Genomic DNA, 52,978 nt, shown 5'->3' on the forward strand with positions numbered 1-52,978 from the left:
TCCTGCCTCTTGTGTTCAGCTGGCAGCACTGTGCAGTGGCGACCAGTGGAGGTAAATATCTCTCTTTGCTGGACGGGTAACACTTTCTCATGAAGGCATTGCACATAACGAGTTTAAAATGTCAGCTTATTCTATCAACACTTTTCCCTTGTTTGTTCACAAGGCAGAAAAGACAGTAATAGACATCTCCCATAAGATGAGGCATTTCAACTTTGAAGCAGTGCCTAGTTTTCCCCACAAAGGATGCTAAATGAGTACCTGTGAAGACATCTGAAGGTAAATGAGGTGAAGCCCATCTTTGGTGCCTGGGCTTTCCTGAGTAACCACTAGCAATGTTACTTGCAGATTGTCTCCTGCAGTGATTGTCATGAGATTCAAGTTGCTATTCCTCTCAGGATCTAGCTGAAATCACATCAATAGGAAGTCTCCTCGAGATGTTTTCCTCACAATTAGCCAAAGATATTGTCACCAAAAGGCCTTACCTTGGTTTTATTTTCCAGTTTGAGGTCTGGCTCTGACGTACCCATCTTACCCCGTCAGACAGTACATCACACGTCATTTCGGAGTACGGAAGAAACTGAACAGCTCGAGGAGCTTTGCAAGCTCCTGACAGCCCAGGAATTTCAGACTCGAATAGAGGTAGTGATGCTCCTCCTCCATCACTGCAGACGAAGCCCCAAGTTCATCTCTGCTAATATTGTTCAGGTAGGTAGGGCATCTCTATGGTTCCCTTCCCGTTAGCTCCCTGCCCAAGCCCGTACCAGCAAAGTTAATGCAGTGTATCTTGGCATGATGTACTAGTTGTTTGGGCCAGGCCCGTCCCATCTTTCCCAGAATAACTGAATTCAGCTCCAGGCTAAATGGCAAGTAATTTCAGTCCAAATGTATTTCTCTGGCATGTGCCTGTTGGTGCTGTTCAGGAGACGATGACAGAATTTCCTGTTGCTGTAGCTTCTGCTCTCTCCGACTACCACTTAGGTTGAAATAAAGGAAATCCAGCCACTGAAAGCTTGGCAATTCTTCTCCAGAAGAAAAATGGGTTGGCATGGGGGAGAGAAGTATCAGGCTGGGTTGATTTACAAATTCTCCCGTAGACTTTATCTTGTCTTGTGCAGATACAACTCTGCCAATTCACTTCTGTCCTCATCCCTTTCTGGCTTGGGAAAGGCGGTTCTCACCCTTCCTGGGGGTCCTTTTTTTCCCTTTGGAAAGAGGAGGAAAATGGGTCGAGACAGATTTTCTCTTCCTTCCCCTCTCAGCGGCTGCTTTTTTCCGATGATAATGTGGCTGTCAAGGAACTGAACCTGCTCTAATGAGAACTGTGCAGCACACTAAACTGCAGAAGTCTACCTGTTAGCTAGAGAAATGGTGTCCTAATAAGTCCTAATAAAATAGGACCTAATAAAAATGTCCTAATTTGTCCTAATAAAATACGAAAACCTCTTCAACCAGCATGAGGCTGGGCAACTACTACAGTGAGTAACGCGTGGGAAAATAGTGCAATTGTGCTAGCAAGTGCTGAGCTGACACAAAGGATTGCATTCATCTTTTGCATTGCTGCGTACTTGTTCCTGTATCCCTTCTTAATGAAAGACATTTTAATCCAGCTTTCATGTCATTTGTTCTCTTAACAGATTTTTGATGGCTTTGTCCTGAGACTTCAGGATTGCAACAAGAAAGTGAAGAGGCAGGCACTGGAGGTGCTGGCTTTGATAACACCCTTGCTCAAAGACAGCTTACACCCCGTGCTGGTCTGTCTGGTAGCAGCAGTCACTGAAAACCTCAACTCCAAGCACACTGGCCATACTTGTGCTACTAGTGTCATCGCTGCTGCGGTGACCAGAAGCAGCTGTAAGGTAACTCCCTGGGGAGGAACAGCAAGTGAGAAACAGCGTCTTTGCCAACGCTGCAAGAGTGTGAGGCAAAAAGTGAAGTGTCCGCTTAAAAAGCTGAATGAGAAGAGTGTAATTCCCAAAGCAGAAGATTAATTAGGATGGCAGGATCTGTTCTTTACTGCACACTTGCAAGAACTTGATCATCAGGGACTTCCTTTTTAGATCTCATGCCAAAAGGGGCACTTAATAGCAGGGTGCTACTTAAAAGCTCTTTGGGCTTTGGCTCTGCAGTGGTTCACACAGAAGGAGGTTGCCTGCTTTATCGGTGCCCCTCCTGGTGACCCCACGAGGTATTGTAGCGCATCCCACAAGCATTCACAGAATCACAGAATCACAGAATCACTAGGTTGGAAAGGACCTTTAAGATCATCAAGTCCAACCATTAATCCAGAACCACCATGTCCCCTAAACCATGTCCTGAAGCGCCACATCCACACGTTTTTTGAACACTTCCAGGGATGGCGACTCCACCACCTCCCTGGGTGGTGGAGTCTGCCTCCAAGAAAAGCTTTGCTTGACTTATCAGAGCGGTAAGACCAGAGGTTGCAGAGCAATCCAGGCAACAGTTCAGAAATTATAACAAGACCCCAAATCAACACACAGGCAGCACAGGAAAAACTAAAATACGTACGACAGCCAATTATTCTGAAATCAGTTCATTTTCTTGTCTCTCTGCCAAGACCTTAATTTCAGAGGTGCTACAAGAGCCCCCGAGAGCGAATGGTGTTGACAATAAGCAGTAATTCTCTCTTGTAAGAGTAACTTGGAGTCTTGTCCATAGACCGCAACAGGCAGCTTAAGGATTTAGCACCAGCTTATCTTTAAAGTGTGAATGGATGGGTGGGTGGACTTTTGAGCCTTCTCACCCTTTTTCTTTGAGGAAGGAGGAGGCCACTTCTGCCAATCGCTGGGACACAAAACCTTTTCGATGCTTACATGTGAATTAAATCTTGAGGGCCCTGATGTGAAAAGTTTAACACAGCTCCTCTCACAGCAGTTAACCTTGGATTTACAAATGTGACATGAGAGCTTTTCTTTTTGAATTTAAAATCCTCCCAAGAAAGCTTGAAGGAAAGAAGAAGAAAAGGGCTCTCAAACTGGTAGAATTTTAGTTTACAAAATGCAGTTACCTTTGTGCCCACCCTCCCTTTTTTTCTTATAACCTCAGATGAGTTATAAGAGAAATAAATGTTTCTCTTTCAGACAAAATATTGGTGCTGCAAGCACTTGCCCAGCGAGTGTGTTTCCTCAGCGGCCAAGCTCTGCTGAATGTCACAGAACGTCTCTCAGGTACCGCCTGCTTCAGCTCATCTCCGCTTCTAAGTCCAGAAGTCTTCCGAGGGACTATTTAGAGGGAATGCCTTGAACAGACAGTGCAGTAGCTCATCAAACACCAGAAGGCCCTGAGCTTGTCCCTCCTGCAAAATACACATAGCAGGTGTATGTGGCAGGGGTCGGTTTGCCTGGCTGCTGCGGAGGGGAGCAGCATGTGAGACGGGGACGGCACCTGGGCTCAAGCGCCGAGCTCTCACTGGGCCATCTCAGGACGTGCCTCCAGGAAAGAGAGGGGCTGAAAATACCCTGGTTGCCTCCTCTCTTTGAAGGACAGTACAGTAAAGGTCATGGAGATCGGTAAGAGGCCCCTTTTCGAAAGACTTAATTGTGGTGTATGCACAGGTTAAAGGGGCAAAGGGCAAAACCGTGCACAGAATGAGTTTTCCTTATCACCAAACAGATTCCTCTCATGCAAAGAAGGGTACCAAATACCGAGCCCTTGATTCATCGCGAGACAGCCTAAGCTACAACTACCCCAATTCCAGCCTTTTTCTCCAGACAATGCTGCACCTTTGGAAGGCGAAGACGCAAGCAACTATCGCATCAGCTGGCTGAGACCTTGGCTTTGCAGATAAATAGTTGTAAGGATTAGAAAGTGCACAGAATTGCCAGTTAGCAGTTCTAAGGCGAGGGAAATTTGGGGAGCTACCAGCCAAACTGCTGGCAGCTGCCACACCCAAACGGTTTCACACACAAGCTGCTTGAAGATGATGCAGGCAGAGGGCTCAGAGGACAGCGTGACCCGGCTGTCGTAACAGCAGAGTAGGAGACCAGAACTCGTACCCCTGCTACCAGCATGCTGTCTGATACTGAAACAGATTTGCAGAATCTCAACGTGGGCGAGACCGAAGAGCAAACAAAAGGTTCTTGAAATCCCCCTCCTCCTCTTGCTGCCAGGTTCTCTCCCAGCTCCACTCCTGGAACGGGCTTCTGGTGCACTGAAATGAGGGACACGGGTAACGCCCACCTTACAGGTACAATGGGGACCGGTGGCAAGTTTCCAGTGCCACCACTCCCCCATACCCAAACAGTGCCAACAAGATACTCGGCCTGCTCTTTCACCCCAACCCAGGACTCCGGATTCAGATTCTGGAAAGGCTGGGACACAGATATCTGGAGGACGTTGCACAACCAAAACACAGCTGCAACTTGTGTCACTCCACACCCCAAAAGCTCAGCAGACCAGCACTCACCTGAGGTGCAACAGACCTTCATTCACATCCCTCCTTCAGCCGGTTTGAAGCCTGCCTGCATACAGTAACGTCAGTACCGGTTAAAAACTTACACATCACTTCAGCCCCATTTGTGTGAGTCCAGACAGTGCACAAGCATTGGCATTGATTTTCACAGCATCTCAGAATTGAGAATTGATTCAGAATTCTGAATCGATTCAGAAATGAAAAACAAGCCCAGCTCTACAAATTATTAAGACACTAATTTACTGTCAGTTAAAACCCTGCAAAGACTGGAAGCCTCCAACTGCTGCCCTTCTACCTCCAGCTCTCCAAAGACAGAACATGCTTCTTCCAGCTTTGTCAATGACACAATCCCCTACACCTCCAGACAACGCTGCAAACCCAATGCAATCCCCAATCAGCGGGTAAACCAACAGATAGGACTGAAATATAGGGAGTCAAGAAATCGATAACAATAAATGCTTTGCAGAACATGTAACCTTTGAGGTTGGATTCCTCCTCCGCGAGAAACCTGCATTCTACAGACAGCATTTCATCCTTCACCACCACCCTTAGCTACCTAAGGTCTCTCTCAACAAACACCACAGGGCAGGTATTTGGTAAAGGAGATGTGTATTTATTCACTTTACAAAGAGGGTGGTATTTAGTTGCAACACCTCCATTTATAGACAAAGATATTATTGTACATTATAGTGGTGAACGGCTCAAACCTTTACCTTGTTTTGCTCTTAAAAATGTGTTTGCACCACTTCAGCTTCCATTAGCTGAGCAAATAGCTCTACTTGTTCTGCCACTGAAAGATTAAAAATCCATAATAAAGGTATAGCTGTGCGCTATGTATTCACAAGCATTCACCTTCTCATCTCCCTGTGTTACTCCCCTCTCCCCATCCAATTCAACACAGCCTATCCTCTGGGTTAGCATTAAACTTATACACAGCCTCCAGTCAAACAAAATTAGGAGCAAGTGATAATTCTAATGTCCTTCTGAAGCACAAGGAAAGTCACTGATTTATACATATAAAAGTCTCAAGTTCAAATTTGTTAAAAAAAAGAAAAGCCACTTTTAAGTCAGGTTGGCATTTAGATATTGCCAAGGCATGGCTAAACCAATGGAGGATGGGGAGGAAGAAAAGAATTTCTGTAGAGAATTTAAATATTACAAAAATATCTTTTTTTTCTCTTTTTCTGTTTGTTTTGTAAAAATGCAGCAGGGTGCCCACTTGCTGTTGCCAACTGAAGCATGGAAAGAAGGTATACACCAGTTGCCTTTGATCCTTGAATATTGGAAACAAAGTCAATGTAAAGCTGAACCAAGTTTAACCACACAAACAGCGGTAGCAGATTTATTTCACTTGAGATACAAATGCATGTCCACATGACAGGCATACTCTGACCATGAGGTGGAAGAAATGTGTCTACAAGGAAGCACAGGGAAATAGGGTGAGAGAAGGCTGCCATGGTTAAGCATTCTGGATGCAGAAATGCAGTGCCCTCCATGTGCCTCTGCACACAGGCCGTGCATGAGTCTGCACTCCCTCTATGCAAATATGGCATCGTTCAGCAAGATGATCCAGAGTTAGAGAGTTTGGTGGCCAACTTCTTCAAACTGTTAAAATTATTGTTTCGTAACATTATTCTTCTTCACTTTCATTTTCTGGTTCCAAATCAGAGTCACCATTGATTTCCTTTTCGACAGTCATGTCCTGTTCATCAGATTGCTCCTCTTTTTCTTTGTCTTCATCCCAGTTTTCCTGGCTAAAAAATAAATGGGAGTGTTTGAACCTTTGACAGTCACACAACTTCTGTTACAAGCAAATGGGAGAAGACCTGACCCAACTCCACTTACATCAGAGTCTTTATCTGCAATCATCTCATCATCTGAGCCTTCCTCCTCCGAGGATTCTGCTAAGAGAATACGATCCCTCAGTCTGGAGAAGAGACTTTAAAATGTTGTGCAGACAAAGCCCAACCCCACAAGCCGCTAAGTCTCCAAACTCTGCTCTTTCAATTCCAAAACTAATTCTACCTGAAGATTACGTTGATCAACATGAATTAGGAACAGGTCACTTCTGTTACGATTATACAGGATGAAGTTGCAGTAGAAAAAAAGGGCAAAATGGAAGTGTACGTGCACATACACTGATGTCCACCACCTTGACGTCCTGCTGACTCAAACATAAAAGTGCCTTGACTGCCTACCTTAGCAGAAGGGCAGCTAACACTAGAAATTTGAGGTTGCCAGTTAAGTTGAGCAACATTCTGATTCTTAATTTGTGAAGCAGAAATGGGAGAAAATGAAGGGAAATAAAAGGAGGGAGGGAAGAAGTGAAGGAAGGAGGAAGGAGAGGAAGGAGGTACAGAGGGAGGAAGAAATACAAGACACACGCATCATTAACCACTGACTTCCCTGCCATGGACTTCCCACAGAAACTCTACTTGCAGATTGGACACTAACAGATAAGCAGAGGAGCGTGGTCAACAGCCATCAAGCATCGGCTGTCACGTGAATTCAGGAGCTGAGCTGCACCTAGCATACGACACTTACCATCCTCATGTACCAGATTTGCAGTCTGATTAACCTCAGTTACATCCTGAACTGCTTTCGATGCTGCAACCTGAATGGAATTTGCAGATTAGCCTTAAATGCAATCATATATTCCACCATTAAAAGTCAGCAAAACTTGTAACAAGGTAAATGAAGTCTACGTCAAGTTCAATACACACTAGTTCATTTATAGTAGTATTTTAACAGCCAAACAAGTACAAAGGGCAAAGTAAAATTTTAGACGCATCTGCTCTGAAGCGACCCAGTACCTCCTATCTATTCCCCTTTAAAACTCTATGGGTTAGTAGACACATTTGGCAGGAAAAAACATGTAACGCTTTCAGTGAGCACGGACTGACTAGAGAGTCAGCTAAGCGTACTGCTTTGAGCGTTACCAGTGTGGCTGTACAGCAGCTGCGTTAAGTTCCCGATGGCAGGTCCCATCAGATTGTCATCATGACGGAAGGCTCGGTCTGCAATCTATACATCTTCTACACATCCTATGTTATTTAGTTGGAACTCACGTGGTGACAGGAATGAACAGTCTTCCATGCAGCCGGGAAAGCTTTTGCAAAGTTTTTACTCTGCTCTCCATTAACTGGTGTAGCATGCCCAGCTGAGGAATAAGGTCTGCCAACCTGGGAGGAGAGAGGGATGAAAGAAAATGAAGCTGTTAAGCAACACATCACAAATGTCTTCTTTTTAAATTTTTAAGCTACCTCTGCACGTTTGGGGCAAGCGATCCTTGCTCACATTAGCTGAGACAGAAGGGGAAGCTGAGGCTTCACAGAAACCACCTGCCGCCTGATCAATTATCACTGAGCCATGTTTAGAAACATCATCTACTTTCAAAACATGGCAATTGTTATACTGCTTTTCCTTTCCACAGTCACGGCTGTAAGCAGGTGTCGAAGCACTGTTTGGAAAGCTGTGTAAATGGGAATTGAATATACACCTGTGCACAAATGCAGCCTCAGCAACACGTGCAAGTTGTGAAGCACAGCAATCCCATCATAAATGGCAGGAAGGACTAACAGTGCCAAACACAGCAAGAGTGCTTTATCCATCACTTGTAAGGCAAGGCTGAACTTCAGTCCACAAGCTACTACATTATTTACTACCCTGCCAAATTTGGCACACCTCTGCCCTGTAAATCTAGCCATGCCCAAGACAGTCTCAAGAGGAGCATAACAAGAGCAAGGCAAATTTAGTTCTATCAGATTTAGTCACACGGGTTAGATTACACTTTGCCAGTAGTTTTGTCCCCTAACTCTCACAGGGATGACATAACTTATCGTGCTTTGGCTTTGCGATGACTATAATTACGTCATGAATGACTAAGACAAGCAGTTTATAACCGATGTGCAGCAATTCGGCAAAAGTGGCAGCACTATAGCCCTCTGTACGTTGCTTTGGGCACTGCCGCATGTGGACAGCAGGAGGCAGATTCCGGAAGGAAGGACATACATATATTTAAAACATTTCAACCTAGTTTTAGTTACGTGCACTAGCATTAATGCAAGATACTTACTGTGGAAAGGTAGGATGCATGTAGAGTAAAAATAGACTTCAGCCATCGGACCACTAGTGAGGCACTGGAAAAGAAAAATAAATTATATCCAAGAGATACTGGCTGAGAAACATGCACTTCACATGCTAGATGCTGAGGAGCCCTATAGAAAATGCTCCTCTTTCACTGTATGAAAAGTCAAATGCAGATGGAAATACAACAGTTTGGCTACCCGGATGAGATACCTATGCAAGTTATTTGTTAGGAAAAGAACAAGCATTTAAGTGAGGGATTAAAACTAGACATATTCAGGGGTCTCTGTTTCTGATGTCTTTCATGGGAGGTTGCAATGAATAAAAGACCAAAGCGTACTGCTTCTTGCCCCACTTACAATGAGGGAATTTTTGTTTTTAAAAAAACAAAACAACAAACAACATAAGTAAGGACACCTAGTCTCAGCAAAGCTATCCTTAGAGCAATATGGCAAGATGGGGGCAGGGGGCAGCAAGACCTGGGCTTGTTAGTCATTAAACTCAACACCAGGAGATGTCTAAATATATTTGATAACTAAACCGACCAAGTTATACATCTGATAGTTACCCCATTTTACATATTGATGGGGTCCACAGTGTCAAAATTCCGGACTTCAGATACTTTCTCAGGGTTGTAGGGTTGTATGCGTATTTCAGGTATCCTTTTCCCTTTTTACTGTCACTTCAGCAATCCTGGCAAAGCCCTGCCTTATGAAAAGTTCCTCTTTGCACCCACAGCCAGGTGAGAATTTTTACCTCAGGATGCTGCAGTTTAATTACAGTCACTGTGGAAATCGATCACATAAGTGGAGGGAAGGAGCATAACACACACACTAGAAAAGTTTCAGGGGAATTAAACTGTAGTTGAGTTGTCTCTTACCTGCATGGGATGCCCTGCAATCTCTTTGTAAGCTAAAAGGACAAAAACAGTCAGCGATAAGCAACAAACAAATAAGTTTCAAAACACAACATTACATCCCTGTGACAGCCCCAACACTGGGGCAGAAAGATCTCCAGGCATCTGAAGTTTGCTAGGATGAACCACTGCCAGGCTCCAGAATATTACATTGCTTGGCTCTACCATCCCACACGCAGGCAGAAGCTGAATTTCATTATTATGTTAAAACTGGAACTCTTAATAGGCAATATAGCCAAGAAACTCAAAGCTGGCAGCAATAAATAGAAGGAAATCCCGTGGTTTATATGTCTCTGTGCCTCTGCTTAGCAGAGCCGCTGTTACAAGGCAGACAAGTTGGGGAAACAAGTGACCCTAATATCAGGTGAAGGCTATTTCCAGAACAAACCTCAAGCTCTGGAGAGGACAGTTACATGAAGATCTGTCCATCCACTGAGATGACATAGTCAAAGGCTTGCACTTAGGTTCTCTGACAAAGGTCCTAGAGAAGAAACGCTGCACCTCATAAACAGAAGTCTAAGGAGGTGTCACAGCATGTGCTTAAAAGAACTCTAAACATCCAAAACCAGGTCACCTGCATAATTCAGTTAAGATTTGTACCACAAGTATAAACTAAGTCTTCCTTGTGGCCAGCACATGAAAATACAAGAGAAATCTAACCATTAGCCTATGCTATAGAATGGCATTCACGTAACAAGACCAGCTGACCGATGTTCAGTTTAAACAGAGTAATGTCCAGATAAGGCTAATCATTAGAATATTCCTGTCGAAATACAGACTTTAGTTAATATCACTGAAAAAGCAGTTCAGAAGCCAAATCTCTTTTAAAATTATTCCTAAGTCATGTCACAAAGCTTAACTATAGCAACTGGGCTTCTGAGCTATCCTCCAAAGAGGAAAGAAATTGCCCCTCCATTTCCAAGCGCTACCTAAACTCACTGCTCTAAGTGCATATTCTATTTTTCTTTCTCTCACGCGAGTACCTCGCTTATTTATGCTCATATAACGTGCTCTGGCCAGCGCTGCTACTTGCATGTTTCAAGTTACCATCCATTGTAAGAGTTTAAAAGAAGATGCAATGGTAATTTTTGGCCACGCACTAAACAAGGTTTAGCTTAACCCCTTCCTTTTCTTTTTCCCACATAATCATTTCAGATAATATTACATGAGCAAATGCTCTTCCCGGCTTTGACAGGGGCACTTTGTCCTTTGGTTAAGCTTCAGCCAGATGAGGTAAGGGCATATCAGAGAGAAATTAAGAGCCGATTTCATTGGTAAAAATAAAGAGACACATCCTGGATTTTCCCCAATAAGAACATAAACCGAGTGTGGTTTGTATGGCAGCACAAGAAACGCAGTCTCTCCTACCTCGTGCAGCAGTGGAATGACAGCATGTACAGGCATTCTGGCTACTGTGTTCTTTATTACATTCTCCTTTCTTGTGTTGGGCACTCCCTGTTAAAATGGGAAAACATGATCAGAGAATCATTCCGTTTCAACATGTGTACGAGCAACGAGCCCAGTCAAAAATTCCTGCCTTTAAAGCTCTTCTTCTACTCCACTGCCTTTGTATGCTGAGATGACGATAACCAGTGAAAGAAGATTCACTATGGAAAGGAGTTCCATTTTGCAAGTCAGCTACAATTAACAAAACAAGACACCTGATTAACGCATCTAAAGCAATCTCGCCCACCCACCCCATGTTAGAAACAACACACGTTAACACCTCCCTTGCTATTTTCCGTGCTTGACTCCTGTAAGTAAATGCCTTTCACCAGTATCTCTGACAAGTAATTTCTATTCAGCATCAGATTCTCAAAGGGTTCTTTTCCCGGCCCCAGAACTACCATTTCCACCGAGCCCAAGGGCAACAGCAAGCTTTTCGAGTGAAACCGTTGTCATCAATGCATTTCTCACACAGTATCTGCTTGGCAACCGTACACGCAGGAGACGCAGCACAGGTCACGCTCCAGCTCAAGCTAAAGGCAGGATGGATGCATCAGTAACGGGGCTTGTAAAACATCCCAACGGTGGCGTAACACCTTCACCATAAACAGAAGCGCCTCAGAGGCCATGGCCTGACTCAGAAACCAAGGGAGAGGACAACAAAAACCCCTCGCTGGTAACACCGCTGCCCTCAGCAGCAAATCAGCACAAAGTCACTGGAAGAAACAACGGCTTCTTGACTGCTCAGCCGCCCCGGCTTTCAGGAAGGCTCCCCACGAGTGTCCGAGAACAGGTTAACAGCACGCGATGGTCGCGTAACACTTACCTGAGAGATTTCGGCACCGCTGCTTTCCGAGGATCGCGCCGGGGGACCTTCCCGAAAGCGGCAAAGCCGCGGCGGCGAAAGCGCTGGGCGGGGGGACGGGGGGGGGGCGACGGGGGACGACACGACACCCCCCGGGCCGGCAGAGCGAGCTCCTGGCGAGCGGCAGCTCTGGCTCCGCGGGGGCGGGGACAGGAGCGGCGGCGGCCCAAGCCCCTCACGTACCAGAGCAGCCCCCGCGAGCGCGAGCGACCAGGGCGGGCAAACAGGGCGTGGCGCACCAGAAGGGCGCGGCGCGGCGGGTGGCGCGGCGGTTGGCGCAGGGAAGGCGTGCGGGCAGGCCGCAGGGCCCCCTCCCGGCTCTGGAGGCTCGCTCTCTCGACGAGTGGTCGTAGCCCTGCCAGAAGGGGCCCCAGCCATGGTCTCCCCTCGGCCGAAAGCCATCGCCAGAAGGAATGTGGCGACCCAGACGGAGCTGCCGCTCAGGCACGCGGCTGTCCAGGTGCCCGGCTGCAAGGAGGGCCCGAGCCTGTCACTTGTGCTGCAGAGCAGCAGAGACAAGACCTGCGTGCGGTGTGACAGGGCAACGATCTGCTCAGCCTGGTGGCAGAGCTGGAAGAGGAAGTGGAGAGGCTGAGGGGTGTCAGGGGGTGTGAGAGGGAGACAGACCGGTGGCAGACAGACGGTGCCGTCCCTGGGGCAGAGGCAGCAGATGAGGCTCCACAAGCAGCAGGGGATCCCCTGCCCTCTTGCCACCGGGCAGGAGGAGGGGACCTAAGAGACGAGGGGGAATGGAAACAGGTCCCTGAAGGCAAACAAGGCAGATCTCCCGCTGCGTGCCTCTTACAGACCACGCAACCAGGATGAAGAGGCAGATGAAGCATTCCACAAGCGACTGGCAGAAGTCTCACAGTCGCTCACCCTTGATCTTGTGGGGGGACTTCAACTTGCCGGACATCTGCTGGCAATACAGCACAGCAGAGAGGAAACGGTCTGGGAGGTTCCTGGAGTGTGTGGAAGACACCTTCCTGACACAGGGGCACTTGGGTCACAGCAACCCCATGCAACGTGACAGACTGGGGGAAGAGTGGCTGGAAAGCTGCCCGGCGGAAAAGGAACCAGGGTGCTAGTTGACAGCCGTCTAACAGGAGCCAGCAGGGTGCCCAGGAGGCCAAGAAGGCCAACAGCAATCGTGTGGCTAGCAGGAGCAGGGAAGTGATCGTGCCCCTGTACTCAGCACTGGGGATGCCACACCTTGAATCCTGTGTTCAGTTTCAGGCCCCTCACTGCAGCAAATATGTGCAAGACCCCAAGAGCCCTGGGATGGGCAGATCTTCCTGGAGTATTCTCTGCCCTCGCAGCTTCATACAAGGTCCTTGTACCTGTCAAGAACCTGTCAAGGCCCTTTTAACTTTCGATGGGCCCAGTGTGTTTCTTGGCGTTATTTTCCTGGTTTTTTCTTCTTCCTTTCAAACCTCTGCCAGGATATTGAGGATTATATGAACACAGATCAGGCTGCTTTGTTTTCCTATCTGACTATACAGACGCACCAACACCCTTCAGGCCTTCAGGCCTTCCTCTTTTCTCTCATCATTTCTCCCCTTGTGCTTCCACACCTTTGTGTGGTGAAGGACTGGCACATCCCTTCCTCACTCTGTTTCCAGCATCTCAGGTTCAGAAGTGCTTTATTGGCATATAAGGCATATAAGGCAAACCCTTTGCTTCTCAGAAGAGGGGGAAAAGAGACATTTAGAAAACGTGTATGTTTTAAAGAAACTGTAACTTGTGCCATGATGCCTGCCCACAGCTTACCTCTCCCCAGCTTCTGTAGGACACCCTCAGCCCACTCACTGCCCAACACCCCCTGCAAGGCGGCACAGCCCCCCGCCCCTAGCCCCTCTCCTGCATCTCCCCAGGGGTGCCCCAAGGTGCTGGGAGGCAGTCAGAGGGCACCGGTCACCTCGCCACATCCGTCCATTGCACGGGAGAGCGCAGGGGACTACAGACAAGATGCATCCCTGAGTTGGGAAGAAAATGTCAGTGCAGCTGGGGAGATTTCTGCTCTCATGCGACTGGGGGTCTGAGCTTGACCTGGACGCCTCCGGTATCTGCCATTGCACCAGCAGCTACCAGAGACTTGTCAAAGGGCCACCTGGTAGCTCGGCACCTACAGCGTGCACTGGCACCTACAGTGAGCTGCACATCCTCCGATAACCCCACCGCATCCTCTGGGCTAGCAGGGCCTGGTCCCTCATTCTCTGCTTCCTGAGTCAAGCCATCTAATCCTATAGCCCCAGTGCTTCCAAAGCCCATCTCTTACTTTGTGAGTAAATATCTATATATGCACATCTCTTATTTTCTAAGCATGCATATAACTGTATTATTTCCCTCTTTACCATTACAAATTGCATTTACAGATGGGTTTTTCTTCTTTTGGTACCTATGCAAGCTTCCTGGAGAACATGAGCTCAAGATAGAAAACTTTTGAAAAACACTTCCTTTTATGTTTTTTATTACTTTTTAAAAGCCTACATCAAAACATACTGTCGGCAGCCATAAACTCCGTAGAGCAAATCCCGTTCTTCAGACACACTGGATAAAACCAATGCCACCCGCACGTCCACCTCTGCCTCCACCTGCCCCACTCAACATCAAGCCTTCACCCGGCATTCCGGTCCAAAACGTCCTGGAGGTTTTTCGCCACGTGCTGAGGCTGGCTGGCGGCGTGCTCCTCCAGCTTGGAGCCCATCACTCCGTAGAGGCTCTTTGCAAACTCGGCGACCACAGCCCTGACGTTGCCGCTTCGGACAGGCAGGACCTTGTTTCCCAGGAAGAACCAGAGCACGGGCAGGGCGTAGCGCTTGACGGCTTGGGGTTTCCGGGGGTAAACAGATGCCACGAGCACTGCCGGGTGAGACACACGAGCTTAATGCAAACAACCTTAATGCAAACAAGTACGTACCTTCATTTTTGGTGCTTGGAAGCCTTTTCTGGCTAATAGCAGCAAGCACAAAGAGCCTGATGATCCAGAAACAGGCAACAGTGGCTGAGTAGCCACTGAACAGAACCACCAACCTCTGAAGACCTTGAGTCCTCCAAATCAGAGGCTTTGTAACCGTGATAGACTTAGCAAAATGAATCGTACACATTTTGTAAATCATTTCGCTATCTGCTTCTGCATTACACATGACAAAAATGTCAAAGCGCTGTTTGTTCCCATTCAGAAGTTGTCTAAAGCAGCTGCTGAAGATTTTGAAATGCAGCTCAGAGAGGTAACTGAAAGATTTCTAATGAAACGGGTGATTACTTTTTGGTGACCTTTGATGGAAAATGCCCAGAGTCTAATCTGGCAGTCCCCTTTGCTCAGTGGCACACAGCAAACGGCAGTGTTATACCAGCACTCTTCAAAACTCCAGCCCACAAAAGATGCGTGCTGCTTGTGGGTTTTATTAGAAACACCAGTGACTAACCGATGTCTTTGGCAGAACGGTCTAAGTTGGGCTTTTTTCCCCTCATACTTGGTGGCTTGTAACGAACAGCTGTTTCACACTTCAGGATGGCTTAGCTTATTACCCAGACCCCATTGCCATGGCAGGTGAGCATCTCACACTTTTAATGGCATTTACCCTCACCATGTTCCCTGAAACACAGGAACGGAGAGAGAAAAATCTTACGCAGGGGGCTGAAATTTAACCAAAAATAAGCGTTCCCTCTCAATCTCTACACATTCCCTCTACATTTTCTCTACGCTGTTACTCTCGCATCGCTCATCAACATTTAAACAGCTACTGGAAGCACCTAACAACAATTCTGGGAAGCAGGAAAATGGTTATAGTTATTTTGCAATAGGAGTTAATTGGAGCTTAAATGCTATTAAACACAGTGGTCACTGTGGAGCTTCAGAAAAGAAAGAGCTGTCTGTTCCCACTAAATCCCAGAGAGAACATCCGCTCTCTCTAAAGTAGACCCAATTTATGTTCAACTGCTTTATTTGAAAAAGAGATTAAAATAACTGTAAAACTGAAAAAATAGTCTTCTCTCATATATTGAGATTATAATTTTTTTTTCCATTGCTTGGCTACTGCTGATGCAGCAAGCTACCATTAGAAATCAATTATTAGCTGCATTTGTAGCATCGGACACTGCTGGTATAGAAATGGACTGTTTGCACATCCTGAAATGCTCAGAGTCCAATGTCCTACCTGAAGTAGAGGCGGGGACCCCTCGTGGGTTGGGCTGACCTGCCCACTTTGCCCCTCCGCCCCCACATCCTGCCTCGCACAAAATCCTTGCCTGTAATATGCGTGTTGAGTTTTCTCCTATGATATGACCTCCAGGCTCTGCAGGATTCAGCCTCAAAAGTTTCCAACAGGAAAACCAGAATCTCGTGATGACAAAACAAACGGACCCTCAGAAATAGCCGTTGCCACAGTTTTTTCTAAAGGATGGTCTTTCACTTTAGAAAGGGGACCTCTTACCGACCTCCATGACCTTTACTGTACTGTCCTTCAAAGAGAGGAGGCAGCCAGGGTATTTTCAGCCCCTCTCTTTCCTGGAGGCACGTCCTGAGATGGCCCAGTGAGAGCTCGGCGCTGGAGCCCAGGTGCCATCCCCGTCTCACATGCTGCTCCCCTCCGCAGCAGCCAGGCAAACCGACCCTGCCACATACACCTGTTATGCGTATTTTGCAGGAGGGACACGCTCAGGGCCTTCTGGTGTTTGATGAGCTACTGCACTGTCTGTTCAGAGGCATTCCCTCTAAATAGTCCCTCGGAAGACTTCTGGACTTAGAAGCGGAGGTGAAGCAGGCGGTACCTGAGAGGCGTTCTGTGACATCTAGCAGAGCTTGGCCGCTGAGGAAACACACTCGCTGGGCAAGTGCTTGCAGCACCAATGTTTTATCTGAAAGAGAAAATTTATTTCTCGTATAACTCACCTGAGGTTATAAGAAAGAAAAAAAGGAGGGTGGGCACAAAGGTAACTGCATTTTGTAAACTAAAATTCTACCAGTTTGAGAGCCCTTTTCTTCTTCTTTCCTTCAAGCTTTCTTGGGAGGATTTTAAATTCAAAAAGAAAAGCTTTCATGTCACATTTCTAAATCCAAGGTTGACTGCTGTGTGAGGAGCTGTGTTAAACATTTCACATTAGGGCCCTCAAGATTTAATTCACATGTAAGTAGCGAAAAGGTTTTGCGTCCCAGCGATTGGCAAAAGTGGCCTCCTCCTTCCTCAAAGGAAAAGGGTGAGAAGGCTCAAAAGTCCACCCACCCATCCATTCACACTTTAAAGATAAGCTGGTGCTAAATCCTTAAGCTGCGTGTTGCGGTCTATGGGCAAGTCGCCAAGTTACTCTTACAAGAGAGAATTACTGCTTATTGCCAACAACCATTCGCTCTGGGGTCTCTTGTAGCACCTCTGAAATAAGGTCTTGGCAGAGAGACGGGAAAATGAACTGATTTCGCAATAATTGGCTGTCGTATCTATTTTAGTTTTTCCTGTGCTGCCTGTGTGTTGATTTGGGGTCTTGTTATAATTGCTGAACTGTTGCCTGGATTGCTCTGCAAGCCTCTGGTCTTACCGCTCTGATAAGCCAAGCAAAGCTTTTCTTGGAGGCAGAAAGCTCGTGGGATGCGCTACGATACCTCGTGGGGTCACCAGGAGGGGCACCAATAAAGCAGGCAACCTCCTTCTGTGTGAACCACTGCAGAGCCAAAGCCCAAAGTGGTTTTAAGTAGCACCCTGCTATTAAGTGCCCCTATTGGCATAAGATCTAAAAAGGAAGTCCCTAATGATCAAGTTCTTGCAAGTGTGCAGTAAAGAACAGATCCTGCCATCCTAATTAAACTTCTGCATTGGGAATTACACTCTTCTCATTCACCTTTTTAAGCGGACACTTCACTTTTTGCCTCACACTCTTGCAGTGCTGGCAGACGCCGTTTCTCACTTGCTGCTCCTCCCCAGAGAGATACCTTACAGCTGCTTCTGGTCACCGCTGCAGCGATGACACTGGTAGCACAAGTATTGCCAGTGTGCTGCTGAATCTACACCAGAAGATCAAGAGGGAAACCCACACCTGGATTCATCTCACCAAACTTGAAACACTTCACTGAGGATTCAGTGGGCAGACATAAACATGTCCAGCAAGCTATACAGAGCAGCCTGAGTCTCCCTCCCTGGTGGAAATGTGTGCCGAAAGAAAGCCAGGCAACGTCAACACTTCTCCACTAAATCCTTGCAGCTGGATCCTCCAGGGGATCCAGCTGCCTAAAATAAAGTGCAAACAAATAACTTCAGAGTCACAGAGAATACCACTTGCTACAGGCTTGCGTCTGGTTTTCAACTGTGTCTCCTTGCTGCAATCAACCCAGGGAGCCCGTTGACCCAAGGAGCTAACTTCAGGACAGTATCTCCATGTGCTTGTACCCACCTGCGTACAATCTCTAGAGCAGATCACAAGGGAATAATTCCAAACACACTGACCAAAAAGTAGCTGTTAAAGGCTGTTTTGATGAGCTACAAAGACACCAAGGTACGCTTCTGTAGCATTACCCGTGAAGGGACATGCCACTGTATGTGCCAGTCCACAGCATGCAAAGGCATCGCTTGTGGACAGCGATGAGGAATGGGCTGGAGGTGCCCTCTGCAGGGCAGAGGTGCTCCCAGCCAGAACGAGCCTGGGGATCCCCGAGAGCTTCAGCAGGCAGCAGAGGACATGCTGCACAACCTGCAGCAGGCCATATGGTTCAGGACACAGGGCAGGTCAGGACCTCAGCCTCTCCCTACTGCAGGTACATGTTTTATATCAACAGGCATACTTGCAGCCCCATGCTCAAGCATCCAGAAATGGGGACGATAATGGGCTCCTTACACATCTGGAGGAAGGGAGCTAAGGCACTTGTAACCCCACACACGTGGAGACCGCCAGGCTGACTATGGAACAAGCATGTCATCCTTCATCTGCTCTCCACTATGGCATTTCATTACACAGTTGCTTATTAAATTCAAGGTCTCAGTCTTTGAATTCAAAAGGACATTTTCCTTTAGGCTTGGCATGGCTAAACTACTGCCCAAAACTGCAGAATGAGTAGCTGAGTCCAAAGCTTTTCATGCTGGGGTCAACAAAAGCCAGACGCATCTGCTTGGGACAGCCACCACTGCCAGAGCATGGAACAAACAGAGAGCAAAGAGCCTCCACCACCCTTCTCACCATGTGTTTCAAAGAAAAAGCACATTCCTTTCATCTTGTTTTAGTGGTTATAAACCTAACAGAATGCAAGTATTAGAAAACCAATTCAATAAAAACAAGAGGCATGCAGTTTCCCAGGACGGAGGGGGAAAAACAGTCATGAGAGATGCTAGTCACTTCCCTCATGCTCTTCCAGCAGGAACTTAAAGAATCCCTGTAATGTCCTCTCTACTGAATTAATATCAGACTCTGGATCCAGGTGATAAGCAGCATCCATTCCGCTGCATATCACAACACGATACAACACATTTGGATAGAAAGAATGCGAACCGGACTTCATAAATTTCTTGCAGCAGCTGCATGGCAGCACGGATGACAACAGCTATCAAGAGACATGATGTTCACTTGACTCTGAGATGGAGAAGCCGCAGCTGAGGAGAGTCAATGTCAGAGGGCAGCCTTACCTAGGTGAGAAATGGATGCCTCCAGCGCTTTCACAGCTGCAGCATAAATCCCCGCGTGCTTGGAGTTGAGGTTGTCAGTGACTGCTGCTACCAGACAGACCAGCACGGGGTGTAAGCTGTCTTTGAGCAAGGGTGTTATCAAAGCCAGCACCTCCAGTGCCTGCCTGTTCACTTTCTTGTTGCAATCCTGAAGTCTCAGCACAAAGCCATCAAAAATCTGTTAAGAAAACAAATGACATGAAAGCTGGATTAAAATGTCTTTGTTTCAAGAAGGGATGCAGGAACAAGTACGCAGCAATGCAAAAGATGAATGTGATCCTTTGTGTGAGTTCAGCACTTGCTAGCACAATTGCACTGTTTTCCCACGGGTTACTCACTGTAGTGGTTGCCCAGCCTCATGCTGGTTGAAGAGGTTTTCATATTTTATTGATAGGTTTGGGTGGAGACAGCATAGTTCCTATGGTGTTTCCTTTCCCCATAGACCATTAAATTAACCCCACTGTAATAATGCCAAATACTATCTGTGCTATAGAGGTACGAAAAGAGGTATTTACGATGCCCATTTTTCCGTAAAGTTGACCCAAGTAATGAGGGTCGTTTGGATTTAGCCAAAACTGTGGCCAGATGAGATCCAAGTTTTGTTCTCTCTGTCTCAGAACCTGCACCTTCTGGACCCAGAACTCTTCAGGACCCAGACCATTTCTCTAGCCAAGAGGTAGACTTCTGCAGTTTAGTGCGCTGTGCAGTTCTCATTAGAGCAGGTTCAGTTCCTTGACAGCCACATTATCAGGCACATTTTCTAAAAAAGGGGGAAAAAGCAGCTGCTGGGAGGGGAAGGAAGAGAAAATCTGTCTCGACCCATTTTCCTCCTCTTTCCAAAGGGAAAAAAAGGACCCCCAGGAAGGGTGAGAACCGCCTTTCCCAAGCCAGAAAGGGATGAGGACAGCATAGAATTGGCAGAGTTGTATCTGCACAAGACAAGATAAAGTCTACGGGAGCATTTTTAAATCAACCCAGCCTGATACTTCTCTCCCCCATGCCAACCCATTTTTCTTCTGGAGAAGAATTGCCAAGCTTTCAGTGGCTGGATTTCCTTTATTTCAACCTAAGTGGTAGTCGGAGACAGCAGAAGCTACAGCAACAGGAAATTCCGTCATTGTCTCCTGAACAGCACCAACAGGCACATGCCAGAGAAATACATTTGGACTGAAATTACTTGCCCTGAAGCCTGGAGTTGAATTCAGTTATTCTGGGAAAGAAGGGACGGGCCTGGTCCAAATAACTAGTACGTCGTGCCAAGATACACTGCATTAACTTTGCTGGTACGGGCTTGGGCAGGGAGCTAACGGGAAGGGAGCCATAGAGATGCCCTACCTACCTGGACAATGTTAGCGGAGATGAACTTGGGGCTTTGTTTGCAGTGATGGAGGAGGAGCATCACTCCCTCTATTCGAGTCTGAAATTCCTTGGCTGTCAGGAGCTTGCAAAGCTCCTCGAGCTGTTCAATTTCTTCCATACTCCGAAATGACGTGTGACGGACTGTCTGACGGGGTAAGACGGGCATGTCAGAGCCAGACCTGAAACTGGAAAACAAAACCAAGGTAAGACCTTTTGGTGACAATATCTTCGGCTAATTGTGAGGAAAACATCTCGAGGAGACTTCCTATTGATGTGATTTCAGCTAGATCCTGAGATGAAAAGCAACTTGAATCTCATGACAATCACTGCAGGAGACAATCTGCAAGTAACATTGCTAGTGCTTACTCAGGAAAGCCCAGGCACCAAAGATGGGCTTCACCTCATTTACCTTCAGATGTCTTCACAGGTACTCATTTAGCATCCTTTGTGGGGAAAACTAGGCACTGCTTCAAAGTTGAAATGCCTCATCTTATGGGAGATGTCTGTATTGTAAGGAAATGAATTACTCTGGAGAAGTATCTCTCCAACAGGTATGGGAATCTGGATCGATAGCTCAGATGCATCTGCATGGATGAATCCTACCCAGAGAGATTAAAGGGCATATCTGAAAGGATCCAGAGGCTCAGGAACACAGGGAAAAACAGAAGCCAAACGTCCCACCACTATGCTCACATTATTGCTTCCCTAGGGACAAGGTCAACAGCTTAACAACCCCATGGGAACAATTCTCTTGAATCAGCCTCTCTCTGCCATGAGCATGGGGAGATCCTAATTATGCTCGTGAGGTATGTGGTCACCTTCCTGCCACCACTGTGCACAACAGAACTAAATAAATCCACTCTGGTATCAGAGGAGAACAGGTACAAGTAGCTCTCCCGCTGCAATGGGGAGACAGCAAGGACCAAATTCCTGCCTTGTACGCTGATTGCAGCACAGGAGAACAAAGCCCTGCTGTCCATCAGCCAAGCAGTAATGGGTCTGAGTGACATGAATAGCTACAGAAAACGTCCATGTTGAGACGCCTGTTGACCAGAACTGCTCAGGATTTGTCTTTGAGGGTCAGAGAGCCATGATTCAGCCAGGCCAAACCACATGCCTGGAAAGTGCTGCGTTTGGGAATGGCATGTCTTGATGGTCAACGTCTTGATTCTAGAGTGGGACTTCTCATCAAACCACCCGCCTAAAAAAGACTCTCCACTCAGATAAGAATACCCTGACTGAAATTACTTGTCCCAAGTCAAACAGCAGAGACATGGCCCTCTCACAGCCTCCACAACACTGTCCTCACCACTGCACTGGATCTCCTGAGCTGTAACTGGTGGCTGTCTCTTCCTCTCTCTCACTTTTTGTGGAAAACCCTCCAGAGAACTTGTGTTCAGCCTAATGCAGAAGTAGACATTTTTTTATCATACAAGACTTGTGGGACAAGGAAACAATCTCTGGCACACCTTGTCTCCACCGGAAAGATTTTACTGAGGAAGAGACATGTAAAGCTTGCCATGTGCTTTGACAGGTATAACAGAAGTGCTCAGTACCCTCTCTCAGAAGCCAAGTTGCCCTGGGGCGTCATCAAGCCGCTCTTCTTAGCCCTCCCGGGGTCCTTGGCTGATGGACGTTCACATTTATGGTCTTCTATTCCCTACAGATACAAAAAAAACCCCCATCAATCTAGAGAAGACAAAAGAGGCAATGACTTGTTGAAAACAGAAGTTATGACCAGGATCACTGCTACCAAGAAAGGGTTAGGGAAACATTTCACAGCTTAGAGAGGGAGACTGACCAGAGACTCAGTGATGTCTACTCTTTGTTTTTAATAACCCAATGCAGGTTTGAGGTGCTACCATAATGGGCAGCAGTATAAAATCCTGAATTCACTACTCTTGAGCACAAATGGGACTAATGCAAACTGGTAGGGAACAAGCCTTCTCAAAGGGAATAGTGGGAAACTTTTGGGCTCTCTGGGGGTTGGCGTGTTGTGTTGGGAGTTGACTTGGTTCACAGTCACTCTCCCTACTCCTGCACAAATGCACATTCCTTTCGAAAATGTAAATGGAGAGGAATGAGAAAAAAAAAATGGACGATGAATTCTCAAAGCTTCTTCCAGCTCCCCACTGCACGACAGCAGGGCAGTGTTCCCAGAATACAGACAGTATATGTACTCATTATGGTTGCCTTGGGCATCTTTTGGAGAGTTGGAAATTTTCTTGGCACTACTACTTCCTTCGTCTGTTGCAAAGACGTTACTTTCAGAAGCGCTATTCTCACTTCCTTGCTTTATTTGGGCGGTACTCTTCAGGGGTTTTATGCTTGAAGGTAAAACCATTTTCTCCTACTTCCCTTTCCTGTTTGTGGCTGATATTCAAAATAGACCCACTTTATTTCTACTGATAATACTTCTTTGCTTTCTGCGGATAAACAGCCTGAGGATCAACAGTTCATTACAGAAGCAAAATGATTCAGCAAAAGAACAACAAGATAGATAAATATTAGGTATGCTTAATCTCATATTAGCAATCCCAGTACTTGCAAAAAGGAGACATTTCTCCTGCCAAGCACTTACTTTCTGCTTAAGTGTTGCCATAACATCTTCCAAGTCACGTGAGGGGACAGACTGTTTCAAATGCCGATCAAATTTTTGATGACTCATCAATAGATTCAGCATCTTCCGTCCATAACACCTAACACAGGAAAGAGAGAAGTCAGTACAGGCTATGACTGTCTTTTCTGCCTTGTGAACAAACAAGGGAAAAGTGTTAATAGAATAAGCTGACATTTTAAACTCGTTATGTGCAATGCCTTGATGAGAAGGTGTTACCTATCCAGCAAAGAGAGATATTTACCTCCACTGGTCGCCACTGCACAGTGCTGCCAGCTGAACACAAGAGGCAGGAGGAGAACACGGGGTGACAGGAAGATACAGTTTCACTCTGCAGATGTGGCTATGCTTCTGTGGGATCAAAGGGTCCCGTGGGACGAGCGAAGCACATCTCCTGCTTTGCTGTCAAGGCTTATTTGCAGGGTCTTCCTGCCATTGCACAGTAATTTACCTTCCTTCAACTGACAGAGAAGCTAGGACAAGTCGCCTCCTGCTTAGTTAATATTATTGTATACTAGACGTATGCCCATGCTCTCATGTTCTTAGCATGTGTCAATGGCAATTTAATAACAAAAGTAGGGGGATTTTAGTGGTTTGGTTTGGTTTTGCTACTATGACACTACAGCTATCTTCAAGAGAGAATTTGGAAGTTGTTCAGCCACAGACAACAACATTATACACGCATTGGAAAGAAAAATTTGTGACTATCAGAGGCAACTAAATCTGCAGAAGAGGTTTAGAAAGACTGAGTACATTCTCTGAAGACAGCTCAAATTTTTCGAGCACAGTCTTAACCTTACCAGAAATAAATGCTTGGGATCTTTCAGTGATGAACAGTGGCCAACGCTTCAGCTTTGCATTACACACAGAAGACCAAACAAATTGTTTGATTGACTGATCTGAGATCAGTTGATCTGATTAAGAAATATTGAAGTCCAGGAATTTGGCAACTGTTCTTGCTGGGCAACCTCACATTACCCAGTACACTCATTTCCCCGGACAACATTATCCCCTCAGTGAAATAACTTTCTTAATATTTACCTTCCACTCTTTTTTGGTTTTGTCATTTATAGTCAGACTTCAAAGAGTTTTTTAATTTCAGGAGGTGAAATGAAGAGCCTCACCTTGTGTCCTGATGACGGTCCTGAGCAAGCTTCACCACCATGCACACCAGCAGCTCGGTGTTGTCATGCGGGCCCGACAGGAGCTTCTCAGCTCCGATTTGCTCCATTGCGGTCAGGAGGTGTTCGGCTGCACACTTCCGCACCAGGACGTTGCGGTGCCTGGATACAAGAGAACAAACACCGGTGCAGAGGGAAAAGGAGGGCCAGAAGCACAGGCCTTGGTCATAGTGTTGTCCCTGTCATTGCTGGGGGAAGGAGGCTTGTCCAAAGCAGGACAACAAAGCTGGTGAAGGGTCTAGAGCACAAGGGTCTTCTGGGGAGCGGCTGAGGGAACGGAGGTTGTTTAGGCTGCAGAAAAGGAGGCTGAGGGGAGACCTTATCGTTCTCTACAGCTACACAAAAGGAGGATGTAGCAAGGTGGATGTTGGTCTCTTCTCCCAAGGGACAATCAATGGGACAAGAAGAAATGGCCTAAAATTGGATATTAGGAAAAATTTCTTCACCAAAAGGGATGTCAAGCATTGCAACAGGCTGCCCAGGTACCTGGTGGTATTTAAAGGATGTGTAGATATGGTGCTTAGGGACATGGCTTAGTGGTGGACTTGATGGTCTAAAAGTTCTTCTCCACCCTAAATGATTCTGGGGCACTGGAAATGGCACTGTACAGAGGGACTCCCTGCAAGGAAGAGGGTGGAATTCAATCTCCCTGGACTATCTGATGCTCAATTGCTTTCCCAAAATTAACTCTGAGAAAGAGGGAAATGAAAGCCAATTCATGCTGAGACGCCAGAGGGCTCCCACTACGCAGACAGAGCTGCAGCAGGATTGAGGCTTATTCCACCTGTTTATGTCCACATCTGCAGACCCTTCAAAAAAACAAATGGGGAGAAAGACCCTATGGGGCATGAAGCTGTAGAATACCCAGCAATGCAGCCAGCTTGTTCTTTGAGGCGTGGAAAGAGGTACGTTTAACTGTTTTACTCTTTCCAAAAGATGAGGAAAGGAGAGCAGTCATTGTAGCCAGGTTGTCCTTTCTGGAGAGTGCCTATTTGAAACTGTCAGGCACAGCACTCATATTTTAAGGCAGCATTTGCTTCCGCTACCCCACAGTAGTCGGCCTGTGAAGGTGCCTGTAAAGTGATGACTGACTGACTGACTCACCATCTCAAGGCTAACATGCAGCATCAATTGGAATAGAAAGTGGAGCTCTAAGGACACAACAGTCAGACAGACTCCTCTGGGCAGGAGCTGCACCTGCTGAGCAGCTGTGTCGCACCCTGCGGCTTCTGCCCCACGTGCTCCATGTCCCAGCAATCAGCCTCCTTATTGCTCAAGTTAATGTCACAATGACGATGCATGGTTTTTGCCAGCGCCTCTGTGGTTAGCGTTGTGGAGTAGCAAAGCGTGCTCGCTGCTGGAACTGCCATTGTCCCTCTTCCCGCAAAGCCACAAGGCTATATCAGCACTCTTTGCAGGGACTTTCACTTCCCCATCGTTCACCACATCCAGGCAGCGTTGACAGACTCTGAGAACAAATAGGCTGTAGCAGGGCAGGAGTAGCTGACAAGCGGAAGGGAGCGAGGTTGAGCCGAGAATCAAATCACCGAGTTCACAGAAGATGCAGGAGAAAGGGCCCTTTCCTCCCATCATTCCCCTTCTGCCTCCTGTCCCTTCCCTCTAGCCACACAATTTAAGGTCAAGGATATGCCTAAGAGAAGAACGACGTACTGGACTCCACTAGCCATGAGAGCAGTCATTGCTCGTGCAGGAGTCACGCTCCCCACCATGATCCTCAGGGATCGATTGGCTGTTTTCTGAATGAACTCGCTGGAGTCCCCCATCTTCTGGAGCAAGACCCGAGCAACCTCATCCACCTCGTGGTCCATGTGTTTCTTCATGGTCCTGAAGAGCTCTCCAAGTGTGCTGATGGCAAAGCGAGACACCTTCGAGCGGAGGTTGTTCACCTGGGCAAGTCATGAGAGGAAACATAAGAATCACCTTGTAAAGAAGATCAGTTCCCCTAGATAAAAGTCCCAGGAAACAACAAGACTTCTTGCTGTGTCCAGGTGGAACGTCAGAGCACAGTAAAAGCAGAAGACCACAAGCACAGGAAACACCCTCACTCCGACAGCAACTTCTTCTCTGGCCTCAGGCCCCCTTACACAGTACCATTTCAATGAGACAGCAGCCCTAAAAAATACTGTTTCACCTAGAACCAATGTGATACTTAGCCCGTAATGTAGACTGCTTTGATTTTTAGGCCTTAAGATGGAAAACAAAAAATTAAAGCAAGGGCTGTTTTTAAACTATAAAGGCACAATTCATAAAGACAAGAGAGAGGAAAAGTAGCACTGTCCTCCTGTCTAAAAATGCAGCACTGGCAGCTTGAGCACCCAACCAGGACACAGCAAATACAAGTCTCAAGCAAATACAGGGCTCAAGTCTACAGACTAATTTGCAGCAGGGGCTTGAGTCCATCTGCAGCAGTCACCTGCAGTCCATTAGTCATCTGATGTAAAAATCAGATGAGCTAAGCTGAAAGGGCTGCTCCTAACCCTCATCTCAGAGTGGGGGAATCTGAGCCCTGCATATCTCAGCAGAAAGGTTTGAAGAGTCCCACAACACAAGGGGCATCCAAGCCTCCAACACCATTAAACATTGGATAGAAGGACTGATTTATAATGACACCTAGCTCAAAGAGGAGAGAGGCAGATGCCTTACATACCAGTGAATATAGCTAGATGTACAGACAGATCATGTAGGTAGGTGACATAGCTATTAGTAAAACGAGGTCTAAAAACAGGAGTGAAGGCAGACACTGAGCCTTCGATGAACAAGCACATACCCGCTCTACGCTCCATATGCCCCATGTACAAGGTACATGGGACACAGTTAAACACAATGTTCTTACCTCCTTGGTAACTGCCAAGGAAACATCATGAAGTCTACAAAGAAGAACTTCTGAGTGGCAGATGGCCAGGCGTCTGATGCTGAGGAGTCCCTTCGCCTTCTGCTCCCTGAAAGGCAATTGCCAAAAAGATTGATTTTTCCCACCACCCAAGAGCTTGGCAGCACCCTCTGAAATGACAGGGTGTTGGCTCAAACAAACAAAGGGAGGTGCTTCGCATACAGCACTTAATTAAATCAGAGAACTCATTGCCACAGGATGCTGTGAAAAGCAGACATAGATCCAAAAGGCAAAGAGATGGCTGTGGCCATTAAACAAGACAGCCTTTCTGAAATCCCTGGCACACAAAGCCCCTGTGTCGCTGCTTCCTAGAAGCTGGGAGTCTGTGCCATGTTTCTGTTTCTTGCACCCTCCCTGTACCTTGTCCCTGAGATACAGTCCTGCGCGGCTGTTACTGGGGCATTTTCCCTCTTTGCCATCCCCAGAGGGCAGTTTAGGTGTGAGTCTGCATTGTCACACCGTAGCTGAGTTTGCATTCTGCAATCTAGTCCCTCTGCACACCCAAAAGCAGTATGTGCTAAAAGATTCCACATGTGGGCAAGAACAGCTAAAATGCTGCATTTTCCAGGAAGTCCCTACTTAAAATAACAGCTACAACAGCAACGTGTTATTTAAAAGTCATAAAAACACACATTTTTCAGCACTTTCTTCGTGACGGACCTGAGCTACATGAAGGCACCTGATGCAGGCACTGGCTCCCCAGGGCCGCAGGGCAGGCTGAGGACCCTCCCCACCGGGATCTCTGAGTGTAACCCAGAACCCCCACACGTGCAGCAGCTCTCTGTACCCCACACGGCACCAAACAGGAACCGGGAAGAGAAAGGGGAGAGGGGCAAAACAAAGCCATTGCACAATGAGATGCATCATGGAAGATTTTTCGGGGTTATCCCAGTGTGGATGGAGCCGTAGTGAATGTACGCTGACTCGGAAATCAAAAAGACAACCAATATCACCTGGAATTTGTAGAGTCTCCTCCTGTCTGTGTCTACTTTCAGGACACACTGTGATTATCAGCAAAACATCTTTGGCCCATAGTACGCAGTGAGGAGGAGAAAGTTTTGTTCGAGAAGTGCAAGATTCCTAAGGGATTTTTTTTCTTTTTCCTTGTCTTCTGCCACGAGTCCTTCAGGAGAAATGACAGACGGAGCATGCCTCGGTCCGTTTCTCAGAACCCACAGGCACTGCTGGGACTCACATGCAGGAGGTCACAGGGAGGCCCCGTGTCCTGCTGCTGCTGCTGCCAGCAGTGGGACCAGACATAAATCCGTACTCAGGCCCACCTGGGCCAGTGAGCGGAGGCCTCCAAATCTCTACACTCAAGGCCGCTTCCATCCTGCTTCTGGCTTCAGCCAGCAAATCATCTTGTTCCATAACTTCCTCTCTTCCCTGAAGATTTCACCTGCATCTACATGGAGCAGAAGGCAAAGCCAGGAAACAGTATGGACCCGCTGCGACTTGCACCAAGGCAAATAAAAGGCTGCTTTCACATCTTGATGCTGTGACTGCTTTGGAGTGGTTTCACTAGTTCCCTTTGGACATCGAGGCCGTCTGCGTTCAGAGGCACTAGAAAAAAACATGTCTAACTCACCGTTACACTGAGCGGGAGAAAGAGTGAACAGGGGGCTTTCTTACCAGTCGTCGCTGCTGAGCCATGCGAGCGCGTTGAGCAGTCCCTGCTGTGGGTTAGGGAAGGCTCGGGCTTCCTGGACGTTCCCACACTCTGCCTCCTCTCCCCACTCCAGGAAGTCCAGAGTAATGGCTGGCAGCGATACTGCTGTAAGGAGAGGGTCAGACACCAGCATCGCATACCCCGGGGCAAGGCACCCCACCACCGAGCAGGCTGCAACCCGCTCTCCCAGCCAAGACTACGTATGGGTGCAAACTGGCATTGGTTCAGACACTTCCCTGCTGCTGTGTGGCTCATTGCTTTTGCCAGCGCCCAACCATCTCCCAGTCTCCCCCAGCCGGGCACCAGCCCCTCCTGTAAACTTGAACATCGCGCACACAGAGCCAGCTCCCAAGTCCATATAGGTACCACAGCCAGCTTGCAGATTCATGGTGCTGCAGAGCCCGTGCTCACCGGGAGACAGTGCTGCCCAGCAAGACTTGCTGCCCAAGGACTAAGCTCCTGAGCTGAGCATATACCACCCTGTATCACCTCCCTGTTACCTGGAGCACTGGGGACAGAGGCACCCTGTAACTTTCTGAGGAAACACCTCCAGCTGCCCCCAGGGAGCACCAAGCCTGGACAGCCGAGTCCTGCTGGGCTCGGGTGAATCCCCAAGGAGCAACCACCAGGGAACAGTGCGATACCTGACCCTGTAAATCTGACCGTGCCTCTGTTTCCAGTTACTTCAAATATTCTAGGTAGCAGTGTGCTATCTAGAGTGCACGTACCCAACAGTGTGTTGGGATCACCCTGCATGGCTCGACCTTAAGGAGAAGGAGCTGTGGCATTGAGAAGCTGGTAAACAGCTGGATATCTGCACGGCTCGGCCTTGGCCTTGGCTGTGGTAAACAACTAAGAAGAAGCGAGGAAAACAGGAACACCTGCAAGCAGCGAATCCTGACTGTGTGAGAGGCGCATGGACAGCGCGTGATATTTTGTATATAGCCAATTGCAATAGTGTGTGTAACAAGTTGTAACCAATCATGAGTGTGTGCGCAGTGACTAAACGAGAATTATGATATATATTGGAGTCAGACAAGACAATAAACGGCTTCGGAATATAACGCTCATAGAGTTGTGAAGTCCATCTTTCTCCCGCAGCAGTGTGCTATCTAGAGTGCACGTACGTTTTGGCATGCTATTGGGAAAGTAGTAGTTTATGGATTATGCTATTTTCCAAGTGTTATGAACATTTACTCTTTCAGAGGTACCCACTGGCTGTACTTCGAAGATGCTGAGGTGAAATTTATTTGTCATCAAATGTACTTGTTTGCAGACTGTGCAATGCCTAAGCTTTCTCCTGTGGAAAAATGCAGTTTCTAGTCTAGAGAGTTGTGACAAAAAAGCCTTCCAAATGTGAACTGAGAATAAAAATATGTAAATATAGATGCAAATTGTTGGCAAACACACTCTCGTGATGATAAATACATACAAGGTGTAAGAAAATTCAGATGACAAATGCATTTGTTATGAAACCGATTTGTCATCAAAAGCACCATAGGTAAAAAATGTCATGTCATGTCTTGCACTCAAAAGCTCACTTTCTAAAGTGTAGATGAAAACATGTGAGCTGTCTAAAAGTATTGAGTAGAAAGATTGCAGAGAATCTAGATGAACTGCTAGGGACTCTGTAGGGTTTTTATGTCACCTTGCATGTTCTACAAAGTGTGGAGGATGGGGGAACTGCAAAATCCAAAATATTCAGATGGGGACTACTTTGCATTTCACAGATATCCCTGTCACTGGCATCAGTGATGTCACTGCACGTGTATGTAGATATACACATCTATATTCAATATAAATGGAGAGCCAGGTCAGACTAGTCCTGGTCAATTTGGAAAATCGGAGCAGCATCACTAGAAAAGAGCATTCAAAGCATCTTTCCTAGCTCCCTTTTTCTTAGCTCACGCTACTCAGGATCACGACACGAGGTAGGCCACCCACAAAGGAGAGACGAGAATCACTATGGACTCACTATCTGCTGTATATTTATTGCAGGTAGCGAGCAGCCTGGGAGCACCAGGCAGCCTCCCCGGTGTCGTCTGCTAAACACAGCCATCGTATTTGGCTGGGGTGACAGAAGAGGCGCTGCTGGCTCCCAGTTTGCGTTGCAGGCAGTGGCATGAGAGGGGCTAGAAGCCTTTAAGCTCTTCCAGGTGCAATAGCGTGATTGCACCAAGTCACTCATTTCCATGCAGAGACAACCCTTGCTGCAATAGTAGAAACGCTGGCTGGAGAGCCAGGCAGCAGCACAGGCAGAGGGCCAAGACGGTCAGTGGCTAATTGGTCATGGTGGCACACACATGTGCACAGTGAGCACACCCTGCCAGACTGCACCGGAGCTCAGCCCTGCAGCTACAGCTGCCTCCTGGCACCAGTGTTCTATTTTGGACTATCAGGACAGGCAAAAGCTAGAGCTTAAGGATTTACCACTACTTTATTCAGCCCAGCTTCCCAATGGATCTGTAAGCCCCAACTGCTCCAGTATCACCAAGCTGGAGTGAATCCAAAGCAGGTTTGCTCTCAATGCTCAGCACCAGAGATCCTACCTGTGGTTGAGGAATGAGGCAGTCTGTGCTCCTTGTGCAGGAAAAGAGCTGGTGCAGGGGCTGCAGCGCAGCGGACTCACCTGAGGAGCTGCGTGGGAAGCTGCCACCCTGGCTGATGACGGGGATGCTGGGCAGCGAGGGCCGGTTGACCCGCTTCTTCAAGGCAGAACCAGTGCGCTCTCTGCATGCATTGCTCGTGCTCTGGGCAATGGAAGCTGCCCCTTTGACAGGTGGTAGGCTAAAGCCTGCAGAGACCAAAAAGGACCTTGTAAAGTGGAGAGTGCTGGACAGGCTGGCTGTGGGCTTGGAAAGGGCCAGAAATCTTGCTGGAGCTGGGTCATATCCCTTTGCTGTCCCAAACACCTCCAAGCATAACAGTTGCACACTAACATGGGACAGCAATCACAGAATCATACAATCACAGAATAGTTTGGGTTGGAAGGGACCTTTAAAGGCCATCTAGTCCAATCCCCCTGCAATGGGCAGGGACACCTTCAAGCAGATCAGGTTGCTCGGAGTCCCGTCCAGCCTGACCTTGTACGCCTCCAATGACGGGGCATCAACAACTTCTCTGGGCAACCTGTGCCAGTGTTTCACCACCTTCATCGTCAAAAATGGTTTCCTTATTTCCAATCTAAATGTATCCTCTTTTAGTTCAAAAGCACATGCAGTGCTGCTTTCCCTAAGAAATGAGGAAACCTCAGTACTGCTTGTCTTTTGCTTTCCTGTTTCAGAGGCTGGGTAGGGAAGTTACATTTCTGGGGCTCCCACCTCAGCACCCCTCACCAGTACTTCACAAAACAATAGCAAGACAAAGAGCAGATAACCCTGTCCGATGCCCTTGGGCTGAGTGCTGACTCTTACATTCGCTGCCACTACACTCATGGTAGCACGTGCAGCAGCACAATCGGACACTGTCAGCTGCAATCAGGTTTCTAATGCTGCTTGCTCCTGTGGGTAAAACATAAGCACTGGCTCAGGGCTCCAGCATGGCTCTGCCACGCGAGCTCCTCAGCAGGCAGTGGTGCGAGCAGGATAAGCTGTCCTATCCCATGGGAAAGATCTTTTGCCTTTTAATTAGGCATCGCTTAATTTTGTTTCTTCCAGGTTGCACCTGGGTTGAAAAGCATTCTTTTGGACTCACCCATTCACCTTTCCTGGAGGCTACGCTCGGTTAGTCTGAAGCCCCACTGTAGTGTGCAAGACAGAACTATCTAGTCTGAAAGACTTTGTAGAGGAAGGGAGGAAGGTGATATTTTGTGACTGACTCAGTGTGGGCCATGGGCAAGACACTTCACGCCTCTGCATTTTCCTTTGGGAAATGGAAATAAATCCTGTTCTGACTCCCACTCGGATGCAAGTGGAACACAGCCTTCCAGTCTGATTTCAGAGACATTTGCAACACTGTGCAAATAGCAAGCAAGTGAACAAAAAGGCCCACAACCATAGCAACCACTTACTTTCTTCAGCTGCATCCCCAGGGTCAACGTTCTGTGTCGGGAGCTGCAAGGACTTTCCCTTTTCTCTCTCTTTCTCCCTCTCTCTACGCAAAAGCTCCATCTGTTCCATTCGCTTCTGCTGTATTTTCTTCTGAGCTGACTTGGACAAGACAACGTGGATCTAGTTGCAATGGAAACACATCATAGAGCATAAAGAGAGATACACAAACCGTACACAACGCCTCATCAGGAACACAGTGGTAGGGTGTCAAGAGTCTTTAATGCAGCTCTATCTACATCCCAATAGTTTCAGAAAAATTCCTTCTTGCCTCCCCTTGGCATACAGTTATACCCAGCGATGTGTAACACTTCATTGCCATAGCCTCCTGGACTCGTGGAGGGTTGTTTCTCAATCCAGGTCAGGAAGCCCTGCTTGAACCAACAGCGTCACAGGACTGCTCCAAGGCGTATGAAGAGCTCACATCACCAGTGAACAGGCAGTTCAGTTCCAAGAGGCCCGGGGTGGGGGAATAAAAACCATCTGCAATAACCAGCAAGGACAGGTAATTTGCTGTCTCTTAGCACTCATGGCCAGTAATTGCAGCTGCTTCTCACTTCCTTGCTTCTGAAGGACTCAGCTGCTCTCTGCGAACACATGAGTCCAAGAAAGGAGTCATGTGAAAACAAGTTGGAGAAACATTGGTTTTAATGAATAGGAAAATTGAAAATGAGAGAGCTGTGACATACAGCAGGAAAGATAACCAAGGAAAAGCAAGCTCTCCCATTTTATTTTGCAGCCTTGCTTACACTCAGCATGATAATCATTGCTTCTGTGCTTCCAAGCATGCACTTTGCACATGTTCACTGATGTGTAACTTGCTCTGCCATTCAGATCTGCTCTAAATTGGCCTTCGAACAGAAAGAATGCTTCTTGCGTAACCTGAGCACCACCTCCCAACCAGTGACTTCTGGAGCAGTGAAAATACTCACGCAATTGCTCCGTAGCTGTCAAGTGTATTCCCTAGAGAATCTGCTCCCCAAGAGAGGAAGGTTATGATTTTCAGTGACATTTTGTGCTAAGCACTGAACAGTCACTGAAAAGAAAGCCTGCTCCCCCCTGTCCCTAGCCCTTACCTTTCCATCGCTGTCCTTCAAGTCATCGTCACTCAGAAGGTGAGGGCTTATGACATTATCCATCTCCTTGGCCTGGCTGAGTGGGAGGCCTGTTAACGGGTGCACAGGTGCACGTAAGTGTCCGGCAGACTTCACGCCACCAACAGCACGTTGCCGGTGAACAGGCACGGTGGGTTCTGGAGTCTGGCACTCTGATAAAACACGGATTATAGGTCGTGTATGAGAACAGCAAGGTACACATAACCTCTCCAAAGAGATGGGGTACTACCATATTGCCCTGGCAGCAGCAATGGCATTACTCTGTTGGCCATCAGACTCAAACCTACTGATGCCTGATAAAGATGTCAGCCCTTGGCTTCTGGTGGGCAGCTGTGCTTGACAGAGAAGAGCAGAAGATGGAGGTTGCCCTTGCCAAAAAGATGCTGTTCCTATCCATTTTGATTTTAGGAAACATCTTCTTTTCCCCAGTTACTACTAAAAGAACTTGTTTTTAATAGCTATATGCATTTGTAGAAGTAAGAACCTACATTTCCTCCTCTTGGCTGGCATATTTTAGAGGGCATTTAAAGAAAAGCTTAGGATTGCTAGAGAGTTACCAAAACCAGAATTGTGTTCTTGAAGCTAGAGAATTCATTTTCCCCAAGGAGTTTCATCCTAAATTGTAGCAGAACAGCCCACTCTCTAGGCAGCCTGACTAAAGGATGATTTTCTTAATGGGAATAGCACGGTGCAGCTCATTCTGAAATACTCTCCAACAGAGCTGTTACAGCTCTGAGAACTAATCATTCCTTACGTGGCTTCACAGGTGATAAAATTATGTGAGAGCCAAGCAGTAAAAAAGGAATAGCTATCTTAAATCAGGATTTTTGCCCTGCAGAATGGTCAGGTCAATAATAAAAGAGAGACATGGTTTATCAATGTCGCTCATTTCTAGTCCAGAATGTGTCCAGCAAAATGTCACCTTCCTTACTCAGCAATACTCCTCCCTAGTTGCATTCAGCATCCTAGCTGCGTCTCAGCAATAAAGGAATAGTTCCTACGGGGGCGTGCCCATTATTTGGCAGAACTAACACGGAGCTGAGGGAGCAGTGGATCTTAATTATGCCAATGCAGAAAAAAGGTTATTTATTAAATTTTTATCCCTCTCATCGCTACAAACCCCCAGATGGTAAAGGGACAGCAACAGTGTCATTGAGGTTTTCAACTTAAAAGTACCGGCTGACACAGACGCACCAGACACCACCTTTTGTCTTGCAGAACTCTAACTGCTAGTGCTAATGCAAGGCGGGGAGGGGAGAGAAGCCAGTAGGCATCCCCTACCCCAGTCTCAGTTTGCAATACTGACATATGCAGACAGAGTACGGGAAGAGATTTGCAATCCTAAACCTAGTGTCAGTGGTCTGAGGGAAATGTGTTGCACAAAGGAAACCTGAGTTCATTACTCAGCATTTGGCTTGTGCTTTAAGAGGACGGAAAGCTCAGATCCTGCATAGGCTGGATCCTCTTTGAAGCCTCTTTCTCGGGAAATGGAAAATTCACAAGGACTTCCTGTCACACAAGGTTTCACTACTTCTCCCAGTGCAAAAATAGGCCATGCTGATGAATCTCTTTCAGAGCTCAAACGGTTCGGTTCAGAAACTGCTCCAAGGGAAGGTTTTCTCCTGCAAGTGTAGGAGGAAGGAGGAGGAGCATTTCTTGTTTCATGTGAAATGCCTCATTTTTCTCTGATCTTTGTGACATTAGAGAGTGTGCAGGGAGATAAAAGGTAGGAGCATGAGGCGGAGGAACGTTTTCTTTTCCTGCTGTGCATTTCTGGGGCCCCGAGGTCTCCCTCCAGCTCCTGCCATTCATAGCCCCATCCATGCTGGAGTCATTTTCACCGGATCCCCAGAGCACATTTCCCAGTGAGTGGGCTTTGCGGCAGCCGTCTGAGCACATCAAGGAACTGAAAAATGTTACAGGACAGTTTTCAACCGAACTTTCACAGTGCCACCCATGGGCCTGGATTCCTATGGTCATTTTAGGACAGCCATGCCCTGTACCTACCTAGATATTTAAGGGTCTTCTCTTCACTGCTGCTGCTGCCTGATCTTGGCCTGGGAAAATTGGGGATAAAATAATAGATGAGAAGACAGAAAGAGAAGGGAGGGTAGCATTCAAGGAGGCAAACGCTCATAGCACTGTCGTTCTGATGAAGGAGGAAATGCAGCCCATGAAACCAGCAATATGCAAAGCTGATTAATTACCGTTAACATTTCAGTTGCTGGAGTCACACAGAGCTCATCAAGCTCAATCTGAAACACGGGAGTCATTCTTCAATTTGGGCCTTAAATATCCAATTCTGCTGTTTCTCCTTTTGGAGCTAAGTGGCTCTCACCGCTACCTACATCCTTTGTGCATCAGCAAGAGATGTTAAGCCAGTCATAAGCCTGTATTGAGGGCAGCGACCTTTATACTGCTGCAGAAGCCTAACTTTGCCTGGCCATGCCTTCAACTGGTGACAGTGTCTTGTTACCTAGAGTAATACCACAGCTGTCTCCTGAGAAGAATATTACACCTCCCTGCTCTTCCACAAAGAAAAAGGGGGTTTCCAACTCAACTGGTAGGTGAGTCTATTCAGATTGCAGATCCAAAGCAATGCTGAGGCTTTTAAATTGGAACTATATTCCTATGGCTCCTTATTTATTGTTATAACTAGGCTAAGGTTGACTGCTATATTTCCTCACCACCCCTGCTCTTAGAGTGTATGATGTTGGTTTTGACATTGTGCTGCGTCATCATAGATACGCAAAATGGCGAATGCACAGAAGTTTGCATCAATGTATTGGTAAGTTTGCATCGATATGTTGCATAAATATACTGTGGAAAACAATCTCCCGAGACAAGAAGTGCAAGGTGAACAGCATAGTGGAGCAGCAGACACCTTGGCTTACCTCATCTCCAGGGCCTCTTGGAAAACCACATGCTGAGAGCTTGGGAGAGGCACTGCAGCGCTCTCAGGAGCCCCATCAGGTGGTCTTGCTGACTTGGGGATAGGAGGAATCACAGCCATTCTCAGTGACTTCTTCCCATCCACACCACTGCCATACAAGGGCAGCGGGGAAGCCTGGAAATAGTAGAACGCAGTGCTCAGCTCAAGGATCCAGCCCTCCCCCTTTGATGCCACAAGAAGTTTAGCCATGCTCTTAGCTAGGACTTGGCAGGAAAAGAAAACCCAAACTGATGGAGCAGCTTGGCCTAGGATGGGCAATGGAAAGGGAAGTGGTGAGGGAGAGACCGTGTCCCACGCTGCTGCTGCCAGCTCTCTCCCCTCGCTCACCTCTCTGGCAGTGGGTGCATTCCCACCTGGCATCAGGATGTTCTGGGGTGCCGTTGCCTCTCTTAGCCTTTCTGATGGTACAGGAGTGGGTTTAGATCAGTGTCCTCCCACTGTCCCTTAAAGCGCCTACCAGCCCTTTCTGAACTCCAGCCAAGTCCCCACAAAGTCATCTTGCACGCTGTCAAAACCTGACCATCATTTTTTGTGCTTCTGCCCTTCCCACAGTCCCCCAACAGCCTTTTGGCCCAGATGCTAATGTGCTCTCTGGATGCTCGCTGCTCTCCAGCTCCCACAACTCATCATCTCAGGCTCACTGTCATTTATTAGGTTCAGCAGAGCTCCCTACCCTGCTGCTCTGTGTAAGGTCTCTCTGCCGGCTGAAATTACTTCAGGCTCCCCGTGCCATGGCTAGGAAGGGGGATGGAGGGAGCGGGGGCAGATGCACACCCTTCCTTAGTATCCCAACATTCTTCTCACAGCTAAAGAGCCAAATCAGGACCTGTTCAAGCTCCAGTGAAACCAACAGAGTTAATGTCAGGGATACCTTTGGGCCTGCATCTGCAAGGCCAAAATCAAGTACACTAGCCTTTTATTGGTTATGCTGTGATTCATCTGCCTTGTCCTGCTCACCACAGCAAAACCAAAACAACTGCAGCTTCTGTCCCTCCTGCAAAGGCAAGCGAGTGGATGGCGTCTGCAGTGCATTGCCTGTGGCCACAATTGCCAGTTCCCATCACTTACCCCTGGGCAGATCCATGGGAGAGGATGAAGCTGCACAGGGGCTGCTGAACTCTAGAAATGCTATTAGAGAGAACTGTGCAGAAGGACGTGGCTGTACAGCTCAAAAGCTGGGACAACCTAAAGTTGTCTTTGCAGGGTGGCCTGCTCCAGCAAACGTCTTTTTCCATCTAAACCAGACAGAGCTGATATAAAAACCCACCAAGATGCTGGTGTATCTGCAACAGTAACCACAATGTACAGATGGCTCACAGACAGATGGATTTTGCTAAATGTAGGAGGATATACATGACCAGATTGGACACATTTAGTTGCTCCAACTGGTTGCTGGTGTTTTCCCCACCATAAAACACAGCAGGAGCCACTAGAGAGCACAGAAACTATTTAAAGACCTCTTCTCCTATTGATAGACGCTGAGGACATGAAGTCTGCAGTACACACGTTGCAAAGACAGCCTGAAGCGCAGTGTCCAGCTGAGCTCTTCCTCATCTCAGCTGCTTCCCTGGGCTTGCACCACCAGGAAAGAAGATCTCAGCGCTCTGCCTACAGGAAATAAACTGAAGATCTACCACATGTGATTTGGCTTGGTTTCCTTACTTTATATCCTTCTCCCTCTGACATCAGCTGCTTGTTATTCCCATCACTGTCATCACAGCCGGTGCCATCTTCCCCACGCTCCTGCTCTGCATTGCTCATCCTGCTGGGCTCTGAGGAAGGCAGGCTGTTGTGGATGGGAGGCACAGGCTTGGAGGTTACCAGGCGCCTCTGGGAAGCTGACCTGGAAACTATTGGCTTCAGGGTAACCCCTCTAGGGTCACCGCAGTCAGTCAGGCCTGCAAAGCAGAGATACAAAGCATAATAGAAGCAGCACTGCAAACCTAGAGCACCTGAAGCTACATATTTCATTGGACAGATTTCTTGGAAATGTCTAAATAACTGCAGCTGGTGGCCAGTCACAAGGGGTGTTCCCCAGGGCTCAGTTTTGGGGCCGGTCGTATTCAGTATCTTTATCGATGATCTGGTTGAGGGGATTGAGTGCTCCCTCAGTAAGTTTGCACATGACGCCAAGTTGGGTGGGCGTGTGGATCTGCTGGAGGGTAGGAAGGCTCCGCAGAGGGACCTGGACAGGCTGGGTCGATAGGCTGAGGTCAACTGTATGAGGTTTAATAAGGCCAAGTGCTGGGTCCTGCACTTCAAGTCACAACAACCCCACGCAATGCTACAGACTGGGGGAAGAGTGGCTGGAGAGCTGCCCGGCAGAAAAGGACCCAGGGATGCTGTTTGAAAGCCGGCTGAACAGGAGCCAGCAGTGTGCCCAGGTGGCCAAGAAAGCCAACAGCATCCTGGCCTGTATGAGAAATTGTGTGGCCAGCAGGAGCAGGGAAGTGATCGTGCCCCTGTACTCGGCACTGGTGAGGACACACCTCGAATCCTGTGTTCAGTTTTGGGCCCCTCACTACAAGAAGGACATTGAGGTGCTGGAGTGTGTCCAAAGAAGGGCAATGAAGCCGGTGAGGGGTCTGGAGAACGAGTCTTATGAGGAGCGGCTGAGGGAACTGGGGTTATTTAGTCTGGAGAAGAGGAGGCTGAGGGGAGACCTTATCGCTCTCTACAACTACCTGAAAGGAGGCTGTAGTGAGGTGGGTGTTGGTCTCTTCTCCCAAGTAACTAGAGATAGGACGAGAGGAAATGGCCTCAGGTTGCACCAGGGGAGGTTTAGACTGGACATTAGGAAAAAATTCTTTACTGAGAGAGTGGTCAAGTATTGGAACAGGCTGCCCAGGGAAGTGGTGGAGTCACCGTCACTGGAGGTGTTCACAAAACATGGCACTTTGAGACATGGTTTAGTGGGCGTGGTGGTATTGGGTTGACGGTTGGACTTGCTGATTTTAGAGGTCTTCTCCAACCTTAAAGATTCTGTCATTCTATGATTCTATGCTCATGCTGGCATCCACCTGAAGCAGGCCAGTGGACAACACTTACCCACTCCCACAGAGCCACCAGAGGAACATCCTGGTCCTCCGGGCTCCCATCAGACAACAGGGAGCCCATGGACCGGTGCTTACCCAGAATAAGTCATCTGCACACCCACCCTCCTGCTCCTCTCTCCTCCCCACAGTTGTACACCCCTACAACAACAGGAGGGCTATGCAGGGGACTAAGAGCAGGGAATGTTATTGCAGGGGGGCACATGCAGGGGAGAACTGTTCCCGGGGAATGTGCGCTAGCTCTCTACACTGGGAAAAGGCCCTTCTTCCCACAAGAGAACGGGCAGACTCCCATCTTACCTCTCTGTGAGGCTAACAGACCCTCAGACATCCTCCTCATCTTCAGCTTGCCCTTGATCAGAATGGTTGCCAGGGCAGCACTGCTCACCTCCCTCTCCTGGGGGTCCTGGGGCAAGGCTCGGTGAGAAAGTGGGGAGAGATCACCTCCATACTCAGCGCTGCGGTCGTGCACGCTCGCCTTGCCGACCGGGCCACCCAGGGGAGAGGTGGTGCTTGGGTGTGGAGGTTTCTCAGCTTCATCCCCATCCCGTAAACTCAGCTGCTTCTTCATCTGAGTTGTCAATATGGATTGAAAAGAAGCTGCAGATCTGGTAAAAGGGAAGAAGGCGGTTAGCTGACCTCACACTTTTACAATCAACCACCTAAGGAGTGGTTATTTATCTAATTAAATTATCTAATTAATCTATTAATCTATTGATCTAATTCATAATCATTCAGAAGACATTTTGGTTTTATTTTCCTTAAAACTAGTGTCAGCGTAATTCTTCTGAGCAGCGTTGAGCTAGCAAGCCAGGAGAGAGAGGCTGAAGGCCCCACTGGTAAGAGGGGAAAAAAGATTCCCATTGCAGGACTTGGCTCCTGTGAAGACGACCAGTAAACACCCGCACGGTGCTACTGGTATTTCTGGAAAGCAGCAAGACACCTCAGCAAGCAGGCAGACCTTGCCAGTGTTTCTAGAGCACCATCCCACCCTCAAGGTCAGATCTGACTGGCAAGCAGAGGAAGAACAGGGCATTTACCTAGGGCCAGACCACACCTTGATAGCAAGGATAGAAACAGAACTCATTACCATGAACATCTCACTACCATGCCCGATTTATGGCCAGCTGGGCCACAGTCCCCATTCTGGCTGGCAGTAGTAGGATCAAGTAGTTGATCAAGGAGAAAGCATAATGAACTCATGATAAAGAGATGTGATGCCATGCACACCCCTGCAGGAGGGCAGGTTCAGCCACCTCCTCTGACACAGAGCCAGCACATGAGGACTGACTTCCAAGGTCCATTTCTCCCTGAAATCGGGTGGGCTTTTCTCATTGGGCTGAAGCCACCATTGAGTATTCAACCCCGGTCCATCCTCACCTTCTTCAGTGGTCCAGCTGCTGCCACAAAACTGCAAGTTCGAATCAATGCTTCCACCTTGCAGAGCTGTGTATCTATCTGTCTGGGTTTGAATTTGGGCACAGTCCCACAGTAGACAGCAACTGGGCTGTGGTACTTAGCTTTAAAATAAGGACAGTACAAACAGCTCAAATTCGCAGCATTTGACATGGAAAGGAAAAAGCAGACACCGCTTCTCCCTCGAGGACTGAGACACCAGTAGTGACGTGCAGTCCTGGCCTATGCAAAGGTCTGTTTGATGTCACAATATCCTGCTTGGTGAGGGGCTCGCATTCCAGCGCTTTGACAGCTCAACGTTCTACAAATTTGCATGTGTTTTGCTAGCTGCCCATCCTGGACTACAGGATTCCTTTCCTCTCCTTTCAAAGAGTACGCAACCCACAATGGTCTCTCGTATTGGTATCTCTCTCCACAGCTAGTTTGAAAGCCCTTTTTTTCTGTAATTCCCACTCCATTTGGGTTGGGTTTTGCTGAGTTTTTCACTTCTCTGCACCACAAGAACGTACGAGGACACAATCAATTAAACACCAGGTGTTATAACTAAAAGCAGGTTTGCACTCCGTACCAGATGTCCCCAAGGTTCAGTTGGCCTTACTTGATTACTTTGTCTGTAGGATGCAAATTGCCCACCCAAACGGTTCTCCTTTGTTCTGTTTCACAGTTACAGGGGCTTATTCCCTGCTTTCTTTGCTGCAGAGACACCCAAAACCAACATAAACATGGCCTGCCTCAAAAAAATTTTGCCATCTTGGCTGTTGCTGAAAATTCAAAATTTTACACAGCGTGTTTCCCTGCCCCTTATCCTGGCCAGTATCTCCCCCATTACCCGGCCTCTAAGGCGGGGCTCTCACTTGTACAGCATGAAGAATAGCTGCTGCACTTGCCAGCATCTCCAGGGTCTCGTGATCAGTGCTTTGACTGCAGCTTTTGTACACGCTCTGCCTCCCTGAGCCAAGCAGCATTCCTGGGCACCGGCGCTGCCACTGCAGGCGAGCATCCTCCAGGCAAAGGCTGCAGGAACGGGACTGCAACAAGCCCTGGCTGAAGAAGTCTCCGGTCTGCTGCAGCCCTTTAGCTACTGCAAACTCATCTTGTGTTGCCATGGTGGGGCAGGGGACGATGGGCTCTTTGCAGATGAGAGTCTACTCGATGTGCTGCTGGGTGCTGGGCCTGATACAGCTGCTGGCGGGTTCCCCTGCAGCATCAGGAACCTGCATGGGAAAATAGCACCGTTAGTACAAGTGGCAGCCACCAGTCTTTGGAACTGCCAAAGGAGGAAGACTGCTGTTGGCATAACGGGGAAAACATAACTCCACCCCAGGAGCTGCTCTCCCCATGGCTGCACGAGCACGGCAGCAGAGGCTGTTGGACCCAGTGCAGCGCCTTGCAGCTGCCCCGAGAACACCTGAAAAAATGTGGGGTGGAAGAGTTTGCTCCTTTTTAAGACAAACATTCCTGGATTTAAGGGGAAGCACTGGGCTAACGATACCGAAGACTAGTGTGTAAACCCTCTCTCTGGCACATTCTACCAGTCTGCAAGATTTCTTCCCTAGGAAGGGGTAGATAAGATTCTCTGACACAGCCATGGATAATTCTGAGCCAAAACTCAACCCACAAGCCAAGTACTTCCAAATCTGCTACCCATTGTGAAAGGAAGGAGAAAAGCAGCTGAAACAATGGCTGTTGTAGGCAAGTTGCCTGCATTTATAGTGTTGCTGAGGTACCTATAGCGCCTGCAGCACCTCAGACAGCCTGAGGCTACAGCTTAACCCATATTTAGAGATGCCAGCTATCCAGGAACTGTCTGCCGTGTCACATCAGCAAACGCACATCCCTCGGGACTAGTGGGGTTGTAGACAGTGTTCTAGTGTGCAGGATATAGGAGGGTAAAGGAAGTTTATTCTTAGCCCCTCAGGTTAGTGCTATAGCGAAACGTGACCCTTTTCAGCCTCAGTCCCTGCAGTCTCTTTCCTTAGCGGTTTGGTTGCTTTCACTTCAACACTCTATAGAGACCTTTTTTCACCTTCTGACAGAAACTTGAGTCCCTATCCAGGGCTTTGGCTTCCTGAAACTTATTGGCCCATTGCTTATGGCCTAAGTGAGAGGAAGGAGGGGATTTTGCAGAGCATGCCTTAGGAGAAGAGGTCAGGATGGTAAGCCAGCAGTAAAATTCCTATAAACATCAGTGAGTACAGAAGCGATTCAAAGAAATCCAAACTTAAGAAATTCAAACTTAATAACATCAAAGTGTTATTAAGCAGACATCTTTATTGCAGCGCTGGACGCATGGGGGATATCTCCTTCTAACATGCGTGCCTCGTGTTACCAGCATCTGAATTCTATAGAGTACATACATTCATATTCATTGCAATTGTTAGCATATTCATGACATTTCCGAGAAATGTTTAACATACTCAAATGTCCTTGATGCATGCGCTGTTAAATGAGTCGGTGGTCCTCTGGTGGTCTCTGGTGGTTTTTTGCAGTACTTGGTCCCCCTAACTTGTCTGTCCTCCAGAGGAACTCTTTCCTTACCTACTTGCTTAGCTTGTGTTTTAACATTGTACTGGTTCTTATCGGTTCGTGCCAGTTGCTTGGTTAAGATAAAAGAAGTTCTCCACAGTAGTTTATCTTACACAATCCTCGCATACAAAAGGGAATTTACAAAACTCACATTTGATTGATTTTACATGTTAAAACCTTCTTCCTTGTCTCAGACCTTTGTTTCAAAACCAAACCAGTGTGAAGGGAGGCAGTTGCTGGTGTCAGGCACGGATCTTCACTGTTAATTCCATCACATCCCATAACATGCACCATCTGTCACAGGTGGTGAGGCTCAAACGCCTGTCCTTCCTTCGCAGAGACTCACACTTCATTACTGATAAATATAGCCATTGGCCCTGTAATTTGGTAGAGTAACAGTTTTGCAGGACACTCAAATACCTTAGGATTGGCCCATGCTTGACTTGTGCAGGCAGCTTGCCCGTAGTACTTTCACCTTGGGCTATGATCTCATGAGACCTCACCAAGGAAGCAGGAGCAGGCTGGAAAGATACTTGGGGGAGAATCCTTAAGTGCAACAGGACACGGGACACACAATTCCATAAGAAACACACTTGGAGGAGATGCTACTAGGAGAACAGTTTGGCAAGACATTTTGTGCATGACTGCAAATGTGCCTTCGGTGGTGGGGGGAGAAATTGGTAAAATCCACACCAGTATGGTCTACACATTAAGTATACCTATACCTACGTATAGGAATATTATCCATGCGATCTGATCAAAGAGGACGCAGCTATCTGTATTCTGCCCAACTAAACTCCCCCTGAGGCACTCACCACATGCATTGCCATTCTTCGCTGCAAGGTGGCTGTAGAGCACCTATACAGCAGAGGACAACGCAGCAGTTCCCTACGTGGCACAAGAGTGGCCGCAGGCTGGGTCAGGCTGAGGGTCTGCCTTGCCCACGGCTGCCCTCTGCAGTGGGCTGCAGCAGATGCTGGATGAAAAGAAAGAACACGCAAGCACATAGCGGCGCTTAACCTCCTCTCCAAGTTACTTTCATTTACTCTTGAATATTTGCCTATAATAAACACAAATGCCAGCCTCGTGCTTCTGGAGAACCTAGCGAAACCAAAGTAACACACGAGCAGCTCGGCGCTTATTCCTTCCGCCAATACCCAAGGGGTCTGCACAGCCTGACACTGCCACCGCCACCGTCTCACTGTCACAGAGTAATTCCCATTTCTCATCTAAGCTTTGCACTTAGAATGGAAAGTCCTCACGTGCCACTTCTCCAGGAAAAGGCTACCCAGACTGCCACCAAAGGAAGTGAGCCAACCAGACTTCAGAACCCCTACCGGCAATTTCCTCGTTTTGTTTTAAAAAGCTTTTGTTTCTCCAAACACCTATTTAATTCTACTGCTGAATATTTAAAGAGATGAGATGCTTTGCTGAAGTTTTAACTTAGCTGCTGGTTCAGGTAATGGCTGATAAAGCTCTCGAGTTTTAAAGCCAAACAGTATGTATTGACACAGATATTTTTTCTGTTTAGGAAAACAAGCTTTGGCTGAAATGTGTGTGCATAAATTAGCTCACAAATATAGCTCGTTTTGCTATCTACAAACCAGTACTGACTTGTATGCAGAAACTATTAGCAAATGTGTCCAAAGAGTTCACAGAAGCAACATTCAGCTGAGTAATTATTCTTGGAACAATTTGCCACTGCTACATGCGCAAGTGGGTGCCCAAGCCACGTGGCGTTGTTTCTGCTTCCTAAGTAATTGAAGCGGGCAAAAAACAGAAACAAAATGAACCCTGAGTTACAGCTGCTTTTCAGCTTGACTTTTGAGCAAGCAATTATACGTACTAAAATTCTTGAATCTTTGAGATTTCTGAATATTTCACTGAGCAAACCAGTAGCTAGGCAAAAAACCTCCTCCAATGGCAACCACAACGCAGCTTTTCCCAGAAGGTACCACAACACGATCATGCGTTTGAGTCACAAACCCAGAAAGCAACCTTTCTTTGATCGATTCAGCCTGCTCTATTAGTTTTTCATCACAGAGCTCTCAGTTCTGGACAAAGCAGTCATTTGCTGCAAAAGAAGGGATAGCTGCCTCAAAGTACGAGTTTTTCTGAGTGTGTCCTACTAGACAGACATTCAGGGGCTCTGCAACTCCTTGGGTAGCACTGGAGAAGGCATTTCTGTTTCTCCCAATGTCTGGAAGGACACGAGACCACACAGTTCCACAGCCCCAAGCCCCCACGAGCTTCCCCTGGCACCCAGCCCACCCCCTGCTACCTCCACACGGCAACTCTTCTGCTCATGGCCACGTCAGGGCACACAAGGCCCAAACAACCGCGTATCTCAGTGGTAGAGCTGAAGGAGTAAACTGATGCCTGTCCATTAGCAGCACGGACCTTGTTTCACCCAACTGAAGCATCGCACTTGCGTCTCCTGAAGGACAGCTGTGCGAGGGCAAACTGTATGGAGCTGGAAAGCAGCTGAAAGTTGTGACCTTTCAGCCCATCCTTGCATTATCTGGGTTTTGCCTTGGCACAGCAGGAGGGTTACATGAAGATAGACCGGATCCTGAATAGGAGGCAGCATCACCATATGACTGACCCATTATATTTTGGGAAAGGGAGTGAGAGAAGAGGAGGAACCACCAGGCTGCAGTGTGGTTTGCCTGCTCATCACAAAACCTTTCCAACACGTCTAACATACCAGCAGCCTCCTGACCAACCACTGCAAAACCTCCAGACTCCTGCATGGCACTTAAAGAGTTAAATATATTTCAGCGCAAAACCCCCTACCTCCTCTTTCCAAGTAAGGGTCAATGTCTTACCCTGTTTCACATGGGGCCGTCACTTCATTTTTATTTTTTTTAAAGCTCTGTAGTTAAGAGCTTATATAAAGTTGATTTAAAGAGTCTGCACTCCGCATGACTCCACTGAGAGCGAGGTCAAAGAGCCTGGACGGGTCAGGGTTGGGATCATTTGCTTTGTTTCCTCAAATACCTGAATTTTCAAGGAGGGGTCCTAGGGAGTGCAAAGGATCTGAACAGAGGTGTGCCTGGAAACCAGATCCCTTGGGGATCTTCAGTTCTGGTCTAGTTCACGAATTGCCCCGACAGCTCACATCAAGCTCTCTGAAGCAGAGGTCAGGGCTGGGTTTATGCCCTCCGTCAGGATGAAATATTGTATCTGCCCACGGCAGGGCTCTTGTGCCTTGCTCTAAAAATACCAAGCCCAGGACTGCCAGAGGCCGGACTCTGGATGAGACAGGCGACCTCAGCCCAACCCTGCCTGCCAATTCACACGTTCCTGATTACGCACACCTCGTCTCCCCCCTTTGCGAAACAGGCCAGTTAAGTTAGCTGCAGCTTTATTCCCCTTGCAAACCTCTGCCTAATTTTGAACCAGCTGATTTCACAGCCCTTTGCAGCCACGTAATCAATAGCTTATTTATAAATACCTTCTCGAGCTTCATACACAGTGCTGGCGGGCGGTGGTCACAGCTCCAAAACCAGGGGCACGCTCCAAAGGCAGAGCGGGGTGGATACGCCTTCATGTCTGCACCATCGTTAGCAAAGCAATTTCACTAACAGAGAGCCAGGGTGCTCCAGAGCACGGGGCAAAGGTTTGTGGGTGCGGGGTGCAAGTGCTGAGCACCCCACAGAGGCTACTTGAGGGCCAGTTGGGAAGGCAGGAGCGAGCAGGAAACCACAGAAGCAAGGCAAGGGGTGAGGACAGCTGTCGAGGGGCAGTTTCTTATTTTCAGTCAGACCATCGACCCTCAGCTCCAGACCCAGCCCCTCTTCTCCTAATGCTTCATGTGAGGGCAGCTTGGTGCTCACCAAACACAGGGGAGCTCCTCATGTCAGTCAGCCGTTACCCAGTCAGGCATCCACACCCCCAGGCAGCTGCAGGAACCGGCCCTCTGAAACAAGGCTGGAAACTCTCTGAAGAGCGAGACGAAGCAAAACCAAAGAAGTTCCTGAGTTTTCCCAAGTTAACAGGACCTGTTTAGCACATACTCTTTGCTGAGGTGTTGGGAGCGGCGTGGGGGCTGCAGGGCCGTCCCTGTGAGGAGAGGCCGGGGCTGCCCCGCGCCCACCAGGGCAGCTCCCACAGCGGCCCCGCCACAGGGCCCAGCCCAGCCCCGCAGCCAAGATGGCGGCACCCCGGGGAGAACAGGCTTAAGGAAGGGTGAAATGCCACAGAGACAAGGAGGGGCGAGGAAAAAAGTGAGAGGTTGCTACAAGATAGCTCAGATACAGAGGCAAGAGGTACCAGTATAAATGTGGCACTTAAGCTCCGATTTACTCCCATTTCAAAATAGGTACCATAACCGTATTCATGCTTCCCAAAATTGTTGTTAGGTGCTTCCAGTAGCTGTTTAAATGTTGATGAGCGATGCGAGAGTAACAGCGTAGAGAAAATGTAGAGGGAATGTGTAGAGATTGAGAGGGAATGCTTATTTTTGGTTAAATTTCAGCCCCCTGCGTAAGATTTTTCTCTCTCCGTTCCTGTGTTTCAGGGAACATGGTGAGGGTAAATGCCATTAAAAGTGTGAGATGCTCACACGCCATGGCAATGGGGTCTGGGTAATAAGCTAAGCCATCCTGAAGTGTGAAACAGCTGTTCGTTACAAGCCACCAAGTATGAGGGGTAAAAAGCCCAACTTTTTTCACCAAAAAGTAATCATCCTTTTCATTAGAAATCTTTCAATTACCTCTCTAAGCTGCATTTCAAAATGTTCAGCAGCTGCTTTAGACAACTTCTAAATGGGAACAAACAGCGCTTTGACATTTTTGTCATGTGTAATGCAGAAGCAGATAGTGCAATGATTTACAAACGTCCTGGTGCAGAAGTGTGCAGTCGAACACCTCCTGACCGCAATGGAGCAAATCGGAGCTGAGAAGCTCCTGTCGGGCACGCGTGACTGGTGTGCACGGTGGTGAAGCTTGCTCAGGACCGTTATCAGGACACAAGGTGAGGATCTTCATTTCACCTCCTGAAATCAGAAAACTGTTTGATGTCTGGCTATAAATGATAAAACCAAAAAAGAGTGGAAGGTAAATATTAAGAAAGTTACTTCACCATGGGGATAATGTTGTCCGGGGAAATGACTGTACTGGTAATGTGAGGTTGCCCAGCAAGAACAGTTGCCAAATTCCTGGACTGCAATATTTCTTTATTCAGATCAACTGATCTCAGATCAGTCAAACAATTTGCTTGGTCTTCTGTGTGTAATGCAAAGCTGAAGCGTTGGCCGCTGTTCATCACTGAAAGATCCCAAGCATTTATTTCTGGTAAAGTTAAGACTGTCCTCGAAAAATTTGAGCTGTCTTCAAAGAATGTACTCAGTCTTTCTAAACCTCTTCTGCAGATTTAGTTGCCTCTGATAGTTGCAAATTTTCCTTTCCAATGCGTGTATAATGTTGTTGTCTGTGGCTTAACGACTTCCAAATTCTCTCTTGAAGATTGCTGTAGTGTCATAGTAGCAAAACCAAACCAAACAACCAAAATCCCCCTACTTTTGTTATTAAATTGCCATTGACACATGCTAAGAACATGAGAGCAACTAGCTGCCCATGGGCATATGTCTAGTATAGAATAATAAATACTAAGCAGGAGGCGACTTGTCCTAGCTTCTCTGCCAGTTAAAGGAAAGTAAATTATTGTGCAATGGCAGGAAGACCCTGCAAATAAGCCTTTACAGCAAAGCTGGAGATGTGCTACGCTCGTCCCACAGCACTCTCTGATCCCAGAGAAGCATAGCCAGGAACTGTATTTTCCTGTCTCCCCGTGTTCTCCTCCTGCCTCTTGTGTTCAGCTGGCAGCACTGTGCAGTGGCGACCAGTGGAGGTAAATATCTCTCTTTGCTGGACAGGTAACACCTTCTCATGAAGGCATTGCACATAACGAGTTTAAAATGTCAGCTTATTCTATTAACACTTTTCCCTTGTTTGTTCACAAGGCAGAAAAGACAGTAATAGCCTGTACTGACTTCTCTCTTTCCTGTGTTAGGTGTTATGGACAGAAGATGCTGAATCTATTGATGAGTCATCAAAAATTTGATCGGCATTTGAAACAGTCTGTCCCCTCCCGTGACTTGGAAGATGTTATGGCAACACTTAAGCAGAAAGTAAGTGCTTGGCAGGAGAAATGTCTCCTTTTTGCAAGTACTGGGATTGCTAATATGAGATTAAACATACCTAATGTTTATCTATCTCGTTCTTCTTTCGCTGAATCATATTGCTTCTGGGAATGAACTGTTTATCCTCAGCCTGCTCATCCGCAGACAGTGAAGGAAGTATTATCACTAGAAATAAAGTGGGTCTATTTTGAATATCAGCCACAAACAGGAAAGGGAAGTAGGAGAAAATGGTTTTACCTTCAAGCATAAAACCCCTGAAGAGTACCGCCCAAATAAAGCAAGGAAGTGAGAATAGCGCTTCTGAAAGTAACGTCTTTACAACAGACGAAGGAAGTAGTAGTGCCAAGAAAATTTCCAACTCTCCAAAAGATGCCCAAGGCAACCATAATGAGTACATATACTATCTGTATTCTGGGAATACTACCCTGCTGTCGTGCAGTGGGGAGCTGGAAGAAGCTTTGAGAATTCATCGTCCTTTTTTTTCATTTATTTTTTTCCATTCCTCTCCATTTACATTCTAGAAAGGAAAGCGCCTTTGTGCAGAGTAGGGAGAGTGACTGTGAACCAAGTCAACTCCCAACACAACACGCCAACCCCCAGAGAGCCCAAAAGTTTCCTACTATTCCCTTTGAGAAGGCTTGTTCCCTACCAGTTTACATTATTCCCATTTGTGCTCAGGAGTAGTGACTTCAGGATTTTATGCTGCTGCCCATTACGGTACCACCTCAAACCTGCCTTGGGTTATTGAAAACAAAGAGTAGACATCACTGAAATCTCTGGCCTGTCTCCCTCTCTAAGCTGTGAAATGTTTCGCTAACCCTTGATGACGCCCCAAGGCAACTTAGCTTCTGAGGGAGGGTACTGAGCACTTCTGTTATACTTGTGAAAGCACATGGCAAGCTTTACATGTCTCTTCCTCAATAAAATCCTTCCAGTGGAGACGAGGTGTGCCAGAGATTGTTTCCTTGTCCCACAAGTCTTGTATGATAAAAAGAGAGGAAGAGACAGCCACCAGTTGCAAGTCAGAAGATCCAGTGCAGTGGATCCAGTGCAGTGGTGAGGACAGTGTTGTGGAGGCTGTGAGAGGGTCATGTCTCTGCTGTTTGACTTGGGACAGGTAATTTCAGTCAGGGTATTCTTATCTGAGTGGAGAGTCTTTTTTAGGCGGGTGGTTTGATGAGAAGTCCCACTCTAGAATCAAGACGTTGACCATCAAGACATGCCATTCCCAAACGCAGCACTTTCCAGGCATGTGGTTTGGCCTGGCTGAATCATGGCTCTCTGACCCTCAAAGACAAATCCTGAGCAGTTCTGGTCAACAGGCGTCTCAACATGGACGTTTTCTGTAGCTATTCATGTCACTCAGACCCATTACTGCTTGGCTGATGGACAGCAGGGCTTTGTTCTCCTGTGCTGCAATCAGCGTACAAGGCAGGAATTTGGTCCTTGCTGTCTCCCCATTGCAGCGGGAGAGCTACTTGTACCTGTTCTCCTCTGATACCAGAGTGGATTTATTTAGTTCTGTTGTGCACAGTGGTGGCAGGAAGGTGACCACATACCTCACGAGCATAATTAGGATCTCCCCATGCTCATGGCAGAGAGAGGCTGATCCAAGAGAATTGTTCCCATGGGGCTGTAAAACTGTGGACCTTGTCCCTAGGGAAGCAATAATGTGAGCGTAGTGGTGGGACGTCTGGCTTCTGTTTTCCCGTCTGTTCCTGAGCCTCTGAATCCTTTCAGATATGCCCTTTAATCTCTCTGGGTAGGATTCATCCATGCAGAGGCATCTGAGATATCGATCCAGATTCCCATACCTGTTGGAGAGATACTTCTCCAGAGTAATTCATTTCCTTACAATACAGACATCTCCCATAAGATGAGGCATTTCAACTTTGAAGCTGTGCCTGGTTTTCCCCACAAAGGATGCTAAATAAGTACCTGTGAAGACATCTGAAGCTAAATGAGGTGAAGCCCATCTTTGGTGCCTGGGCTTTCCTGAGTAAGCACTAGCAATGTTACTTGCAGATTGTCTCCTGCAGTGATTGTCATGAGATTCAAGTTGCTTTTCATCTCAGGATCTAGCTGAAATCACATCAATAGGAAGTCTCCTCAAGATGTTCTCCTCTCAATTAGCCAAAGGTATTGTCACCAAAATGTCTTACCTTGGTTTTATTTTCCAGTTTCAGGTCTGGCTCTGACGTACCCATCTTACCCCGTCAGACAGTCCGTCACACATCATTTCATTATAACAAGACCCCAAATCAACACACAGGCAGCACAGGAAAAACTAAAATAGATAGGACAGCCAATTATTGTGAAATCAGTTCATTTTCTTGTCTCTCTGCCAAGACCTTATTTCAGAGGTGCTACAAGAGATCCCGAGAGCGAATGGTGTTGGCAATAAGCAGTAATTCTCTCTTGTAAGAGTAACTTGGAGTCTTGTCCATAGACCGCAACAGGCAGCTTAAAGATTTAGCACCAGCTTATCCTTAAAGTGTGAATGGATGGGTGGGTGGACTTTTGAGCCTTCTCACCCTTTTCCTTTGAGGAAGGAGGAGGCCACTTCTGCCAATCGCTGGGACGCAAAACCTTTTCGCTG

The 52,978-nt window shown here is 47.5% G+C and overlaps 1 protein-coding gene across 1 annotated transcript; it reads right to left on the reverse strand.

The window, feature by feature from the left end:
* Positions 1 to 14,136: 14,136 nt before the first annotated feature.
* Positions 14,137 to 42,814, reverse strand: LOC309404223 (TOG array regulator of axonemal microtubules protein 2-like; the record flags this gene model as incomplete). The annotated part of the gene is given in 21 exon segments (XM_081998611.1): positions 14,137 to 14,604; positions 16,516 to 16,602; positions 19,350 to 19,566; positions 20,728 to 20,979; positions 22,034 to 22,148; positions 22,304 to 22,407; positions 23,329 to 23,446; positions 24,489 to 24,647; positions 26,217 to 26,452; positions 27,400 to 27,505; positions 29,089 to 29,230; positions 31,755 to 31,919; positions 33,135 to 33,294; positions 34,248 to 34,438; positions 36,294 to 36,343; positions 37,181 to 37,353; positions 38,902 to 39,137; positions 40,593 to 40,892; positions 41,673 to 41,748; positions 41,751 to 41,812; positions 42,592 to 42,814. Coding segments are annotated over 21 exon segments (3,417 nt in total). The 3' UTR covers positions 14,137 to 14,359.
* Between the last annotated feature and the right edge of the window lie 10,164 nt (positions 42,815 to 52,978).

This window comes from Phaethon aethereus (genome assembly GCF_964289735.1).
Source record: "Phaethon aethereus genome assembly, chromosome: 3".
Lineage (NCBI taxonomy): Eukaryota > Metazoa > Chordata > Aves > Phaethontiformes > Phaethontidae > Phaethon > Phaethon aethereus.